This window comes from Trachurus japonicus, chromosome 1 (assembly GCF_045865225.1).
Source record: "Trachurus japonicus isolate A0001 chromosome 1, Traja_1.0".
Taxonomy (NCBI): Eukaryota; Metazoa; Chordata; class Actinopteri; order Carangiformes; family Carangidae; genus Trachurus; species Trachurus japonicus.
The window spans coordinates 26,828,178-26,900,266 of NC_140907.1; the positions used below are offsets into that span (position 1 = coordinate 26,828,178).

General features: G+C 42.3%; 2 protein-coding genes across 9 annotated transcripts in view; both read left to right on the forward strand.

Annotated features, from left to right (window-relative positions):
* The first annotated feature begins 1,439 nt into the window (after positions 1-1,439).
* On the forward strand, positions 1,440-35,046 carry fhdc1 (FH2 domain containing 1). Of its 2 annotated transcripts, none has more exons than XM_085783082.1 (12): positions 1,440-1,597; positions 15,665-16,533; positions 18,561-18,622; positions 22,188-22,290; positions 22,432-22,517; positions 23,703-23,803; positions 25,608-25,678; positions 26,957-27,064; positions 27,614-27,684; positions 29,511-29,628; positions 29,817-29,981; positions 31,726-35,046. In XM_085783082.1, exons 2-12 carry the CDS (start codon positions 16,027-16,029, stop codon positions 33,964-33,966), a joined length of 3,633 nt encoding a protein of 1,210 aa, XP_085639208.1. In that variant the 5' UTR covers positions 1,440-1,597; positions 15,665-16,026; the 3' UTR covers positions 33,967-35,046. The 2 variants fall into 2 exon arrangements, with proteins under 2 accessions (XP_085639208.1, XP_085639214.1); XM_085783088.1 differs by having other exon boundaries at positions 15,673-16,533.
* A 9,534-nt stretch (positions 35,047-44,580) lies between these two features.
* The window catches only part of LOC146992038 (tripartite motif-containing protein 2), a 30,872-nt gene continuing 3,363 nt past the window's right edge, over positions 44,581-72,089 (forward strand). Inside the window, exons 1-8 of one of the 7 annotated variants that reach the window (XM_085783111.1) lie at positions 44,581-44,732; positions 64,238-64,416; positions 65,936-66,173; positions 67,351-67,502; positions 67,636-67,816; positions 69,716-70,439; positions 71,006-71,109; positions 71,228-71,395. In XM_085783111.1, the coding sequence (XP_085639237.1) occupies positions 64,283-64,416; positions 65,936-66,173; positions 67,351-67,502; positions 67,636-67,816; positions 69,716-70,439; positions 71,006-71,109; positions 71,228-71,395 (1,701 nt within the window). In that variant the 5' untranslated portion in view covers positions 44,581-44,732; positions 64,238-64,282. Of the gene's footprint in view, positions 44,733-53,601; positions 53,801-56,973; positions 57,071-60,814; positions 61,035-64,237; positions 64,417-65,935; positions 66,174-67,350; positions 67,503-67,635; positions 67,817-69,715; positions 70,440-71,005; positions 71,110-71,227; positions 71,396-72,089 lie in introns of those variants that run through there. The other 6 variants (XM_085783124.1, XM_085783099.1, XM_085783138.1 and 3 more) reach the window with 6 other exon arrangements.

Here is a 72,089-nt window from a genome sequence, read left to right on the forward strand (position 1 = left end):
TAACGCCATTCGATTCAAATGTTGAAGTCAGTCCGGCTTTGAACTGTGGCTCTGATTGTGTTATCTGGCTCAGATAACGTCAGAGTGATGCTCATTGAAAGGCAGAAGAGAAACAAAAGATTAGGTAAATTTACTATTGTTTGTCAGTGGATCAACACAAAACCAACTAACTAATTAGTGAATTTCTTCTTACAGATCATGGCCCTTGTTTCCGCCTATAGTGACACTAGCACATCTCAGACTCATGATGAATTCGGTTACATTTTCTTGCTTTAAGAACATTTGAATAAAACAAAAAAACCAGAGGACAGAGAAACATTAATCAGTGATTAAGTGAAAATTTGGAGCAAGACAGAGAGGTAGAAATAAAGTGTGTAAAGCTCTTAAGATGTGTTAAATCCAATGTGTCCTCACTCAGGGGGAAAAAGCTTTTCTTCCTACTAAGTTGATAAATTATTGGATGAATATAAAGTCATTAAACTGCTGTCAGATAAATGTCAGATACTTCCCTCTGAAATGCAGTGGAGTAAAATATAAGAAATATCAGACCCTTGATTCAGTGCACATTCAGTCTAATAAAGGTGCCTTTGAGCGTGTTTATATTAAAGTATTGTACTGTTTTATTTAACCTTTATTTATACTGTACAGGTTATCTCATTGAGACATGGGGTCTCGTTTCCCAGAGAGACCTGTTTAGTAAAGAACGATAACGATTTATTCAGCATTTTGCTGTTGTAGCTTCATATTTTAGAGGTTTAATCTTATATTAATATCAAAACTAACCCAAGTTGTGGAGTAAAAGTGCAATGTTTTAAAGATGTTCATAATCTGCCTATTATATCCCCAATGAAACTCCTCAATAAAATGCCAGAAATGAATGGGGGAAAAAAATGCCAGTCATTATTTCTAGATGTATGGTGATGTGTTCAGGTGTCTGCTTTGTCATGCACCTGCCCCAGTATGAATGTCACATAAGACGTACACTTTAATGCTTAAAGAATAAGCAATCTTAGTTGAAATAGGCTATTACTTGCTGTGAAAATTGTCATTTTTAATTCGTAATGTATGTTAAGGGGGTTCAGTGATTTAAGCACCTTATTAGGCTATTTGGATGTTATAGTTGGGTGTGGTGAGTTCACTGTCATGTGCAACAAAAGGCATCAGGTCCTCAGAATAGCCTACTAGTGCAGGAAAGAGTAAACTCACCTTGGCCACCTCCTCCTCACCACTGGTTGCAGCCTTGTGATTGCACCAGTGGTCACAAGCTTCCCTGTGGCGCGCGCTACTGGGCACGTGAACGCGCCTGCTCCACCTGGCCCAATCACATACGAGGAAGCTCACAACAGCAACACCGCCACCGCCTGCTCCTCCTGCTCCTCTCGTCCTGCTGCCGCTGCTGCTGCTGGTAGTGGTGGTGTGTGTCTGTGTCTGGCTGTGTGTGTGTGAGTGTGTGTGTGTCGGTGGTTGTGCTGCTGCAGACCACCTGACGATATAACTTGAAACGCAACACAGATTTTCTCCTCTGAAAAGTATCTCCCACTAACTCAAACGGCGTCGGAGCGGATTACGTGTCCCGACGAGCCTGCTCATCCCTCCGGTAAGTCAAGCAGGACGGTGCCGCCGCATCATGCTGTGTCTGTCTGCCTGTGTGTGTGTGTGTGCGATGCTGTAACTCAGCTGTGAGAAGTGGAGTCTTTGCTTTATGTAGCTATACTGGACATTTTAAACCAAACAGCAAAGACCAATCCCCTTACTGGTGTTATCTGTCTGTGTGTGTGAGCCTGTAAGGTGACCACACAGTGTCCTGCAATGCAGTTCACGTCCAAAATTACATCACTGTGAAGATTTAGTGTATAGTTTTAGGCCTGGATCTGTTGCTTTACTGTATGATGGCAGAGTGAAAACAAAGGAAATGTCAGCTTCTTCTCTCTATCTCAAACCTGCCTTTACCTAAAGCTGATGATAATGTGTGTGCTGGACAGTGGACACTATCACATGTGCATTACCACACAAAAATGAAAGATTTTGTAACCTAATGTGTTAAATGTGCATAAAAATTAGTGTTTTTTAAAAGTCTGTCGACAAATTGTGATGGGGTGATATTAGTACAGGTCAAATAATGCCTATGAAAACTTATTTATATAGTTTTATAACACAGAAGCAAAGTTATGCCACGTTGGAGTTTGTTTTAATGAACACACAAATAATCGTATAGCCTATCCTTATAATTGTCATTTTGCAGTCCTGCTCTTTTTGCACGTGACTGTAGCCTATAGAGGTGCTGATGAATTGGCAGTTTACCTACTTGCATGATGAGGTTAATGTTGTATTTGTGCTGGATATAGTTTAAAAATATTTCAATATTTGAGCTGCATTAGGCTACATGTTTCAGTGTTTAGTTTTAAACTAATACTTTTCCTGATGCTTGATACAAACATGTTTCCCTACAAAACCCCTGTTTTTATCTGATAGCATAGTAAGAAAAAGTTGTCGAATTTAATCAACAAGCAGCCATACAAAAACAAAACTGGTGAAAACTGAGACTATTTTATCAGCTTGTGATCGTCAAATAAGATTAATGTGTTTAGATGTTAAATTCCAGCCCCGTATGTTGATGGACGTTATTTAATTTTACATTAAAGTGATTACAGGAGTTAGTCCCAGCGTTAATGCTGTGCTGGTTATAGTGGTTTCCTAACAGAACTAACTGCCCCGGCCCTTTTTTACTTCAGCATGTATGGCTTTATAACTCTGCCCCTCGGTTTTGTTCTGCACCTCAGACCCCGGCTTCCTTGGCTTTTGTACACTATTATCCATGCTGAGATGAATTAGAGGGCAATCCATTCAAAGTGTATAGGGAACAATACCCCTGTGGAAAAGAAAAAAAAAAAAGGGGTTTCTCCCCGGGTCGGGTCAAGGGGGAGGGCGGTGTCACCCCCGGTTGCTGTGGAGGCAGAGAGTAACATGGAAAACTCAATTCTCTGACGTCACTGCGAGGAGGAAGATATCGGGGGGCTTGATTTATTTGTGTGGGAGCAAGGAGGAGCTCAATGGCTGCTGGCAAACTTGGGTCAACTCAAGAGTTCTTTATTGCCTCCAAATCTGTCCCTGTCTTATAAATTCAATCCCGACCTGCAATGAAGAATGGAGAAAAGATAAAAGATGGCGATGAAGCAGAGAATTAAACTGTCTGTAGTTGCATGCCTGTCTCCTATATGTCACGCCCCCAACTCCCACTCCCAACCCCTGTGTTACCACCCTGATCCCTCAGCTATAAACCCACTGACTGAGGAAAACAACATTCAACACATTTGAATGTTTAGAAAAAGACAAAGCAAAGAAATGTTTTCTGCAGGGAGGAGAAAAAAAAGGATTAACAAACTAATAACTCTATATCCATAACACGTGGTGCCTTATAAACATTGTTTTGGGGGGATTTATGTACATAGTTCACTGGCAGAGTCACAGTCTGTAATGATCCTGTAAGTAGTGTTTCGCAGGTATTAAGGTCTCCTCTAATGAAGCCTGCTCTGTCACTGTGCCCTTGGGCAAACACTTTTTCCCCCGCTGCCATGTAAACATGTTTGCATTCCCCTCCATGTTTTCCTGCTGGTGTCTCCATGGTGACCCGCACGAGCACCTGCTTTATTTGTCACCTTTGTGTATGATAACAAACTGCTGCTCCTCACTACCAATCCTCAGGCTCTGTCGCTTTTAAGGAATTGGTTGGTGATTAACCCGGTTTTAAAACGTATACATACACACAATGCAAAAAAAAAGAGGAAAAAAAGAAAAAGAAAAAGGTGGCAGAGTGAGATTTGCCTGAAGCCGATCTCTCGCACCGAGGCTCAGATTGCTGAAGCAACAATTGGAGCTCAGAGGCAGAGGTAATAGAGTCGCAGTGGGCTGCTACAGGCCAGACACTGATCACCAGAACAAACAGGAGAAGATTCAAAGCTCTTGTTTTTGATCTGCAGACCAAGGCAGTGTCATCACCCGGCTGCCTCAGAGGGGTCCGTTTCGCCTGGTTTACTTTTACATCTTTGTCATTTTTTTTTTATGATTATGAGATTCAGTTTTTGCTCCGTAATCTGACGTGTAATGTGCGGCTGAAGTATGTTTGAAGATGCTGTGTCATGGCTCGGCACGGTCACACTCCTATTAGGAGGAAGCAGTTTGGATAATATCCTCTATGATGTTATTTGTTATCTGATATCAGTGAAGTGAAGCTTCCAACTGCGGGGTACTAACTTTTTTTGTTATGTCAGTATCCAGTACATCACCACCACATCCCTAAAGCCTAATAAAGGCTGCAACTAATGTTTATTTCATTATCAATGAACCCCTTTTTTATCAGCTGATTGTTTTTGTACAACCCACAGTCCAAATCTTGAAGATACAAAGAAACACAGGACAGAGAAAAGCCGAAAATCCTCACATGCTTTGCAGTGTTTTCCCCCACAATACACAGCTGAAATGATTAATCAGTCATATAAAGGTTGTTGTCAACTAATTATCTGTTGATTAGCTAATCAGTTAATCCGTTAAGCTTTTCAGCAGCCATGGAAATGCTCCTTGAATTGAGGCTGGTTTGTCATTATATCAAGATTAATGTGTGTCAGTGCAGATTTCCTCGTCTAATTGCTGACACAGAATGTGGCTCAAAAAAATGACCTGCTGCTGCTTATCAACAAAATCTTAACCAGTTAGGACGCTCAAAACATTTTTCTGCTCAGTCAGTCATAAGGAGGATAAACAGATTCCTTAGTTTGTTTGAATCATGCAGATTATATATCCAGGTGAATTCCCTCCTCAGTTACAGGTTTGCCCTCGAGGCGTGATGTAACCTGTGCTGCAGCTGAGACGGTCGTTCATATTAGTCTTAGCTGAAGCCTTTGTCAAACAGTCATTGACGGAGCAGGCTCGCGTGCGCTGCAAAACCGCCAGCTTTAATCTTTAAAATGAGAAATCCTCGTTTCAGACACAGGCTGTTATTAGCAGATTTATGCCAAGCCAGGGGGATACTGTATGTTGTGTTGGGGGCAACTGCATCTGCACTACACCGTCTTTACAAAATCCCTCCTTCGCTGACGCTGCAGGTGTTTGGGTTACAAACCCATTGCACAGTGAAGGGACTGCGGCCGCAGTTTGCTCAGTTTTGGTGTTCGCAGTCTGTTTATTTCAGTAATTATTGATCTCCATTACAGGCTGTCCTTCAGCATGAAACAACAACATCTGTTATATTGCACAGTGACCCTATGATTCAGAGCTGATGTGAGCTACAGTAGGATTTGTGATGGTGTTGGCAGCTTTGTTAATCTCTAGCTTCTATTTCCAGCATGTCATGAATCATCAATAATTTCCCCCCAGTTTTTATCAGTAAGTAATTTTGCACTTGCAAAGGCTTCTTATTATATAAAAACGCTTGGTTCGGCATAATTGTTGCCTCAGCAGTCTGCAGAGTGTCACACATTATTTCTCTGCGCATCAGAGAGTATGGAAGCAGAGGATTTTAATGTACAATGCTGAGAATGTAATTAGAGAGGAGGTTGGTTTGGTAGATAGAAGACACACACACAGCAGCAAACACAGTCTTCCTCTTACAAATGAAAAGTTAAATTCATAATCAATAACATAGATCCTCTCTCAGTGGCTCTGCTGCTGCTGCTGCTGCTGCTGCCTTGTTTGCAGCTCACGGCAGCTAATGTTAGCATCTATCAGCAAAAGCTCAGATAACTATTATCATGTAACCCACATCACTGAGTCAGGACACTTATTTATTTGTGTTACTGGTACTGGTCTGTATTTTAGCCTTTGCTGACATCGCTAAATTGTCGCTAAAGTTGAGCAGAAAGTTACAGTCTCCCTTTAAAACGATAGATTCGTACTAGTGTCAAAACTACAGTCATGTCATTGGACTATATGGAAATTGAAATATCAGATATTAACTTGGTTTTTGAAAGAGTGATGTCTGAAGTCTCATATTAACTTCAGATATATTTTTGACATGGAAGTAGTAGACCGTGTATTTGGCTCCTATCACTTACACTGAAAGTACAGTATACAGTTCCTCAATTGGCCGGTATAACCAGGAGGAATGATTACACCAAGAAACCTTTTACCTTTAGACAGACTGTGAACCTTAATAAAATATTAGCACCATCACTCCACCTCTGAAACCTGGTGTTAAATACATATTATCATAGCAGCTGAAACATGTTATACATGCTATTGGTGAAGCACGTTTTGGACTTTGACAGCACCATTATTTCCAGGAAATCCAGTCTACAGCTGATTTCTCTGCCTCGTTAGACAGGGCTGAGGGTAAAGCAGCAGAACACAATGTCAAAATTATTTGACATGATCATTAATCAGAACGTTAAGTGTCCCAAATATCCCACTTAGTGTTTTTGTAAGGTCCAGACTGTAGCCTACTACATAACCCAGAAACCCACATTTCTCTCATAAGACCCTGAGGATAAATCTCTGGTTCAGTCCTGCTGGTTGTACAAAGTAAGAGACAAGTTGGCAAATTTTTTGACAGTTTTCTGCCAGCAAAAAAAAGTCTTCATTGTTGTTCATCTATTGACAGAGAAAACACCTACTAAGCAGCAGTAGATTGACAATATGACGTACGAATCATCCCATTCTTCTCTATCAATCACAGAACAACAACATAAGCTGCTAATTGAGCTGTTGTTACAGCTTTTTGAATTATAAAAGACATCACTGCCACCTCCAGCCTCTCACGCTGAATAGGACTGTGATGCAGGGAGAGATGGATGGGAGATTGCGGGGCTATTTATAGCAACGGTTTGTGAATTGCAGGCCAATTTTGAGTCACAGTCGAGTAACACCGGGGACAGTTTTTAGGTGGATTTAATTGCCATGGTGAACATCGAGCAAGACGCCAACTGGGTTTCAATCAATTTAAGAGGACACAGCACTGCTGACGTTTCGAAGATGCTGTTTGCAGCGGACCTTCAAGGAATATTCATCTGATTTCTTGTGTCCCATGCGTCAGCACGGTTGCATAACCAGATGTCAAGAAGGAGACAAAGACCGAGTGCATCCTCCGCTGACCTGCAGCAGATAAACTTTTGATTAGAAAGAGCAAAGTTTGTGCCAGTGTTTCAGGTCTAGTTTCACATGGCATGAGGTGCTGTGAACTGTACCTTGGCCTCGTTAGGAATTCATTCCTCTCTCTCCAGACAAAAAAACACCATGCAATAATCTCCTTAAAACCGATTCTGCAGATTGAAGAATGAAGAAACTGTTTCTGTTCTGCTTGAGCCGCGTTAATCCTCAGGGCAGAGCCCTACTGTATCACACACGGCTGTTTGTTTTGGAGGCTGGCAACTTGTACGTGCAGCGAATTTGTCACCCTAAATTAGGCTGATGTAGCCTAATTCACTCTGCAACTATATTTTGAAGTTTATTGTCACGGGCAGTACTGTTTTAATCATCAAATACTGGTCTCTGGCTTCTTCTACTGTGGATTGAATTAGGGATGGACGAGATAAAAGAGCACAGGAGGAGCAGAGCTGTGTCATGAACTCACACAACCTTTGAACAAAAAAGTTTAGAGATAAGCAGAGACGTTGGGGTGAGTGGAGGGAATACAGGATTGATGAGGATTATCTGATTTGACAGCTTGTGCATTAACATGTTCATTGATGTAGCTGCTCATCCGGAGTCCACATCTTGATCGCTTTGTATGGAGGGACCAGGGCTGAAGGCGTTGAGCATTTTAACGCCATTGATCCGGCAAAGGTGATTATCACATGAGCTAATTAAGCAAGAGCAAAGAGCAAGTTAACAGCAATTTGTGTGAAATGGCCACCCAGCAGAAAACGTGTCCTTTAAAGACTTCAGAGGGAGAATCCATAAGTTATGTTTCTTTTTTCCAATTGTGTGTAGACCCTCAGTTCAGATCCAATACCAACCAAAACCACTAAGTTTACACAGGTGACTCTGGGTCAGCGTCCCTGAGTGGCTATCTGCTCAGGAGGACAGCCGCATGCAGTTCGGTTTGGGAGAGAGTTTACTTTATTCATGTGGGATATGAATAATTTATTCAGCCAGGTTCTGCCAGGGTTCAGTCAGAAAACACCGTCATGAAGGTACCAAGCGCTCAGTCTTTGAAAATATTTGATAAATCCAGGATTTTCCTCAATAATAGGTTTCCTTGTCCTCGGTGTTTCCCAACCAGAGGCGACGTTTTCCCTGTGTGTTTCGTTACGGCTTTCTTGCTGCTCATTTGTGTATTACACAACCACCGGCACACGGTGATAAATAGCCTGCAGTTCACCGCATATTTTTGCCCGGGATAGCACAAACTTTGAGATGTGAGATTTATATGAAGTTGTCAAACAGATCCTATCAGTTTTTTTGACATACACCCCATTTGACATGGAGACATTTTGTTGGGAGGCTTAATGTGATTTACGTAACAGGCCTGAGTTATATGGATTGAATACATTAGTGACCCTGCTGCAGTCTGTCACCTTGTGCTGCTGAATGAGTGATGAACTGCAGCAGTCCCTGTGCTGTTGCCAAGTGCTGCTGTACAGTAAACGCTTGCCACTGTTTGCTACACGCACCTAAAAGGTGTCATTTCATTTCCCCTGTGTGTGTGAACAGAAAATTTTTGGCAGCACCACTCCTTTGTCTTTGGTGTCGGCGGGGCAGTTGTAGCCCGGGCAGCGTGTATCTGTGTGTGTTTTTTCTGAGATCATGCTCAGCTCCTTTGTGTTTCCTCTCCATTGTAAACAAGACATGGAAATTGAAGAGATAAGCTGCTGCTGTGAAGAGGGTTCCCAAATGGACACAAAGTCCTTTTTATCCAGTGAGTCCCACAGACCACAGAGCTGCTGCATGATACAGAAACATTTAATCTAGTTTGATTATAATTCTTTGATCAATTCAATCAGTTTCTAGACACAAAAGCCCTCAAATAGCAGCCGTTTGGATATTATTCCCTTTGTGACCTCCCTGTGTGTGGACCTACACTGGTGTTGGTGTTGGTGGTGTCGGGGTGAAGCATTAAGCAGTTTTTAGTCTCTGAGCTGCTTGGCAGTCAAACCCACAGACAAATCCACTGAAGCTTCAGGGTGATCACAACTTTAACTTATGCTGCTTTAGTATTTAGCATGCCCACCCACATTTTCTAATCAGCACTGGAGTTTTGCATAAACCAATAATACTTAGAGAAATTGAAATGCTGATGTGATGACGGCAATATATGAAAGGTCAGGCGATCAAAGATATCACATTTTATTTTATAAGGATCATCAATATCTCCATAAAATTTCAGGGCAGTTCATCCAATAGTTGTCAAGATATTTGACTCTGAACCACAAAGCACATGTTGACAATTGTTTTGGTTATTTCTTCAATGGGAAACCTGAATATCTGAAAGATTTTACCAGCTTTACGACCATGTGATTTGCTGCCATGGCTAATAATGGTTCCAGCTTTTTAGATGTCTACAGTCTAAAATCACAAATCTGCCTCAGGAAGTTTTATAAATTTTGACAACGTTTCTAAATCCGTTTCAAGATCCTCTCTCCATATACCCTCAGTTTCAATTAGAAGAAGATGCTGAGGGGTCCCTCCTCCATGATGGACCAACAGGAACTAGATGTTGTACATTTTGTTTTATACGTGGAGCACAAATAATCCGACTGGCGATGGATTTTCATATAATTGCGACTGATAGAGTTCACCTTTGAATGGTCCAAAACACATGCTATAAAACATCCAAATACCTCCATACTGCTCGTCCGTACTGACCCAAGTGTCTTGAAACCGTGACATGAAAAAGTTATTCGGAAAAAAATAATTTAATCTCTGTTTTTAGCTTGTTGTAGTAGTAGCTCCCACTGGCTGTGCGAAATTTGGTGCGAGATGTTCTTCCATGTTTACTTCATACATCCAATAGTTTACAACGACGAACGAACATCTTGCAGCAAATCTCGCGCATGCGCACAAACATCAACAGAGCCACTGGGAGCTACTGCTACAACAAGGCTAAAAACAGAGATCAAATTCATTTTTTCCACGCAACTTTTTCATGTGGCGGCTTCAGGACACTTGGGTCAGTACGGACGAGCAGTATGGAGGTATTTGGATGTTTCATAGTGTGTGTTTTGGACGATTCAAAAGTGAACTCTATCCGCCGCCATTATATGAAAATCCGTTGCCAGCCGGACCCCCCCTGGAACTCCAAAAGCGTTTTGATGACTCTGAAAGTTCTCCAAACCCTTACTTGGTATGACGGTGAGCAGAAAATTGGTGAATTCTCGATTTTGGGTGAAGTATCCCTTTAATATCACCAATAATATCACCTTTTTTAAAGTTGGACTGCCAGAACAAGAAGACATAATCCTTTCAGAAATCATAGTTGCAGACTCAAAGTCATGAGTGGAAAAAAAAGTGTCAGTGCCTCTGAAACCCCGTCACTACCTGTCCACTCTTCACCGCTGTTTGAGACGAGTTGGGATCAAGGTGGTCGCAGGGATCAAAAACAAACAGGTCTGACAGCGACACCCCGCCGAGCCTTACGCAAAACCGCTCTCTGCTAACGAGCGTTCCCATGGTGACGATGATGGAGCAGGATCGGCCAAATCCCCGTGAACGCGCCTCTTTGCCCCTACGGTGTTGAGTGAAAGACCTCGGCTCCGCGGGGGCTTCAGTGTCCCTCAGGAAATTGAACTGGAAGTTAGCAACAGGGGATTATTTTAGCGGGCGGTGGCGCCTTGACCTTCAGCATTACAAATTTGTGACTTAAAGTGGATTGTGTTTGTTTTAGACTTGATGGCTCCCTGGAAACTTGTTGACAGTTACCTCCGGTTTAAATCCTTCCCAGTTTTGCAGAGTGGATTTTTTTTTTATAGAACAAGAAAAGGAAGAAAAAGAAAATCCTGCACACAGCCAGAGGTCTCTGTCTATCACCTTTTGTCTGTTATGAAACCAACAGCGGATGACGTGAAAGTTTCGGGCCAGAACAGCTGCAGTGCTCCCTGTCGTCTCCACATCTACAGAAAGGACTTCTTATTTGGTGCTTTTGGACACAGACATTTCCCGTTAGTGTTTTATTGGTTTGAGATCTCCTGACTGTTACCTTATCATTGCCATTCACAACAAACCATTCAATGACACTTTATCTTGTATGAAAGCTTTTTCTGAAACTCATTTATAGAGATTTCTCCCAGAGTGTTTACTTAAGGGCAGGAAGGAAGCTGCTGGACCTTATAATCAGCATTTTAATCAGTGACATTATTATTATTACACAGAACGGTGGTTCCCAACAATTGTTACCTCTGAGGCCTTGAAATGAAGCTCATACAGGTTTCAGTTTACAAGCTGACTAGCTGATTCAGGGGGATTTTTACTTTTTTGACAAATGTTCAGAAGCCAGGAGAATAAAACAAAACAAAAAAATAGTATTGCATATATAGTTTCTCTACACTTCTATTCTGTTAATTATGGCACAGCTTCTAAGATCAGAGGTCTTCAGATTAACAGCTTTAGACCTGACAACAGACTAACCTGAAATAAACGTGCATTAACTAATTGGGGGGGGAAATATAATCAAAAAGGGATTTGAGGACTGTCTGAAATAAACCTGGTGAGGATAATAACACTCAGCCCAAACAATGACAGAGCAACACTTCCATCATCTTTGTAAGACATGCATGCAACCAAAGAGCTGTTTACAAGTTTCTTATTGACATTGTCTCTAAATTTCTTCATTGCACAAAATCCAGCAATTTTGCCTGAATGAGTGAAAGTTCGCATTGTGCGTCTCTCTTCAGTTGAAGTCTGTTAAAGAAAAAATGCCAACTCATTGATTTCAGATTCTCAGATATGATTATTTTCCATTTTTGCACTTGACTACGACAGTAAACTAGATATTTTTCCTCTTAAACTGCAGGTTTGACAATGTCATGATCACATTTCTGAGAGACTTTGTAGACCAAATGATAAACTGAAGAAAGTCATGGTACTGATACAAATTTGTTTCCCACAACAATACCCAGACCCACCCTGACCTGGATCCTGGGTGGGGTCTCAGTTAGGACCTGAGTGAGCCTGTCAGCCCTCTTCTAAAGATTTATTGGGGCAACGCTTCGGCAGCGGCCCCACCCCCATGTCTGTAGAAAACCGTTTCTTTCTTCATGTTAACTTTGACCTTTGTTGACTTAGGATGTGTAAGGGTGGGGTATTCCCTGTCAGTAATGAGGACTGATTGAAGTGGGAATGCCTCGGGGGCGACAACAGGTGGAGCTTCAGATGAATCTGTCTGTGTTCATTCATGGCAGCAGGTGGATGTGTGGAATCTGGAAGTAGTGTCTCTGCTTTCTGGCCCTCGGGGCTTCTCTGTATCGTGTTACTGACAGATGTGGGATGTTTCTCTGTAAATCATGTTCGACTGTCGGTTAGAGCTTTGACGGTTGGTTTTGTCTCTTCATTTAGTCTAAAATGTGATGATGAATATGACATGAAGCTCAAATCAGTCACTGTCTTCAGCTTCTTCAGAGAGACAGGTTTAAATGTGCATTGGTCCTGCAGCGTGCAAACAGCAAGAGACCTATTTTACTGCAGTTAAAGCGCAGATATGTAAACTGTTGGATGTACAGTACTTGCACATTAGGTTTTAAAGGATTAGTTTGACATTTGGGGAAATGTACTGAAGCGTTTTCTTGCTGGGAGTTAGTGAACATCGATACCACTTTCGTTGCTGTGTACAAAATTAACCTACCTCAAAAGTTAGATAGTTTAGCCATAGAAACAGATAGCTTGTTATAGACTATCTTAATTAAAACAATGTTTAATTTGTACAAAAAGTGAAGCATTAGCCTAGATGAACATTTTGTGCTTCAAATGGATCCAGCTGGTTTATGCTATGCTTATCATTTCCTGGTTGTGCATATTGTATTGTATTTTATTTTTTAAATGAAAATTGATGTTCACTACACTTTCATCATGTCTGATCAATTAATATGAAGCTAAAGCCAGAAGAGATAGGAGCCAGCTTAGCTCTCTCCAAAGCTAATGACAATATTTTCACATAAAGATGTAACTTTTGTATAAAAGTAACCCCTACTGCATTACATTTATAGGCATTTCTTTGTGATTTAACCCTATTAGGCCCAATATCTTGTACAAACTAAGTTGATAATGTTGATTTTGTCAGCATTAGCTTCCCTCCATTTCTGGCCTTTGTGCCAAACTAAGCTTAACTCAGTTTACAGACTCACATCTCTGACAAAAACATTTTCAAAGTAAACAATTGAGCTATTCAGAGATTTAAAAGCAAGAAGTGAGGTTGCAGACGGTTTTAACCCTTCCACATTTTTAGCAGCACAGGAGGGGAGATGACTCGGCGTGAGGTCAGATGTTCTCGCTGTGTCATGAATTAGACATGAGAGACGGTGTGGTCCGGCTCTGAGGACGGGACAGCTGAGTGTGCAGGCTGATGCTGGCAACATGAGGCCGTTAGTGACGTCCCCCTCATTTATTAGTAATAGACTCTGGGGTTCAGGTGGACAAGGCTGCTAACTAATGGGAGGATTACCACTCGGATGTTACAAAGTTGTATAAGAGGCAGTAAGTAGATTCTAGAAATCAGCATTAAGTGGCCACTTGTGTAAAGTTTGAAAGTAATAATTATTATTTTCTTCTACAAGAACAAATCCTACAGATAATAACAAAATACCCCGACTGATCTTGACTCTAATTATCCACCCCTGAAACCAAAACCAAATTCCTTGCCTGGTGCTTAATGTACCATCACCCCCATTACAACCACGTGTCAGATTTATCTCCCTTTGTTTTTGCCAGAACCTCTTTTCATTTCTTTGTTGGGATGCAGAGGAGTATCAGATCGCTATAACCATGTCCACTCGGGCAGTGAGTGATGTGTTGTCGTGAAACACAACCAGTTTCCCTCCAACTGAGAGCTGCAGAGTACAACCAGCCGTTGATTTCACAAAGGGAGGGAGAGAGCGAGGGCTGCGTGGGGGGGAGGGGGGCACTTATTTGTTCCCCTTCTTGTCTGTCTGGGTTTTCCTGGACATGTTCATGCTTTTCCAGCATCCATCAAAATCATCAATAACCACTTATGTGTTTAATAAATTATGCTCTGTCTGGATGCTGTTAATAAATTAATGTGGTCTGGATGTTGAAGAGATTGTCCAGTGACTCACTGGAAACAGTTCAAAGGTTTGATCTTATAAAATGTAAAGATACCAGTTAGCAGTAAAACCCCAATATACTCCAAGTAGCTCAGGGTCGTTAAATCTGCTTATTGTCAGGTATTGTAGGGCTGCAGTGATAAGTTGATCACTCACTAGAAAGGAAAATTAATCAACTCTCAAACAGATAAATGAAAATTTGCTACTTTTTTGTGATTTCACTGTTTTATTTATCAGTAAATCAAGAAAATAATCATCAGAGTAATTGATAAAGTAATCATCAAATGCAGTGTTAAAATGCTGATAACAGAAGTTCAACATCTGTGAAGCTCTAGCATACTAATCCCCACTCTGTAACTCTACACACTCTGATCAGCGAGTGCTCTCTTACAGTCTGCAGTGAAAACAGGACTTGATTCATTCATTCTAAGGTGCAAACTTTGATTTGTGTTACCAGGTTTGGAAAAGAAAGTCTTTGTTTAAAGGCACTGTAGAGTATTCAAATGCCTTGCAGTCCTTGAAAGCATCATGCAGCTTTCAAATGACACATTTCAGTCCAGCAGAGTAACAGCTGGATCTACAAGGCTGAGCAGCAGCATGTTGTTTGTGTAACGTCTCATAAATGTGTTTTCAGCTGCGTTGGCTGGATTTGCAGTTGTACTCTTTTCCTAGATCACCTTGACAAAAATTTGCCTAATCTTAACTTTCTTTCTTTTTTCTGGTGCACTGTGGTGTCATTGGTGTTGCTATGTGACAAGCTCTTCCCTATAGCAACAAATGATGCTGATCTGAATACACATGAGACTGCTGGCTGTTTTTCATAAAGCTACAGTCAAGAGTTGATTCATCTTACTAGAGTCCATCAAGGAATTAAATGAATGGAAATTATTATATCATCATTGGAGAGTCAACAGGTGATTAATTGAACTTAATTAAAAGTAATAACAGATTATTATCTAATATGTAGCAGCGGCTTTATTGAGAATTTATTCAATTTACTTCAGTTTAGTGTGATGTGTGCATTCGTCTGTCTGATGTAAAACCACCAGAGAACAACTTAACTATACAGCACATGACATTTTTAAGTGACACTTTTATGTGGAAGTCCCTTTATCGTCTTAATCTGCAATTTCCATACTTTTCCTTGTTGGACCGTCCGCTGCATGAGAGCTGTTTAAGACTGAAAATGACACCAAAGTGTGTAACAGAAGCTAAGCTGTAGGCTACATGTAATGTCTCTGACCATTATCCACCCCAGAGCCCAACTTCAAAAGCCCTTCAAACATTGGAAAAAAAAAAAAAGGATTTGCCATTTCTCTTATTGTGAGCCCCTTTGACTGGGTCCCCCCTTTTCTTTTGATCTGTCACACCCTTTAATTTCTCCTAATTTCAGATTGTCCATGACAGTATGCATGACTACCTCTGTGTAATCCTGTCCTGTGTTGTTTTTGTTGCTCTTCCAGTTTCGTAGCCGTCGTCGTCGTCGCCGCCCGCCCTCTTCCCCCCCGGGAGGTAACCTTCAAAGGCTCCGCTCAGCACGATGGATGACCAGCTGAGTGATGGAGATGGACAGAATCAAAGGACACGCTCCCTTCATTGTGACTAGATGAAGGGACACCTCTCCTTCCTCCAGCAGCGAGGGGACGGCGCCGGAGCATTTTGATGTTGCTGAGACTGAACAGATGCGTCTAAAAGGAAATACATTTGTATTTTGAATGTCTTTTTTTTCTTTTTTATCACACAAGACGGAAATACTGATCAGATATAATAATCAGTTTGTGTCACACTCAGCATAGAGCTCATATGCTGACTGCTCGTCCCTGTGATGCTTGTTATGAGTTGTCCATCCACAACCAATGAGCCAGAGAGCTGCAGCAGCGAGGGGAGCAGCTGCACCACCACTTCCTCCGTCACAACCTCCGACCCGTCCTCTATGTCCGGACACTCCGCTCTACCTTCCCTCAGTGTCGCCCCTGACACCTCCAAACATGGAGCCCCTCCTCCTCCCCCGCTGCCGCCCCCTCCCCCGGTGGCTCCCCCTCCTCCGCCACCGCTGGCGTTCACGTCCACCACCAACCACAACGGGAGGAAGAAGCGCCGCGTCCGCAGCTTCTTCTGGAAGCCCATCCCGGAGGAGAAGGTGCGCGGGAAGCCCAACATCTGGACGCTGGCGGTGCGGCAGCAGCAGTACCAGATCGACGTCCGCTCCGTGGAGGAGCTGTTCGGGCAGCAGGAGGAGGCGCTGACCGGCGTGCGTGGGGCTGTGCCGACCACCGGGACCGCAGCCCGCGTGTCCCGATCACGCTCATTCAAGGAGAGCAGCAAGGATGAGGTGAGTGAGTGTGATGTAACACTGACACCTGCAACAGGTGATGGAGCGTAGAGGGATTATTCCTTCCTCCCTTCTGTGGCCTGGAAAGTCTCTATATTTAAACTGAGAGGACCTGCAAATACAACCTCTCTAGAGATTGGTGTGATTTCCTCTATTTTAAATCAGACAGGAGAAGATCAGAGGATCCAAAGCTGCTTTTGTTGGCTTTTTACGCACTTAATCTGGTGAAAACATCTCATGATTTACATTTTATAAACAACTTTATCTGGTGTATGAATAAGTGTCCGGTAAGAATAGATGCTCCATTCAGAGCACCACAAAATAGAGACCAGTTATTGAATGAAAAGCTTTGAAAACGTCATCTAAATATGGGAAAAATAATCATTTTTTTCATTATTATGTTGTTGACATCCAAACTAGTTATAGATTCATTTTAAAAAACATAATTACAAGTATAAGTATTCTTGGTTTACAAAAGTACAAACACAGCATTGCGTCCAATTTCTCTAATATGAAGTGCACTGCCCACCCAACCCACTTGCCCACCAGACATATGTCACTGAGAAAAAGGGGACGACATAAATTTTATTGAATTAGATTCTCTGTCTCCATTTTTACGCAAACTTCAAGAATGGCTGCCAAGTTGCATAAAATTTTAGAGCAGACACTTGGACAGAGTGTCTTATCTCCACTAGTGTGAAATATTGCATAACCTCTTTGATCTAATGGGAATACACAGGGGGCACAGAGTGTTTCCACCTGAGTAGTATATGAGCCACTTGTCCAACAGGTTTTCCAGCCGTAATGATGGGAATGGAAACCTCTTTGTCTCCCAGTTTTCAAAATTAAATCAGATTTTTCTATTAGGTTGACATGGCAGAGCTCAGATTCACTAAATTAACAGACCTCAAGTCTTGACGCCATCAAGCCTCTTAACCTACAATGTTTTTCCAAACATGTACAAGATGCACTTGTCACCTCAGGACAGATTCAAAAAGTCCAGGAATCACAATCACACAAAGCTGCAGCACATACAGTAACTCTCCACTGCTGCTGCTGTACTCAGATATCCCTGCAGGGACACGTTAGGTAACAGAGCTCAGTTACAGCTTTTCTCTGAGTGTAAAATATTATTTGTGTCCATAATGAACACAAAAGAGTGGTTTGCGTCACTGAGTGCTCCTGGACAGTAGCGTGTGTGAACTGTAAAGACACACCTGTGTGAGGCGCCGGGATCCTCCTCATGTCAGCGAGTGAACAACTCCCCACAGTGAAGCGGCCGCAGCTGAACAAACCCTTCAAAGTTGGAACAGTTGTTACTAAACACACCGTTGGGAGTTTTTAGACAAAGCCACAATCTCTGCATGCAGAAGCATCTCTAATTCCATCTATGATCTAGTCTTTGTGTATCACATATTGTATTGTACTATTTTTGTTCCATGCAGTTGGCAGAGCCACAGCTAAAGATTAGTTTTTACTTTTCCTAAACCAAGCAGCAGTTTGCAGTCTTATAATGAAGAGTAAATGAAAAATGTCTCACTGAGAATGATTAATAAGTCATCAAAGTTCTTGTGCTAAAATAATTTACCCATTAATTAATTTATAATTTCAGCACTATTTCATTATGCAGTCAGTGTGTGGATGTAACCTTCATTATTGTCTTCTTGTCTTCCACCTCAGCTCTGCTCAATGTTTTCCATTCAAACCACTGCAGAAGTGTGCGGCTGCTGTTTCCAGGCTATAATTAACTCATGTTAGGGAGCCTTTTTAAAAATGTACGTTCTGTACCTATTAAAGGAGGACAGTACGAGCCATTGTTAATGAAGGAGGTGTGACATACACGTGTGGCCTGGTGGAATTTCAGTATCCCGTAGGGTGACGGTGATGGTGTAGAGGGGCGGTGGGTGAGGAAGGGTGTAGGTAACACAAGCAACGACAAGGAGGCGTGGCTGGGAGTTTGTGTTTCAAGGCTTTTGCTTACAACGGCTACAGCAAAATGACTTCTGGTGTCTTTCATTTGTTTTCAGATCAGCATTCTTGACTCCAAGAGGGGGATGAATGTGGGGATTTTCCTCAAGCAGTTCAAGAAGTAAGTCCTCCACTGCACCGGCTTCACTACCCGAGGGAGAGAAGCATGCACACCTCCAAATGTCAGCAAAGTGTTTTACACATCTGTTCATCCAGCAACCTGTCGGCCTGATTCAAGGAGATAAAAACAATGTGTACTGGAAATGCGCTGAGAAAAAATCCCCAGTTCCCTGTTCCTGGTGACAATATGGGGTGCACACACATTCAGACAGTGTCTTCTGGAAGATATTCATAGTTTTCCAAAGCATTCACCTTGATGCAACCCAGTATAGACGCTCTGCACACATACACATCACCTTTATGAATGAGGCACATAATCTGCCCCTAACTCCTTGAGGCTGCAGTTTGTTTGAAAAATTGGATATTGAATAACACATTTACCGACTCACTGTACTGCAGGTCTCTGTAGCGCAGGAAGGAAGTGGGGGGGGGGACTGTATTTTATGAAACTCCTGATGCTGTTCGTGATTTCTGAGATGATATTTATGGGTTGCTACATAATTAGTTTTGCACTTAGAGGACAAGATATTAGTGTTGAAGTCAGACGAGAGGAGCAAAGTGTTCCACTTCACTTCAGGCAGCACTGTGACTGTACTACCAATGTAAAACTTTAGACTGCTTTAGACGAGAACAGAGATTCAGCTTTTCACATAAAAAATGACAGAAAGAGTCAGAGAGCTTTAGAGAGAAAAACTTTGGCTACACACACAGCACAGCTGGTCGGTCGCAGTGTGAGGTGGGTGTGAATGTCAGAGATTATTGGACATATCCTCCCACATGATGAAATAAAAAAACGCTGCTTTGTGGAGACTGGACAGTGGACATACACAAATGTCTTTCTGTGAGTCTTTTATTCTACAGTTACTCTGTATTCGTACTTGCAGTAAGTGTCTTCTTCACACAAGGTCACCGGCCACAGTGGTCCATCCATTGTTTATCTGCAGCTGCTCTACTCCCTTCACCAACAGTCAAGGTTAGAGGAGGCTCTTTGGTGATAGTGTCCGCGCTGCCCTGGACTCCCAGTGCCAGATAGTATGGATCACTTGATCAGGAACAGAAGTCAAGGTCAAGATCCACAGCTGGAGTTAATGATGATGATATTGTACAGATAAATATAGCAGAATCTATGGTTTTCTATGCATGGCCTCACATCAGCTGCATCTAAGCCACTGCCCTATTTCCTGCACCCAGTTTCTCACATTGCTCAGTATTAAAAAAATAACGCCATTCAGCCCAGCTTTTGTCATTAAACTAAACCTAAACATACTTAATATTATGGCAGTTCAGCTGGCTGTAGCTGTGGTGACAGGGAGGGACGGACATAGTCTCTGATTCATTCATCATTTTCATACTGACCAAACCAGTGAGGGAGGGTTTGATAAGTCTGATAAGGCCGCCTGGAGGCTTCTGTATTTGTTGTGTTTTTCCACTTATTTCTTTTCTTTAGTTAGTTAGTTTTTCCTGTCAGCATTTACAGTACATTGCACAGCGTAGTGTCCCATTACACTGGGAGATATGTAAATCAAGTGTGTGGCAAATGAACTCTGGGGAAAACACTAATTAATCTCAAGGTAATTTGAGACTCAGGTGAACTAAAGATAATTTACTGCAGAAAAAAAATACCGGAGGTGTTTACTCTCACCTCTCATGCACTTAGGTTTTAATATTAGTGTGTTTTTAGCTGTCCACCTGAGACCCAGCGCTAATGGTATCTTGAAAACATTCTCAGTTTCACTTTGTGTTTTGCTGCCTGGCCGAGGAAAAAATCCATTAAAAACCTTTATAATTTAGGGAGATTAGGGTCAAAATCTGTGTCACTTATTCTAATCGGCTTTCTTAGCTCTCCATTGTTTTTAATTAATTGGTTGAGGAGCTCTCGGGGTGAGCTCGACCAGAATCAGCGCTGAGTTACAGACAGTAAACTAGGCTGAAGAGGAGTGTGTTAGGTGTGTGTGTGTTTGCATGACGGTGCATTTGCATGGCTCCCCACTGTATTTCAATGACATTTGACTGTCAGCCATAGTGTTCCCTGTGAGCGCGGTGACCTCACTAGAGTCGGTGTTTGTTGTTTATGTTCAACTTCAACACTAATATTTGCTCATCTCCATGATATGCATATATTTGCCCATGTCCTCCTGCCTTGTATGGTTTTATGGGGTCAGAACAGCGTTACTTATTGCAGATCTTTATATTAACCCTAAATTAATGCACAGAAATACATTTATGAAGTGGGGGAGATATTTCTCTTCACTGTGATTTCCCATATTATTGTTTTTCTTTAAATATATCAGTTCAATTAAAAGTGTTATATTTGAAAAGTTAATATCACACATGGAAACTATTGAAAAATAATCAGAACATAGGATTCTTACACTTACAATAGGTGTTAGACTACTACATAAAGTAGATTGACCATTTATTTTACTAAAGCTGTTAACAGGTCTAATGGCTTCTGGATTAAATTCAAACTTCCTGCCATTGTTTTACCAGCAGACACATTCCTGATGGCATTATCTTAAAGTAGTCGTGGCGGACACGTGGGGTCGCTGATAATCTCTTATGATTCTTGGAGCACTTGTTCAGTGTTGGAGATCTGCGTGTTTTGCCAATTATTCCAATTATTGAGGCTAACGACAACGTGCAACCTGATCCTGTCCTTTTGACAAAGTGAAAATTAAAACGAGCGGAGGAATAAATCTCTGTTCTCGTCTAAAGCAGTCTAAAGTTTTACATTGGTAGTACAGTCACAGTGCTGCCTGAAGTGAAGTGGAACACTTTGCTCCTCTCGTCTGACTTCAACACTAATATCTTGTCCTCTAAGTGCAAAACTAATTATGTAGCAACCCATAAATATCATCTCAGAAATCACGAACAGCATCAGGAGTTTCATAAAATACAGTCCCCCCCCCACTTCCCTCCTGCGCTACAGAGACCTGCAGTACAGTGAGTCGGTAAATGTGTTATTCAATATCCAATTTTTCAAACAAACTGCAGCCTCAAGGAGTTAGGGGCAGATTATGTGCCTCATTCATAAAGGTGATGTGTATGTGTGCAGAGCGTCAATACTGGGTTGCATCAAGGTGAATGCTTGATGCTAAGTCCGGACCATTTATTCCCATATCTTGATAGACTCCAGCTGTTCTCCTCTGGTGTTGACTGACAGCTGGATATCTTGTACATGCTGCTGCACCAGAACAGGTTCAGATTTAGTAGTAGTAGTAGTAGTAGTAGTAGTAGTAGTAGTATCTAAATATCTAGGTCAGAGGAGTGTGGCTGAAGTATAGGTCAGAAGTTTCTCTTGCTATCTGGAGATACAATACTGAATTTGCAATGCAACACTCACATCTCTACTGGGAGGGGACAGTTGATGTTTATACATATGAATAAACTGTAGAGGGTTCTTTTCATTTAGTTTATATTGTGCACAACAATATGATTTCCTGACAGGGACGTTTGACTCTGAGAGGAAGAATTGGGTTTAGTGTCTTTTGTGAGTGCAGCATTAAAAGAGAGCACCTGCACCATTCATCACAGAACTTAATTAAACTGAGTCGTCCGACTTCCAGGTCCAACCGCTCCATTGTTGAAGACATTCGACAAGGAGAGGGGAAGATTTATGGAGCGGAGCTGCTCAAAGACCTGCTGAAGCTCCTTCCTGATGCAGAGGAGGTCTGTGTGTGACTGTTTGTATTTGCATTTAACAGATTATCAGTAGCATAAAGCCTTTTGACTAAAGAGCGTACGTAATAAAAGACAATTTATGTGGACTGTAGACGCTGAGCTTCCTCTTTCTCTTTATTTCCTCCGCAGATCAAGAAGCTGCAGATGTTTAAAGGAGACCCAGACAAGCTGACACTCGTCGATTCCTTTATGTACCTCCTCATCCAGGTGCCACGGTAGGTTGATTTCAATAGGGGGATTCGTATCAATGGGAAATGTGAAATTGCTCATTTGGCAGTCAATGAAAGGTGAAGGCGTTGCACCATTCATAGTTTTATCATTTTGTGCCCTGAGCATTTTGTGACCTTGTACTTGCTCATACACTGCTGATATTGACGGTGCTGCTTCATATTTTCTAGAAAGAAGATTTCCTCAGACTTTTCTCTTTTCAATGGCACAGAGCAGCATATACCAATCACCGATATACTACTGTAGTATTAGTGTAATACAGAGGGATGCAGTGTCTATTGCTGGGGAGTATGATGGGCAAATAATGCAATGATTAGTTTACTGAAATTACACAAAGAAAATAAGAATAGGATAAGCAGAAGAAAAATGATGACAAATAACAGCTCAGATAGATAGTTACCTAATTCATCCCAAAGGAAATTCACTACTCTTTCAAAAGAAGTCAAAACCATCAAAGCAAAAAATGCTGGTGAAACTTTGGTTCTCACTACAAAGCTGGGTTTAGCATCAACATTTATTCCTTTATTCACCAATAGTTGTTTCCAAAGGTGGAGAGAAACACAAATGTTAACTCTTTGTCCATCAACATCTTTTCTTCTGCTGAAGTTATCATGCTAACTAGTTAACTCTGGCCCCATCTCTTTTAAATAGTGACTCATCGTAGCCTCCAGCTGCCTGGAAGAAGTTTTTAAAATTAATCCTTTGTGAAGGAATAGAAACTGTATTTTTCTTTTTTCTTTTTCTTTATATACTGTACATGGCATAGCCTTCCATTCATGTCTCTCCAGCCTCTTGCTCTATATTTGTATGCTCTCTTTTTCTAAATTTGTTTTTGTTATATGAAAACTCAATAAAGATATTGAACAGAAAAATTAATCCTTCAACTTAAATAACGGCTTCAGTATCATTTTCAGCGTAATTACATACAGTAACTTCTAGATTTCTACTGAGTACTATCAGGTGCTAAAAGCCACCAGCTGTCACTGCCACTCAACATAAGATGAAGACGAGTCTCGGCATCCTGTTTCCCCATCCATCAATCATGGCCTCTTGAAAACAATGATAAATGGGTTACACAACTGTAACTCAACTCTATTTCATCCCATCACAACTTTCAGACTTGGATCAATCACAAATGATCCTCATCCATCTGATTTGTTTGTCTCCGGCAGGTTCGAGATCCGCATCGAGGCCATGGTCCTCCAAGAAGAGTTCTTCCCCTCCTGTGCTGTGATGAGCCACGAGATCGATGTCGTCCGCGTCGCCACCAAAGGTAAAATGCGCTTCCTGTCGTATGCATTCAAGACAGGTGGCCCAGATATCTGAGCTGTCGAGCGGTGACGAGCAAAAAGCAGGAATGTGTCACCTGAGATACAGTGATGTGAGACAGAGGGGAGAGAGGAGGCTGTGTCATCTCAGTGCTGCTTTGTGATGTTGACGATTATTTGAAAAGATATGAGATATAAGTTGTGAAATTCACCGCAAGTAATTCGCAAAAATTTGACAGTAACTTGGTTTAATTCCAGTGTAGCTGCAGTTTTAGGGCAAAACTCAGCCTCATGTTTGCAGAAAAACAAATGAATGGCATAATGTAATGATGAAATGTCACTAGTCTATACTGTGGGCTCATTAAAGGCTGTATATGGTGCTAGGGTGCTTTAAAGGGTCAACATTTTGGCAAATTGGCCCATTGCCATAATCCCTATAGTCATACTGTATTAGTAGGTTCGTATTTTTACAACGGCGGAGCAGAGCCGCGAGCTGCTCAGAGCTCCGCTACGGAGGCTAATGGGATTTCTTGGTTTCCCTCATCAAACTCATCAAATACACAATCCAACAACTCCAAAACGCTCTGGTGGACAAGTTGTGAGCTGCACATTCACCACGCTATGAGATAATAACGGAACGTTACGTGATGGAGTTGTTTTCGAGGTAAATTCATACAAAACCGCTGATGTGCATTTCCGTTAGGGATAGTTTTTCAGCAAGCAGTCTCTGCATTTACCTCTAAAACAACTCTGTCTTGTAATGTTCTGTTATTATCTCATAGCGTGGTGAATGTGCAGGTCACAACTTGTCCACCAGAGTGTTTTGGAGTTGTTGGATTGTGTATTTGATGAGTTTGATGAGAGAAACCAAGAAATCCCATGAGCCTCCGTAGCGTAGCTCTGAGCAGCTCGCAGCTCTGCTCTGCCGTTCTAAAAACAGCTTGCACCGACAATTAGAGGTAACAAACCTATAGAACCTATATAAAACTATAGAGATTATGGCAATGGGCTAATTTGCCAAAATGTTAAACTACCCCGTTAAGCCAAAGGTACTACGTTTATAAAGTTCAGCAGTGTGTTAGCTAATTTGCTGATTTTTTTAAAAAAAAATACAAATTGCAGCTGAGGCTGATGGGTGTCAAAGGTTTCCCATCAAACAAATATTTTGGAAAAAGAAAATCATAAAGTTTGTTGATGACTTATCATTATAACAGGGAGCATGAATGTGATGGAAAGTGGTGAATATAATGACTGTCCAATGAGACTAGCAGAGCTGAAATTGGATAAATTGCAGTTTTGTACACACACACACACACACACACACACACACACACACAACAAAAACATATTAGGCGTTGATGAACTGACAAACAAACTTAAACTTGAATGTTAAACTACTTTCTTGAGCCTCAGCGTCATTTCAGCTGAGTCACACTGTCCCACCTCTCTGTGCCTCATTGGATTTTTCTTAAACCCTTGTTTCTACGGTAGCGCGACCTTTTCTCTGCATTGCAGGGCTCCAACCTAAACACCGCATGGGGGGAAAGGAGGAGAACTTCGATGACACCGTTTAATTAAAGTTATCTGCAGTATTTAACATTTAGCCCCGCTACAGGGACAGATGGTCAGAATGTGAAAGGAAATTCATTTAATGACAGATCAGTCTGAAAACACTGTCATTATTACTGCTGGCTGACTTGTGTGTGTGTGCGTGTGTGTGGTGGTAAATTACAGTAGGATGGTGTGTAATGGGCTGCTGTAACCTGCTTTGGATTCTCTAATTGTGTTTCTATTGATTTCTTCCGATAGAGCTGATGGGTTGTGAGGAGCTTCATGCCATCCTGCATCTGGTGCTGCAGGCAGGAAACATCATGAATGCTGTAAGTCTGCAAGTCATGTTGATTTCATACATTGAACTTCCTGTTTGCCTGATTTACGCTGTAATGCTATATTTATAGTATTGTGAACAAATCCACACCGATGCATGTGTGGCGACTGGCGAGAACCTGTCACTCAGTGCAACAAGGAAGTTTGTTGATGTGTTTTTAAAGGAACAGCTTGACATTTTCGGGAAATGTAACATATGTGAAGAGTGATGCCATCTTCATATCAGTCTGCCAAATATAAATGCATAAATATGAACATTGTATTTCATTTGTTGAAGCCATAAATGTGTTGGAAGTGCAGCTGTTTTCAGCTTTTAGCTTCATGCTAATCTGTCTGTAACCTGTTCACCCTGATCATGTTCAGCTGATATGACAAATGTGTTTTATTTAAAAACAATACATTTAAATCACTGACAGTAATCCTCAATTGTCCAAACATCATACCAAATAAAAATGTAATTGAAACATTTAAAATGAAATGACAGAAAACAATGAAAAACGTTTCAGCAGTTTTCCAGAATATAGGACATTTTTTTTAAGTTAAAGGAGAATTCCAGTCATTTTCTAAGTAACAGCTTAGAAAATGAGCTGTTAGTTAGGTCCCCGAGTGCGACCATAAGAAAAAATCAGAGAGAAATATGTGCAGCCAGGACCTAGCTCTCTTCCTGGTAGCTGCGCTACACTGCAGTTAAACAGCGAAGTAATGGGGGCAGAACTTTAAAACCGTGACTTTGGCCTCTATATAATGATCAAAATATCACTACACGTGCTTTGCATCATCCACCAGTTCCTTACCACACAACACTGAGTGTTCATAACTCCATTAATATGAGAGAGCAGTGTTAACATGTGTTTTTATCACGTACCTCTGTTTACTCTAGCTGGGTAGACCTTACTAGTTGACTGTCAAGCTCAAGACTGTTTCCATATGAACAAAGACAAAAAAAAAGTTTTTTTCCCCATCCAAAATGTTTTTTTCCACCTATGGTCGCGCTTGGGGACTTAGAGCTGTAGAGCGTTACTTAGAAAATGACCGGAATTGTCCTTCAACCATCAACAGTGGAGATCTGTGGCACAAAAAAAAGCTGTAGCTATTTGGCTTTTAATACACAGATGCTTTGGTTTTCTTATGTTTCAGTGCAATCTTTCCCTTCTGTATCAAGGCAATCTTTGTTTATATATCACAAATTTTACGACAGAAGTCATCTCAAGGCAGTTTTCAGACAAAAGCAGTCTCAACCTTTTCTTCACCTTCTCCTCTGTGCTCCTCAGGGAGGCTACGCAGGAAACGCTGTGGGCTTTAAGCTGTCCTCCCTCCTCTCGCTGGCCGACACCAAGGCCAACAAGCCGGGGATGAATCTCCTGCACTTTGTTGCCATGGTTAGTAAAAGCTGCACTTTAGACACAACATTGATGCATGCAGTGCCATTAAGGCCTGTACTGTTGTTTTATGTAAGCTGATACAACACAGCAAAGTTAAATCAACACTAACTAACATGACACCACCATAAAGTTTAATGTTAAAGGTACCGGGGTCGTCTCAGGTGGACGTATTGAGCTGCATAGACATCACACATTACACAGTTGACCCAGACAGAACCTTAAATATGGAAGTGACAAATAAAATTACACCATACAGGCTGGATCAGAGGATTATTTGTCAGCTACAGGGAATTAGTTCCCCATAAATCTTTCACAGCAGTGGTGCTTGAGTCAACAGCGACCCAACGCTGGGATTACAGAGGGCAGGTGGACAGCAGATGGTGACAGGAAACAGAAAAGAGCCAAGAGTGTCCAGCCAAACACTTGCATAACCGAAGAAAAAAAAAGAGAAAACAGAGTAGTCCTTCAGACAGCAGTTATAGCACTTTACTTTTGTGCTGCACCAAAACTGTGGATGGAAACTGTGTAATGGGTCTCTCCACACAGGAGGCGAAGAAAAAAGACGAAAAGCTCCTCAAGTTTCCAGAGAAGCTCCAGGATGTTCAGAGTGCAGCCAGGTGAGCAGCACGTTGTCACCTTTACCTACCTCAACAACACAAGATCCACTGTCTTTAAAAAAAAGTTACTGTTCATGCTGTAATTTGTCAGTGCTCATGTAAAAGGAGAGAAATGTTTTTCCGCCAAATTTAATTTGTTTTCCAGTGATGATGCGTGAAACAGTCCTTATGTCATCTAAATCCACATGAATTAATTCATGAATTTCCCTAAGAGGATGCGTAGAGTATACATTCATATCTATGTAAATAATCCACCCACCACCTACACAAACAAGTCATGTTCCACAATTTCACCCAATATCCCACGGGAGTAAATGGTAACATATTACATTGGTGGTCAGTGGAAATGACAATACATATTTACATAATAACCTGAACACAGTCTGACCTTTATATTCAAACTAAAGCGATACCTCAGTAGAATTTGCTGAAGATGATGTGATTGAATGATGGGAAACAAAGCTTAAAATATGTTTGGGAATGTGTTTAATACTGGCATCATACAAAATGTATTATTTCACCCATTCACTGTGAATCACAATGGTAGTTTTAAAGGGATACTTCACCCAAAATCAATAATTCACCAATTTTCTATTCACCGTCATGCCAAGGAAGTGTTTGGAGAACTTTAGGAGTCATCAAAAGGGGGGGTCTGGCTGGCTATAGATTTTCATATAAAGGTGGCGGATAGTGTTCACTTTTGAATCGTCCAAAACACACACTATGAAACATCCAAATACCTCCATACTGCTCGTCCGTACTGACCCAAGTGTCCTAAAGCTGCAACATGAAAAAGTTGTTCGGAAAAAATGTATTTGGTCTCTGTTTTTAGCCTTGTTGTAGTAGTAGCTCCCAGTGGCTCTGTTGATGTTCGAGTGCATGCGCAAGATTTGCTGCAAGATGTTGGTTCGTCGTTGTAAACCATTGGATGTTTGACGTAAACACGGAAGAACATCTCGCAGCAAATCTCGCGCATCTCACACATAAGCGTTTTGATGACTCCGAAAGTTCTCCAAACCCGTCTTTGGCATGATGGTGAGTAGAAAATTGGTGAATTATTGATTTTGGGTGAAGTATCCCTTTAACAGCCATCCACAGATTGACCACATTGCCACATTGCCAGCAGATGTAACTGCAATGTGCACATCTCTAGTTTCCACAGCTTTACCACTGAAGCTACAACAAAACTATAATAATAACACCAGTAACTGCAAAATTCACCAGAAACTTTTTTGGGTTTTTTTGAACATCTGTTGTTGTTTTCAGACACAACACTCTCTGACAAACAAATGTGTGTTGTTATTTCTGAGTTGTATAAAATGAGGTTTTAACGATGTGATGTATTGCTGGATTGAAAACCCTCCAGCCTCATTACTCAAGCTGACATCTAACTTAAGAGCAGCACTTGCAGAGTCGTGTTCAGAACGCGGTGTGACTCTGGTGGCTGTCAGGCTCTGTCGGCTTCACAAGGTCATCGCTCTGTCTCTCTCTCTGTCTCTCTCTCTGTCTCTCTGTGTTGAGTCGGTACAGCTCCTGCATCACAGAGCCAAGATTACTCCTCCCTCCCTCCCTCCCTTCCCTCTCCCTCTCCCTCTCCCTCTCCTCTCCTCTTGCTCCTCTTCCCTCAGGAGGCGTGAAGGCGTATCTCACTGCGGCCTTGTCTTCACCTTTAACAGTTGACAGTCTGACAGTGTGTTCAGCAAAAAACGTTGTCAAACATCATCACGCTTACCCGTCTGATAGGGATGACTTGCAGCCAGCAGCATGATTGTTTTGAATGCAGTAGGCACAGCTGCTGATCTGTGTCTTTTCCTTTTCTCTTGTAGAATCTCAGTGGAAAACATTGAGGTGGAGTTTTCCTCTCTATATGTTCGGATTAAATCCCTGGAGGAGAAGGTTCAAGGCGACCAGGAGCTGCTGCAGCAGCTGGAGCCCTTTCTGCAGGTGAAGCAGCAGCAGTTATGTAACACATTATACACACAGAGATAGAGAGAGAGAAAAAAAAGTTGGATCCAGGCCACTGTACATTTCTGGCCTTGCTGACTCAAGTGCTATCGATGATGACATCCATAAAGATGTGTAGCACTCTCTAAATAAAAGATGTGCTGTGTGTTTTTGATGGTCTGTCTCAGAGTTCAGCACGGACTCTCCAGGACCTGAAGCGACGCAGGCTGGATCTGCGTAAAGAGGGAAACACTCTCATCGATTTCTTCTGTGAGGACAAGGACACATTCAAGCTGGACGAGTGCTTCCGCATCTTTCAGGACTTCTGCCTCAAGTTCAAGAAAGCTGTCAAGGTCAGTTGGATTTAAATGGCTATTAAACTGTTTGGGCCGTTACTCCCCAACAGTAATAATACGATTTTCTGTTATCAGAGTTCACAAGTTCACACAAAGAGACAATGACACAGGTTTTAGAGAAACACCCACAATTTTATTTGAAAAAAATAAAATAAAATCAGTAACATTAATAGCCACAGTTTTAACTTGAACGTTATTGTGCCCCAGAGAAAACATGTCCTGCAGTCAGGCAGAACAGGCCACTGCATGACCGCATGACCCAATATTGGATGTGCCAATTCTTTCCTTGTGCTATGAGGATTATTATGAACATTTTTTTCACACTCACTTTTGGGTTAAACACCAAATTTGAGTGGTTTATTACAGCTTCAGGCACATTTGCGTTAATGAAGACTAAAGACATTTGTTCCAGTGGAGGGTGAATCACAGACATTCACTGAATGAGTTCATCCTCATGATCTTAGCAAGGTTGATGATAATTACTGTATAATATAAGAAAAATCAAAATGCATTGTTACTGTCCTAAGATTTTTATCCATGCTGCCATCAATTGTCCTCTAGAATAAGAGAGGAAATTCTACATTAGCTATTCCTTTGTTAGACATTTTAGAACTGATATAGAAATAACACGGAAACATCCAATTCAGTTAGTTAATTTAGAAGTTAAAAGATATTTGAATTTTTTTTACTGTCCATCTAATTCAAAGTCAAACATTTCTTTATTTGTCTCCCATGGGAGAAATTTGTCTTGGATAGAGGGGGAATGCTGCACATGTACACAGAAGATAGGGCCTGATAGCCTATTGAAAAACATGTAAAAAAAAAAGTAAATAAAAAAAGGTCACAATAGAAAACATGTAGTAAAAATAAATAGAAGGTTACAACAAACAACATGTATTTAAAGGTTGAGTCTGGAGTTTTTTGCCCAAAAATAAACGTTAGACTTATACAAATGAAATCCGTCTTAATCATCACCTATGGGCTTCTAGTCTTGTGTGGTGGTGGTGACTGTGTCTGCAGCGCCCCCTCCCCCTGCCTGTATTTTGGTCTTTTGCTTTGTTTTGTTGTGCACATGGACATTTCTGGGTGGAGAGCGACGAGAGTCTGTGTTTTCTCTCCAGCCAATGACGGAGCTCAGGTGAAGCTACGTGCAGCAGAGTAGGAGGGCTCAGGGCTGCTAGCCGCACTAGCTGTCCCCGATGTTAGCGAGTGCTAGCATGTCTCTCTCTCTCTCTCAGCAACAGCAGTCAGGACTGCAAAGAAAAAGAAATACAGTCTGAGTGAAACGCTGGGCCACGGCCGGCTGTGCAGACATCTCCGACAACAAGTATGAGGGCCGTGGTGGTGAGCTAGCTTGATGCTAACTTTGGCTAGCAGTAGCAGTTAGCATCCGCCGCTAACACCCGCTTCCCAGCTCACCATAACAGCCCTCCTGCTCCTTACAACATAACACTGGAGGCTCCTTTTGTTGGTGGCGGACGGGTATCAGCCCACGGCTCCAGCGCTTCACTCAGACTGTATTTCTTTTCCTTTGCGGTCCTGACAACCGCTCCTATCTGGGGTAGGAGGCCAACGTTACACAGTTGATCCCGAGAAGAGGGGTCCAGTTTGAATGTTTTGTTTCTGCAACGAACAAAACTCCAGACTCTACTTTTAAAGTGCAATATCCATACATCAGTACGATCCCATTCATAAAAGAAATCGTGTTTCTTGTTCTTCCCCACCTTTGTGTTCTCCTCAGGACAACATGGATCGGGAGCTGAAGGAAGCGGCCCGGCAGCGTCGTCTCAGGGAGCTGGAGGAGAAGCGCTTTGCGTGGTCGGGTGCGGATCAGAGCGGAGGCTTCGGTCGCAGCAGCAGCGAGAACGACGTGGAAATGCTCACCAAGGAAGGCCTCCTGGACTTCTTCCAGCAGAGGTCTCAGAGTCCGCACAGTCCGCTGGGACGCTCCGCCAGCGCCCGTCGCCACCGGCACACCATGACCTCCATAGCGGACCGCGATCTCCAGGAATACCTGGAGGTGTTGGGGGGCACCGGGACTCCCGCTGACATTTCCAAGTTCAACAGCCTACCTCGGGCCGGCCGCCCCGTGCAGCGGAAGACGACCCCGTGGATCTTGTCCCAGGACGACAACAGAGAGTTAGGCTGCGACAGACAGGTGACGTCTCCGGGTGCAGACAGCGATCCCATCAGCCCGCTGGCCCGGTTCTCCTCCTCCGGGTTGAACGACAACGAGGATCCGTACAACAACAACAACAACAACTTCTCGTCTATTTCGGAGAGTAGCGCTCTGCCTCGCTCCTTCTGCGTCTTTCAGAAGCCGGCACGCCTTCCCAGCCCAACGTTCACCGGCCACATGAACGTCAGTGTGGAGAAGCACACTTTAGTTCGAGGTCCTCAAGCTTTCGAGCTCCCGAGTCCAAACAATAACAGCAACCACATGCACTTTGTGAACCAGGGGGACGTGGTGGTGACGGATCTGGAGAAAGAGAGACGGTCGCCTCCGAAGAATCTGAACAACCTCCCAGCTGAGAAACTTTTAGATAGAGGAATCGCTCCCAGGGCATTGTGGGAAGATAAAATTGACCTTCCCACACAGGCTGGGTTGTCTCCTGAGAGAGAAAAAGAGGAGGAGGACAACAGCACGGTCTCATCAACAACCTGTGACACGCCGCTTCCACTAGATACGTCTGTATCCAGTAAGAAGCCGGTGTTTTACATCCTGGACTGCACAGAGACCGACTGCTCCGTCACCTCGGATTACTCCGAGGCCGAAAGCTCCTCTCTGACAAAAGACGGGTTTCACTTCAGAGCGGCCGACGGCAGCAAGGATCAGGAGAGCCAGCAAGACCCAAGCTCCCTGTCCTCCAATCTGGAGTCCATGTCCCCCAACGACCAGTCGGTGTCGACCAACGAGCTGTCGGTGCCGAAATCCGTGGACGCATCATCCATGACACAGTCGGGGACCACGGAGGAGTGGGACACGGAGAGCTGCGACACTGCGGAGGGGAAGCAAGGCGCGGAGAAAGACGTGCAGCAGAGAAGCGGCAGGAAACTATCTTACTCGAAGGGTAAAGCTGTCAAGGCCGCAAAGAGCAACGGAGGCCGCGGCGTGCGGACGCTGACCAACAGCGAGAGCCAGGGCATGCGGAAAGTCGTGCCCATCAGCAAGCTGACGAGGACGGGCAGCAGCGGCAAGCACGCGGAGAGGACGTCGGCGCACGTCGACGGCGGGGAGCCACACAGGCCCCTCCGAGATCAGAGCACCCCGGCGAGAGGCCGAAACGAGAGGACGGCGAGGCCTCCCCGCCACTCCAGTCTGCCTCCCGACGAGTCCAAAGCTCAGAGGGGAAGCAGCCACGTGGGCGGCAGCGCCTCGAGATGGGCGCGCGACTCCACCCCGAGGAAGGCCGCCCTCCACAAGCCGAGCGCCAAACCCGTGAGGAACATCCCCAAGCCGCCGCCGGAGGAGAAGATGTGCCGCTCGACCATGAGGGCCTTGGCTCAGGCGCAGGCTCAGGCTCAGGCTCAAGCTCAGGCTCAGGCGCAGGGCGGAGCCTCGTCCGAGAACAGCAGCTCTCACACGCTCTGCGCAAAGACAACCGCCACCGACCTCCCCAGCTTCGCCCGCAACACCGTGGCCTCAACCTCCAGGACAAAGAAGGAGCTCGGCACCCCGTCCGTGCCCTCCACGCCGTCCCGCAGCCCCTCGCTCTTGGGCCGACAGTCCTCCGTGAAGCAGAACAGGGTGTCGCCCAAAGCAGCAGCGGCGGCGCCTACGGCGACGGCGACGGCGGGGGCGCACGGCAGCGAGGAGCGGCCTCAAGGGACGAACCTGCGACGGGTTCAAAGCGTGAAGGCCGCCAGTCGCAGCGCCTACCGCAGCGAGACCCCGCCGCCCCCGGCGCGCGACGACATCCGTAAGACTAGTAGCTTCTCGGAGAAGTCGACGTCGGGCAGCAGGAAACCGACCTGGAAATAAAACAAACAAACAAACAAAGCCGAGAAAGACGAGCGGAGAGACTTTGACCCTGAGCTCGTTGTAAACTGATGTTCACTCCTCTTCCCCATTTGTCACGTGATGCAAAAAGAATCTGAGTCTCAACCTTGTCGACTTCCTCCAGTAACTGACTCTGGATCAGGTTTATGAATTGCAAAGAACAAGATGCAATGAACTTCTCCATATGATTCATTTGTGTTTGTTTGTTTGATTGTTTGTTCAGTTTTTTCCGGGGAGGGAGGGGGCATAAACTAAACTGACAAATGGCAAATCGGTGTCTTTACACAGGAGCCTTGTTGCCTGCTTAGCCGTCTGTTGTAGAGTCTGTGCTCGTGTCTGTGGTGATGTTGACGTCCAACACTACTGTACTATACAATGCTGCTAATTAGCTCTGACAATTTGAAACTTTTGTGAGTTTCAGTGTCTGTTTGATTCAGGGTTACAAGACTTGTTGTACCTTAACTTGCTGCTCTTAATGGTGATTTTCAGTTTCCTGTAGAGTACCGCTCAGTTTTTTGCTGTTTTTTTTTTTTAAAGTTCCTTTGCTTGATACCTCAGAAAAATTGCAGTGGCCTTGTACCAGCAGACGACGTAGGATATATTCTTCAGTTCTGCATGACAAAGATGTAGATGAAATCTGATCATTTGGGTTTAAAAATAACTGCAGTGTCACTTTTTACAAATCCCTGATATATTACTATTACTACAATATATATATATATAAAGTCACAGATTATATGCTCACTGTGCGTAGCAGCTGTTGTACTTCTCGTACCATGTGTATGTATGTGTCGGTAGTTTGTAAATGTAGTAGAACTCCTCCATGACATCATGGAGCAGACGTGCACGTAGGAAATGTTTCCTATTCGCTGTAGGCTAACACACGATCAACGCTAATGCTTTGAGAGAAAAGCATTGAATGCATCTGAAAACAACACTGAAAATATCATCGGTCATGTGATCTCATTTTTCTACTGTGAATGTAGTCTGATCAGATTTTTTCTCTCCAGGCCTGCAACAATAGCTCCAAGTGGTCATCATTTAGCTTAGCACCAGTTTGTGCATCTCCTTTGTGTGTTACCATGACATTCAGGTCACAGAGTCGGTCGTCTTGTCTGAAACATAAACACACTGGCTGATCTTTGAAAAACTGAAAGAAATTAGATGAACAACACTTCCTGCCACAACAAATTCTCTTTTTACCACTTTCACAAGTTGTGGCTGTAATTTTTAGCCAATTTTCTTGGCAGAAAAATACTCCAAACATGTTATTTTGTATGGAAATGTAAAATAATTATATATTATGGGTTACACTTTTTATTTGTAAACTGAGCACAGACACATGTCAGTATTTCACGTCCAGCTGCCATCTTTCACTTTGAAAACTTATTCCACTGTTTTTATAGCACAGCATAGAAAACGGTAATGATAATTCAACCCATTCATTTTACGTTGCACCACAGAAGGCAGTTGTCTGTGCTTAAAGGAATAGTTCACCAAAAAAAGAAAGAAATTCAGTCATTATTGACTCACCCTCATGCTGAGGAATACTCCGGAGTAGTTTTTATTCCTCAAAGTGCATCTGGAGACCCAGGAGGGGGGTCCATAGTCCAACGAAATCCTTGTATGAGAGTCAATAGCGCCCAACACACAAAAGGTCCATAAAACTACACAAAAACCTTGGAATATTCCTCTACACTGCTCGTCCGCTGTGATCCAAATGTCCTGAAGGGATATAGTCCAGAGTTTACTCGGAATCGCACGCATCGCGTGAACATAAGGCAAATTCAATACAGGACTGTTTAGGCTGTAAAAATGTCCTAAATGGCGTCGTTTCGAGTAAACTCTGGACTATATCCCTTCAGGACACTTGGATTGCAGCAGACGAGCAGTATGGAGGAAGATTACAAGGTTTTTGTGTAGTTTTATGGACGTTTTTGTGTTGGGCGCTATTGACTCTCATATAAGGATTTCCCTTCCGGGTCTCCAGATGCACTTTGAGGAATAAAAAAACTACTCTGGAGTATTCATCAGCATGAGGGTGAGTCAATAATGACTGAATTTCATTTTTTGATGAACTATTCCTTTAATTTGTTTAATGTGACAAAATGTATCAAAGAAACACAAGTTTTCTTGTCAGTTGCATTTGTCAGTATTGATTTTACATCTATTCATCAGGTCATCAGTCTATCACAAGTCCAGCAACCTCACACACTGCCATTCACATCTGCAAGCAGTTAGTGTGCATGTCTTTGGACTGTGGGAGGAAGCTGGAAAACCCTGACAGAACTTGCACAGGGTTTCGTTTTGTTGCAAGGTGTCGGATACAAAATATGTTTTCATCCAGATGGTTGGACGAGTCTGTGAGGGTTTTTGTGAAAAAGAAAATCCCTTCAAAGCAGCCGTGAGATTTTCAAAGATCAGTGGTTTGTTTATTTTTCATAAAAAACTGAGGCTTAGCTCTGCGACTTGCCTGTGATGCCGATACAGAAACGGCACAAACCGGGGCTAAATCCAGCCCTGTTGACCATCTCACACCACTTGCCTTTCAACCTGCATTGTGCCATTGCCTCGATGGCAACAACATTCACTACAGTGCATTGCCTTAAAGCTTAATGTAGCCGATCCATCACCAGTAGAAACTCCTCGACCGAGCGGGGAGAGTAGAAACCTTTCCTACATTCCATCACACTGAAACAGTGATTCACTTTGTAAATAATGTAAAGACATAGTATTTTTCTGACTATCGATATGTTTACATAGCATTAAAAAAAATTAAGGTGGAAGAAGAAGAAGAGGGGTGAAGTATGTGAGAGCACAGACGTTTTAAAGTGGTCAGAGCATCGATATCTTCCATCAGACGAGTGAGAGTCCTGACCTGCCGTGTGTTGTCACGCTGTGGGTGTCTTCCTGTTCCCTGTAATGCAAATGAAGTTGATGGAGTGATGACACAAAAGGCCCAGTGTGACGCACCGCACTGTGTGTGGCCTAAATTTAGATCCTTTTTCACAGAGGACAAAGGCTGCAGCTCAGCAACTACAACTGAAGTCAAGAAAAACAAATTTTATTATTGTTTATGAAGAGTTGAAACAACTTTGTCAGGACCTTGTGGGTGCAGATTGATCAGATTTATACGACAGTGTTGGCATCATAAGCAAACAACCCAACAGTGTTTGGCTTCAACATTTAAACAATAAGAAAAGTGACGACGAATAGACAAATACTGGGATCTTTTGTTTGGACCCCATCTATCATGGAAATGAGCTAATTGGGACAAGACGAAGACAGAGAAAGGAGCAGCCTCCAATCTGCCCTGAAGGAGCAGCACTGCTTAGAGGTCGTATCGTAACCTCCTGCCTTGGACACAAGAAACTGTCCTGAAGCAGAGAAAAGTTAAAACAGCCTCTTTTAAATGTCAGAAAATAAAGAAAAAGGCCCCAAATGTCCCCCAAAACACAAGTAGAGCTGTTAACAAGTCATCTAATGTGTTCTCCAAGCCCAAAGATTATTCACTACTTCACTGATCAGAAAAGTAGTAAAAAAAAAAAAAATCACAGGAAGTTTTGGTTGAAATGATATAGCCTAAGTATAATATCAAAATATTTTTTTACTGATTATTTTGCTGGCATTTAGTTAATCAACTAATCATGCCGGCTCTAAAATAGTGACTTTATTTTGGAAATGATAAATGATCTACAGCTCATCAGCTTCCACTATCATTCAGCCTATAATATCATACGTTAAGTCCCTGACCTTGTGAAATAGTTTGATGTTGCTGAACACAGTGAGTTCAGACTGTCCCATTAACCTATTAGACATAATTTAATATGCATCCTGCTGTAAACATTGGTCAAAACCACTGATTGCTGGAAATAAACCTCCCTTATATACATTATCTAATTCATAAATCTTTAAAAACAAACCAAAACATTATATTTACATACATTTACAGCTTTAGATCCACAGGAAAAATGTGTGCTCAGCTCGTCTTTCACCAGATTCATTTTCTCCCAGTCCTCTTCTGCCTGTCTCCATCCTGACTCTCCTCCTTTGTGTCGTCTCCCGCTGTCTCTTTTTAACAGCTCTGAGCATCACAATGGCTGCCCTTTACATGAAACCACACCAGCCTGCAGCAGCAGTCAGAGCTGCTGCTGCTGCTGCTGCTGCTGCTGCTGCTGCTGCTGCTGCTGAGGAATTTGAATACTTAACTCGGCCTTTTCAGCTCAGCGTCCTTGTTTGGGGACGGTTACTGCAGTAACAGTACAAACAGCGATAACCAATACTGACTCTTTGGCCTTGTAAACAGAAAGGTCAGCGCCGTCCGCAAACTTTTGTCGAGCCAAATTGGTATTGTTTCAAATCACTCAACCCTGCTCACATGACGCTTTATATTTAGAGTGACTCTTTTTAAAAATGATCTTTATAAAAGTCAATTATCTATCCCCTCAAATTCTCTCTCTCCAAATAATCAATGTCTTGTTTTTAGATCAGTTTCCCCATAAGGACGTCTTTTTGTACACAGGAGAGGAATGAAGGAATATTTAAGGCGTTTTTTTGTTTTGTTTTGTCTTTTTTACTCTGATGTTATTTTCAGTGATGAGGAAGTTGATGTGTCTGATGTAGTTTTTACACCTGTGGGGAAGAAAATAGGTGCTGTGCTGCTCTGCTTGGTCTTTTACAATCTGAATGATGGAAGAAAAACAAAACAAACAAAAAAAAGCTGAGACTGATCACTACATCAAGCAAACGATCATCTCTGATCACTATAATAGACCACAGGGCTGCAAATCATGATCTCAACTCTGTTTATATTTCTGATGATGACGTCAAAGAAATAAATAAAATCACATGTTGCTGTGTAAACTAAAAACCTTCTGTCCGTGTTTCTTGCTGCTCAACAACAGATGCTGCTGTGAATCATGAATATTGACTATTTTCTAATTATTTCTAATTACACCATGAATAAGATATACTATATGGATAATTCCTTGTGGTGCAAATAGCTCATTTAGAAAATAAAAGTAATGTAGAAAATAGAACGACAAATCAAATTAAATTATGTCATTAACATGCTGTTTTTTGGGATCTTTCATTCATATCAAGCTGAAGTCGGTCTTAATAAGATACTTGTGCTAAAATGACAACATCACATCTGCATTTCAGCCACTAGAGTGCAGCAGAGAACTGTACTGGATCATCACCAGTCTGTGATCCTAGACTTACTGCTTCCCTCTCTCTGCAATAAAAAAGATAATCAAAGACAAATAAAGATTAAATAAGGCTAAAACAAAAAACATGTTTCACCTCACTGTGAGATTCACAGTGAGGTTCAGCTCAAGTAACTGGAAACACTGGAAACTGACAAATCTATAACTCAGCATGATCCATCAGTGGTGATTTCTGACATTTCAGCCTGTAAACAGATACAGTACATATAGATATGAAGAAATATCAACATCCTCATAATAGTTCAGGACATATACACAGGCTTTGGCATCAAGTCTGCTCATGCACATGTTGATGTAAATGACGCAGGATACCGTAAAGGCCTCTGGGAGTTTTCCTGGAGTGGATTTAAAGTTTCCAGACTTACCGAATACAAGAGGCCTGGAAAAGAGAAAATAAACATCAGTTCTATTCTGTGTCATGTATAAATACAGTATGTATAATAAATACCTCTATACCGGTATCTTTATATTTAAACTGAGTGATCAAATGTTCATTGTTGTTGAGTCATAGGTCAGATACATTCACATAAGGGCAGGTTAGCAGGGCAGAGATTCATGAGTCAGTTTGGTGTGTCCAGTATTTAGTCTTGTCCCAGAGGCTCTGAGCAGCAGTATATGTGCTGCTGTGCTGCAGGTCCGACCGTATGGCATCAGATGTGAAGCGGCTCGTGACTTGGCACGTTGATCTCTAGATCAAAGTTTCTGTAGCCATGTGTGAGGGATTATGCTCCTCTCAATCCCTCCTTATCCTGCAGCTCAGACTAACACCTGAAGGAGGATCTTTTTTACTTTCACTCTTCCTCTGCTGCAGCAGCAGTGACAGGTCTTCTCCTCTACAGCTGGTGAGCAAAGGCGTCCCGGTTCTATATCCCTTCACTGTTTGTTTTTTATTTTATTTTTATGTTATTTTTGGTGGATGAAAGAGCAGCTCAAGGATGTTTTACCCTGCCTGCGGCGTACGTCATGAAGCAGACAAGTGGGATTAAAACGACATAAAACAGCTCTTCCACACAGGAAGCAGGTCTCTGCAACATGATCCCTAGAAAGAGTGAGTCACAACTTTGTGTCTGTTTAAATGAGCAGTTTGCATTTTATTTGCTTATTTGAAAAGTTAGAAATGAAAAGCTTCACCATCTTGCGGCCTATTTCAAATCTCTCCAGCACTGATCACATGGATATTTGTATCTGATTTTCTCTGACTTCAAGCTTTTACATCCAAAAACTGAATTGTAAAAGAAAAAAGAGAAAGCAAAGATCTCGTGCAGTCCTGAGTTCACATGAGGACGTTGTTCAAAGATACTTTTCGCTTTTTAACGCGTGGTGACAGTCTGTGCAGCATCCTGGTGGTGACCTTCCTCCCTGTCACTTTAAATGACATGATGTCAGCTGCATCACTCTGACCTTTAACACATGTACACACACATTAATGTAGCTACTGTATGTGTCAGCAGCATGCTCCGGGTTTCATACTCACTCACTCTACTACAGCCTCAGGGATTATCAGGGATTATCTAAATACAACTACCTGAGTGCAGGTGTCTGTCAACACAACACTGAACCATGCAGATCAAGACAGATGTTGAGATGAAACTGTCTTGTCAGAGTAGGAGAGAAAATCTTTTCCCTGACAGTCGGGTGCTGACGTGTTACCTCTGTCTCCAGGTCGACATGATGGGAACTCATGGTGAAAAGTCAAACACCTGAACGACACGTGAAGTGACAGCTCTGACACAGACATGGGGTGAGGAACATATTTTACATTTTGCATTAACTTTTCCTTCCTTCCTTCTTTCCTTCCTTCCACAGTGCTGAAATCTTTAAATATCCGAACACTCAGTGGAGTCAATTAATCAATTAGTTGATCAATAGCAATAGACAAATATAATGGGCAAAACTTGAGACTTTGTCAGTTTTCTGTGATATCTCTGGGTTTTCTATTGATAGATGATGACAGATTTTTTTTAAAGTTGTGTTATGATTTTTTTTTTCTTATCTGGCTTCACAAAAGTTTAAATTGCCATATCAATCAATTAATCAATCAATAAAGTGGCACCAAAATGTAATTCAAAGTGCTTTACAAGCCATTAAGGAAAAAAATGGGTTAGTTTTAAAGACTCATGTACACAAACAGCAATAACATCATAAATTGATATAAGGGTTAAGAAATTAAAGAGTTACAATAATCAAAACACTAAAATAATGATACAGATATAAATAAAAAAAACACTATGAGAATGATAGAAAGCTGCAACACAAAAAAGATTAAGAATAGATAGAAACAAGTGTAAACACTAAAATCATAACATTATAGAAAACTACACACAGAAAAGATCAATCTTAAGTCTATGTGTAAAAGCATCAATAGTAATGAGTAATGAGAGTAAAGAGAATAATCACTGGTTGCAGCCCTGCCATATTAAAATTATTGTTATTTTTAAGTCCATACATTTTCACGGCTCCTATTTAAGTTTAAAATATATAATTCAGACTCTATACTACTACTATTGCTTGATGAGAGCTGCTCTCAAGCTCACTTCCTGCTCAGAGGCAGCACAGATTTATTTCATCTGACTGTAAATCTCTGTCCACTAAACACCAGTGGGACCTGCTGTTTTCTACTGTATCCTACTGTACGATGCTGTACACTCAGTTGCGTCCTCCCCAGCAACTGTTTCACTGCACAAAAGCCTCATAATTAGCATTTTCACATCAAACTTTCATTGCAGTGTGGTCCTCAACATATGTTTAAAACCAAAACAGCGTGAATGAGACAAAAGAAGTTGGTCAATTATTCAGCAGCCATTCACTGGGGTTTCTACTAATCCCAGCATGCTCTACTGAACTAATGGCGGCAGCAGGTGCAGGCAGCTGATCAAACTCTATAGTCTGCATGCTCTGGTGGTGCAGGATTTATTGACTGATTACAAGTAGCTACTTTGACACTGTGATTGAAATCTGCTGTAAAAACATTACACATCTTTCCACTTGATATTCAAAGTTTGATCATGAGTGTTGAGTTTTTTTCATTCATTCATTAAATTCAGATGAATTTTCAAAATTAAAGCAGAAAGCTGCTGTTGATCTACACCTCGCTCTGCATGAATGGACTATAAAGTTTGTGTTTCAGTCAGTTGTGCAGAGTAAGTTGTATATATTTAATGTAACGGTAAACTTTAGCTTCTCCATGTTGTTCTACTCCACTTTGCACATTAAATCTTACATTTATAAAACATAAAGCCTGTAAATGTGATGTTTTAACTGTCAATTTTAGGATTAAATGGCAGCACCCTGAATGCTGCAACATTGAAAGTCTTGTTAAATGTTATTGCATCAGTAAAATAGCATCATAACAACCCTCCGAAGAACCTCTCTGCAGAGTAAGGAACTCCTGCCGTTTGGACACTGAGGACATTTTGCTGATAATACTTTTGCTGAAGAAACACTTTGAATGCAGACACAAAGCAGTAATTTTGCACACTGTGTTGTGGCCTCTGGATACTTTACTGCACCGTACCTGTGTGTGAGGTTGTTTTAAAAAACCAGAGGTGGAGATGGATGCTGAAACAAACAGAAATCTTTGCACCAAGTCTGTGATTGTGCACTGCATGCTAAGCAGATTCCCCTTTGACTGTGGCACACACAGTGACACACACACACACACACATGCACACTCACTCCATTAGTTTTCTAAAATAGTTTGTGAGGCCTTCAGATGCCTCAAGTTCGACCCCTCCCCCTCCTCCGACACACACACATACACACACACCAGACAATGAAGCTCACGCCGGCTTTTTTTTATTCTATCACACAAAATCAGTAATGGAAAAGGAATGCAAATAACCTGTTTCTGTCTCTGTTCTGTTCTTTTCTTTCTTTCTTTCTGTTTTTTTTTTTTTATCTGAAAAGAGTCTTTCATGGGCTGCTGCATAATGTAGCGTCGTCAGGGCAACAGCCTCCCTCATGGGAAGGGAGGGGCCCAACTGGAAACCACAGTTCCAACTGGTGCTGGGACGTCCCATCGGGAGCTCCCAGTACGAGACTACTGCTGCTGCTGCTGAAAAACATAACAAACACAGTTTCTTTTTTTGTGCTTTATGAGAAATACTTAAATTTAGTTACAGTGGCAATAGAGAGTTTCTATAGACGAACATAATAAACCAGTATAAACTTTGGTGAACACTTACAGTCAAATATTTGCAGTAGTATCTATAAGGGAATAATAATTGAGCCCTCAGGTTTAATAACTGGTTGAACCTCTTTTAGCCCCAATAACCTGAAATGAGCTCTTATAGCTGCAGATCTGAACCTGCTCAGTGTTCAGGAGAAATCAATAAAACACCTCCAGCTCAGGTTTAATCGTAGGATGTCGGTGTGGTGGGGTCATTCCTCCTCTACTGTAGGTTCAGGTCTGGACTCATTAGAAGATTTATTTCCACATGTGGAGTCATCGTCCTGCTGCATCAACCTGCTTCTGCATGAGCTTCAGCAGCTGAGAGTCTGGAGATGTCTCTTTTTTAGTTCTTGTAAGAAAGAACACGGCGTCTTTTGGTGACCTTTTAGTTTGAAATATCTGGGCAAGCAGGTAGGAGCTGTTTGAGCCCAGAGGCCATGATGCATATTAAGTTTAGAAAACATATTCCCATTTGCTTTGTGGAGAGTCCATGTTGCTCTTTGACAAACTTCAGCTCCATTGATTCCTTCAGCCATTTGCTGTTTCTTGTTGTGTCTTTAGAGTCATTTTAGGTGGTCACAGATCTCTGGGGAGGTTAGTTACAGAATTAAATCGTCTCCATTAACAAAAAAGAAAGTTTGTTTCACTGTGAAACTCTTTGAAATTTGCCTGTAACCCTCCTCCAACTTTTCTCAACCATAACTACTTGACATATCATCTTGATGACGTTTCTTGCTTTTAAATGTAGCCTATGACATTTTGCGTTTGTTCAGATTTCCTTCATGGATTCAAAAGATAGGAACACATTTTATTTTACAAACCAGTCGTTTTTCCACAGGGGGCAGTGAAAATACAGAGTAAAATTCTGATTACATATTTCTCAAACCTACCACAAAACTGCTTACATAACCAGTGTAGAAGAAAATAGAAATAATGCATGGATACAAAGACTATTTTTACGCGTCAATGTAATATTGATGAAGTTTTTTTCATTTATTTATTTATATTTTCCCGTACTGGATTAGGCTACTGTAGCTCGCGCTGCACCCGGCTGCAGTTGCCTGTCCCTTTTATTGTCGGCGGATCCCTTTAATAAGTGAGGTGGAAGTGAGTGTGAGTGGAAGGAAGCGGCGCCCGGTTCACAGCCGCGGTGTGTTCGTGCAGAGTGGGCGGACAGGAGTGTGGAGCAGGAGCAGGAGCAGGAGCAGAGACCACCGGGTCCAGGGAGGCAGAGGCAGTAGAAACAGTGGAGGAAAAGTCAGTGAGGAGGATCACCGCCTGTCATCTGACCACCACATCCTCGCCTGCGTCACTGTAGTTTTCTCCGCGGCAGATAAGATAACCTTTAGGTGAGTGAAACGGAACACACCGCATGTCCTTCACTGGGAAACATCTCAACTGGGATTGAATGTCAGTGTCAGTGTCTCTTGATTTGATGACAGAGTTGTGTTAACGCGTTAAACCTGGAGAAGAGAAGCTGCTGTAAGATGCAGAATTAGATTTGATTTCTTTATAAAAATTATACCACCACGAGCTCATCCAGTCATTTTAAAGTGCAAGTGTCCAGACGGTGCTGGAGGGGTGGTGGGGGGGAGCTGTGTTTTTCTGACTGTAGCCTATGCGTCCTTATGGTTATGGTAATTTATGAATGTGCGCCACTTGACTAATCCACTTAGAGCAGGTCTGATCCCCAGACAGATCTGCAGCATGCAGGCTCGTGTTGGTGTCAGCGTCTTAAATCTGAATAAAACTTGAATGAACCTCTGCTGCTGCTGCTGCACAGGCTGAGTTTAGCCCCAAGCACAGGATCTACTGGATCACATGGCTGACGGTTTCATGTTATTGTGAACATGCGTGAAAGGAAAGATCATTGATGGGTTTAGACTGCTGTAGATATTAAGTTGAAGTTGAAGTTGAAGTGAACCCAGGAGGCCTGTGTGCATTAATATTTGATAGTCTACTAAAGCTCTTTGGAGCTTTTCACAGCACAGATTCAGACCTTTAGTAGTCATATATAGCCTGGTTAATTAAGTAATTTCTGCATGAACTTGAAATAATTGCAAAGTGGAGGCATCATAACTGTGCTCAAGATGATGTTGCTGCTAGAACTAAAACATCTCAAGTGTTGGAGAGCATATAAAAACGACTCATTAAGTTAAAACACCAGACAAATCCAAAACATATAAAAGTCTATCTTGCACTCAGGTTTATTGACAACATAACGAGAAAGTCTTTATTGACTTGTGAGTAGCCAAAGAAAGGCTGTATTATTGGCAGACATGGCAGTATTATTTGCAGAATCTGTATTAAACATTTCTAAGAAGAAAAAACATGCCTTGATGAAGTTATTTTAATGACATTAACTTAGTTTCCGCAGTTTTTGTCACTACCTGATAAATATTGTGTCAGTTTCTATGTCAGGGAGCATCAACTATGGAGCTGGAGGCCACTAGCTCAGCTTATCTGAGCTTAGTTTAGCTTTGCATAAGGACTGGAAACAACTGGGGAAACTGTGTGTAATTGCCCCGAAGACCACAAATTGTTGTTTCTTGTGCAGGTTAAACAAGCATAAGACAAAGTGTGTTACAGTAAAGTGAAGTTTTCCTTCAGTTTCTGGTCTTTCAACTTAACTAAACTAAACTGAGGCTTTGAAAATGAAAAAAATTAACCTTGAGTTGTGAAGTTACAGAGAAGTGAACTGACTAGACTCCTTCAACCTCTTCTTTAGGCTTTAGGCAGCTTGAAGCTACATTAGCTGCTGTTAGAGCAGAGCAGAGCAGAGCAGAGCCAAATCTACAGTGGTGAAGTTGCACTGTGGGTAATTTAGGCACCAAGTTTTGACAATAGAAGGCAACAGAAGACAATACATCTGCCACTGCTGCACAAATTTAGTGATTTTTGTGATCACGAGTCCACATTAAATTGCTACAACACAACATTGTTTTGACATTTGGTGGTTGGCTTGTTTGCTAAATTACTCAGGCCCGACACCAGTTTGGTTTCTGCTCAGTGGGCAAACTGGTCCAGAATATGTTTAGTGAGTGGAGCAGATGTTGAGAAATGGGGCAGGTGTTACTGGAATCAGCTGTTAAAAGTCTTCAAAAAGAAGCTCAAACTGCTCTATTCTCCACTGCCGTATACCTAATCTTTAATCTTGCACTTTGATGATATTAGGCTATCTATCTTATAATTGTGTTTCTATGGGTTAATATGTTTAGGCTCAATGAATGACATCTGTGTAGATTTTTTTGCATGTAAGTAAACCTGCCTTGGCTTGCCTAGTAGCTCCAGGTGATTCGAGGTGGTGAATGTACAGTATGAAGGAGTCGTTTGATCTAACTGCTTGATGCTAGGAAAACAGTGTCATGTTTTCTATTGTTACATCTATTGGAGATCCTATTCTGGACCATCTTTTACTAAATCGTTTGAAATCCTCTTCACACTCTAATTGCAACCAATTAATTGAAGGCTTTTTCACATAAATGAAAAAAGTCAGTCACCTGTGGGACGGACAATCCTGTAAAAACAGCATCCAATCATCTTGAACGTCACGTTCAAGTCAATTGAATCGTGATATGTCAATAAAGCTACAGTCTCTGCCCCTCTCTCCCTCATCTGTACATACCGCTCCTCGTGCATGATCAGAGTCTTCAAAGAGTTACGACGCAGAAAAGAGGAAAGAGGCTTGGACTTTTGAAGTGTGTATTTTCAAAATGTGGGCTGCTAGAACCGTTTTCCAGGGTTTTTCCAACCCTACCTTTAAATAGGCTATGAAAGAAGCAGTGTGATGTTTGGAGGAAGGAACTTACGTTTTTACTTTTTCAGTGACTAATCTGCTTAACTGATAAGTTTTCAAGCAACATAACGCATACTAGCACTGTGTCTGGTGGTTGACAAATAGTGACATTACATAAAAACCACAACATGTAATTTCTACATTTATACTTATGGAAGGATCAAATAAACAGGATATAACAGATTATTTTGTTACTAAATTTAAAGCAGGCTGGCTTTATTTTCCTACATTTCCGGTCATGGTGCTCCGCTCTGCAGTTAGCCTATCAATCTTTTCCTCTAACTCTTCGCAGTTAAGAAAACTATTCCTCCAACTTCTTTTCTCTGCTCTCATTGGAGCTGTGATTGTGGGAACCATCTGAGAGTCCAGGGTGGTGCATTAACGCTGCATAACTCCCCCACCACTGCAGTGCACTGACGACTGTGCTGCAGCTGTAGCACTGCAACTGTGTACGGGGGGTTTTCTCGAGTTCATCAGGAAAACCACAAACTGAGTCGACTGGGAGGGAGCTCTGAAGGAGTTGAGCGTTCACGTAATCTCTCCATCATGTACCGTTGTTGGCTGGCATGTCACAGTGCGTTACACACCATGCATCAAGCCTGCTCTGCCCAGGAGTAAGTGCAGACTCACTGCTGGTTGATTGAACATTACATACTATCACTATAAATGTGCAGTCTTATGCAACCTGCAGCTTTGCAGGAAAAAAACAACACTAATATTTTCTAAGTATCTAAAAAAACACCTTTCTGTAAACATACCATGCAAAATTGAATCAGTCAACAAAAACAAAACCTAATCAGATCCCCAAATGATCTCCAGACAGAAATGTGTGCTCATGTGTTTTGAAGTGCATTTTTTTTTTCATAATCATAGTTTTCTTTGTTAATCAGATATCTTTTTTTTTAACTTAAGTCCATGTTTTATTAAGTCAAGTTAGATATTTGAGAACTTAAACTTCTTAGGAGTTTGTAAGGAGGGAAAAGAGTTAATATTCCCCCAAATAATTAGCCTGACTCTCGCCAGACCCTTGTAGTTCCGCAAAGCTACGCTGAGCTCCACACAAGGGTCTGGGACTGCTCCATAGGCGATTCATTTCAGAAGGCGGGGGCTTGTAAAAAAAATCTTGCATGTGATTGGATAAACCACTTGTCCGTCATCTTGAATGACGTGCTACTTCAGCCACTCACTGCGAGCTGCCATTGTTGTTTGACTCAAACAGTCGCTTCAGCGCTACGTCACACCTCAGAAAGTCCCGCCCGGCGATCCTGATTGGTTCATTATTTTTTGCTCCGGGGAAGAAGTTTGCATTGGCCTCGAGTCCAGACCAAGGGGGCAGTTGTCGGTCTGAGAAGTGAAGCTCACTTCCGCGTTCAAAAAGCTGCAATCCCCCCGGCTTCCTCTGGGGGCTGGCTCCAGAAGGGAGCAACTCCAATTGAGCCCCATGTTAAAATAGCCGATTTTACAGCTTTAAAAAACATATTTACAGCCTGGTACATTTCATTTTTTTGGTCTCAACCGATAGTTTCTACCCCCGCACACACTCTGAGGGGGGTGAATTTTTTTTAAACTCTACCGTTTTACTGTTATTAGGTTTAAAGTTCTGGCCAATTAGGGCGCAGAACCGTTGAGTGACAGGTCCGGCGACTGCTGCTACGAGGCCAGTGGGCGGGCTCTCGGCCGGCCAACGGCCGCACCGCTCCAAATATGGCAAGTAGAATCCAACATGGCGCGGTTCAAACCCCCGTAGTAGCGGCACAAAACAGACTCCCCCAAACCAATGGGTGACGTCACGGACGCTACGTCCATTCTTTTTACAGTCTATGGTCCAGACCCTTGTGTGAAGCTGAGCGTAGCGCCTCTGGTGGAGCTTTGCGGAACTACAAGGGTCTGGCGAGAGCCAGGCTACCAAATAATGTGTCAAAATATAAATTTGATCAGTGCCAAAAATGAGGCATCATGCCAGACTATGTACTGGTATTGAAAATCCCCATGTTTATTCAGTCTTAGCCAAGATTTGTTTATTATTATTAAGACTGTTCCTTTGAATTAATTTTGTTTTTTAACAATTGCACAATAATAACTAATAATTTCATTTAATGAAATAACTTTATTTGATTTGTGGCCATCACAAATCAAACAACTGAAATCCATCTCCAGATATTTAATTTGTAAGACACTTTGTCATACCAAGATTCAAAGCGTCAATGATGATTAATGCAGATAAACAACAATATGTATTTCATCCATACTTAAGAAATAAAGTTTGTTAGAAAGGTTAGAAAGTTAGAACAGGAGAGTGCAAACAGTATAGAAATGACTCTATAATGAGATTCATTGTAGCAGTAATGCACTTAAAGTTTAATGTTAATATTCAGCCATCATGACAAATAGGCTACTAAAACAGTGACACCAATCAGATCCAAGCATTTATTTATAACTGTCTAATGTCACTGTATCTCCATTACTTAACTTGTTTTTTTAATATTGTGACAACCAGCACTTGCTTACACACTGAGTGACATTTTATTCCCCTTTCCACAGTCGATTTGTGTTGATATCAATGCTCTTCTGGTCCAGTGACTCTTGAAGCCCTGGAGGCTCAGAGCGGTTGACTGTGACTCTGTGACCTCCCAGGATCAATGAGCTCTGCCGCTTCTCCAGCAAACCGTCTGGTTACAGCTGACTGATTAACACTGGACATCACGCCAGCTTAGTGACTCTTAACTCGGCAACGGCTCAGAGGAGTCTCAGTGTGTGTGTGTGTGTTTGTGTGTGAAGGGATGCCATTGGACGACGGGGAACTCTGTGAATGAATGAGATGCTTTGGTTCAGGCTTTAGCTGCAAATGATGATGTTTGTGTGATGATATTTTCATGGCTTTGATTATTGTCATTGATTTAATTGTTGTCACTTTAAACTCTGGCACAGAGGCCAAGGTCATGTGGCTTCTAACTCATTGTTGCTCTGATATTTTCTGGGATTTGTTTTGTATCTTTTAACCGACGTAATATGCACCACATGCAGGTTTTAGAAGTTTTTACGTCATGTTGCCTCTGGCCTGTCTGACTGAAGAATGAAGGAATTTGTAATCTTGTAACTTTAACCTGTTGGACTCTATCTTTTAATGCAAGTTTCCTGCAAAAAGAAAACACAATAGGGCCCTGATATAACATTACCACAACATCTTCTCAGTTGGAAAAGTGTTTGATCCTCCATCTCCAAGCAATAGTGGTCAGAATAATCAAGTTCTAAACTAAACGCTAAGGCTGCAACCAGTTATTATCATTGTCAAGCTGCCTGTTCATTTTTGTGTCGATAAAACATTGAAAATTGTGAAAAAATATCAATCGCAGCCCCTCTGAGTTCAAGATGACCTCATACATGTCTTATCTTCTCCGACCAGTCAGGAAAAGAAGCAAATAATTAAAGGATCCATTCTCAGATCCCCTTCCCTGAGCGATGTCAGTATGTAAAGTGCATGTCAGACTCCAACCAGCAGGGGATATCAGCATTACACAAAAGAACCATCGCCCACCCACAAGAATAGAAATGGCCTGACAACCCAGTCACCTGTCACAGGTGTGGCCTAAATGACTTTTCTATGTAAATAACAGGAAATGTATAATAAACAGAGTCCTGTCACTTCCAATGCCTTGTTTCCACTCTGGTTTCATTTGAGACTAATGCAGAGTGAACAAACAAACAAACCTCAGGTAGGACGTAGCAGTCGGTCTACACAGTTTATGTCACTGCGATTCAGATTATTTTTGTGCTCGGCCGCTTTTTGTTCTTCTTATGCATCTGGGTCAAGCAGATTGTCTTTGTTGTCTTTCCTCCAGGGGCAGAGAGCGGGCGGCCGTGGTTAAAGTAGCCCCGACTGTCTGGGATTGTTGTTGTTGTTGCCTTTCTGGGTTCACAGCCTCATTTTCTGCACAGTTTGCCACAGTTAATTATCGGACTCCCTTTAATTATCCTCTGACACACAAAGGCAAACTGCTAGTTAGTCAACGTGCACCCAGGAACTGGTTTGTTAGCTTTAGCATGAAATGTCATGAGCTGTGTCACATTGAGTTTCGCAGGTATTTTATGTTGATTCCTTATAACCACCTTTTTGTGTGTGTGTGTGTGTGTGCTCACACACACCCAGGGCTTTTATTTGTTAAGTTGATAGTTCCACATCCAAAATTGCACAGTTGTAGTCGATTCAAGCTCTGGACCCTCAGCTGGTTTTCCTTTACTTGGTTACACTAATGATGTTGTCACATTAAATAAAGCAAAGATGAAAAGAGTCCCATTCTCCATATAGAGCCACTCTCTGTGCTCTAAGTAATCCAGTTAAGTACGAGTGGATGTACAGGGGGGGAAACAGATGCATTTGGATAATTACTACAAACATTGTTTGCAGTCTGCAAATAAGATTAAAGCTTTCAAGAGATGGAGGAACTCTCCAGGGACATATATACATCCATGTTGCGTAGTGTGTGTGTGTGTGTGTGTGTGTGTGTGTGTGTGTGTGTGTGTGTATAGGGAAGTGGGTGTGGGTGTGTATGGCCTGAAGAGACAGTTTGAGTGATTGAGTTGTTGTGGAACAGCCGATGTTTTTCAGCCGTGGTGGAAATATTAAATATGAAGCAACAATGACGGGAAGGCTGCCCTCCTGACAGCAAGTGTCAGGACAGGAAGGTGTTTTTATCAGGATACAACTGAAGGCCACAGAACTTAGATATAAAGACATTGAGTCGAGATGATGGCACAAATGTCAGGGTTGTTACTATTATTCATCAACTTTCACAACATCGTTCACTGTCAAACTCATGATGGCGCTAGAGGAAAAGTCAGAGAATCAATGAAGTCAGTAGAACCCATCTTATGGGGACTGTGAACATCTGTACAATATACATGTTAGGGAAATTATAGAGATATTTAAGCTGGTCTGATCTGATTTAAGCTATTTCTCTACTTTCTCAACATTGGTTTGGTGTCAGAACACAAACACAGGAACTACCAACAATAACATCCATCATTTTCAACCCAAGAATTTGAAAAACTAAAGCTCTCTATATCAGAACATGATTCAGTCTCTGCATTTCATCCGTTATGGGTAAACTATCTTCTTCTGTTGCATCATCTTGGTCTTGTTAACTTTGCTTGAGTGCCCTCATCATGTCCAGTAATATGTTGTTTGTATTGTTTATGTTTTGTTGTTTTGTCTCGTTTTGTCTTGTAGATCGTTGTGAGTTGTTGTGGTTATGGATGTTGTTATTGTGTTTATGGTGTGATGTGTTTTTGTATTTATCGACTGCAATGGACAGTTCATCTGTGAAAGTAGACTCCAGGAAGAATAGCGATGGCTTTTGCCAAAGCTAATGGAGATCTAAATAAATGAAATGAAATGTCTTAAAGGAATAGTTCACCAAAAAATGAAATTCAGTTATTATGGACTCACCCTCATGCTGATGAATACTCCGGAGTATTTTTTATTCCTCAAAGTGCATCTGGAGACCCGGGAAGGGGGTTCGTAGTCCAACCAGATCCTTATATGAGAGTCATTAGCGCCCGAGACAAAAAGTCCATAAAACTACACAAAAACCTTGAAATATTCCTCCATACTGCTCATCCGCTGCAATCCAAGTGTCCTGAACTAAAGAGACTTTGACACCCCTGGCCTAAACAGTCCTGTATTGAATTTGCCTGGGGCGCACTCTTGCGTGAACGTCAGAGCGCAATGTTTAGGCTCTAAAAATGTCCTAAATTACGTCTTTTCGAGTTAACTCGGGACTATATCCCTTCAGGACACCTGGATTGCAGCGGACGAGCAGTGTGGAGGAATATAATATATATAATATAATAATGGTTTTTGTGTAGTTTTATGGACGTTTTTATGTCGGGCGCTATTGACTCTCATATAAGGATTGGACTACGAACCAGCCTCCCGGGTCTCCAGATGCACTTTGAGGAATAAAAAACTACTTCAGAGTATTCATAAGCATGAGGGTGAGTCAATGATGACTGAATTTAATTTTTTGGTGAACTATTCCTTTAAAAAAAGATGTGATTCCACCTTGTTCCAGAGAAAATACCTCATCTAACCATGACTTCATTTCTGGGAAATGGAAATGAATGTGTGCACTTGGGAAAAGTGTTCGGTAAAACATTAAAGACATTTGTACAGCTACAGTAGCTGCACTTGCAACATAATTGCATGAAATAAATATCTTCTATTGGCCCGTTTCACTTTCTCTTCTCTTCGCCCGTCCTCCGTCACTTCTTATCTGTCTCTCCTCCGGGACTCTCGCCCTCACCGGGGTTAAAGAGCAGCACAAGCCTGAAGCCCGGCCCCTCTCTGGCCTCACAGAAAACCCTCTGATTGGTCCGTCCTTTCCCTCTACACCAGCGGTCGGTGGGGCCCTCCCCCCCCTTGGTGTCTGCTCGCCCAGTGGCACCCTGTCGGTCTGTTTGGATTATTGTAACAGCCGCCGATCAGGCCTCTCGCATGCGTTTCCCTCTCTGCCCACTGCCCACACTACACTTATATGAGAGATGAGGAGGATTAGGTGACAGTGTTGTTTTCACCCCCCCAAGAGAAGAAGACAGGAGGAGGAGAGCAGCCATGGAGTTGAAGTAAGTGTGATGCTTGGGATTTAAAGGAAAGATGGGAAATGGGCAAAGGGAGACTCTGTAGAGTTATTCTCTTCTGTAAAGGATTTTTTGTTTGTGCCTCAGTCTGTTTGGCCTTTGCAACAGGGAAAAGGTGATTATTAAAAGATGCTTCTGGCTCTGAGATACTGGTCGTACAGGTTCCAGCTGTAAAATCACATGTTCTCAGCTCTTCATGTTGTGTTTGTTCTCAGAAAACTGTGGCTTTAATATAAGGAGCTTCTCCTGTGCAGGTGCATTCACCGCCGACTCTGTAGGAGAAAAATATTTACTTGACTCTCATTTCCTTTTCCTGTTTGTCACGCTCGCTGGCTCCAGTTCATCTGTCCTGAAGAACAGCAGGTGCACTGAACTGTTCATGTGATGTTTAGTGTATGTGGCATGAAGTTGGCTTTACAACATATAACTCTCTATACAGCGGTATCTGCAGGTTAGATATGAGGCTGATCCGACTGTGCATGTGGTTAAAGGTCAAGTAAATCAGAAACTAAAAGTGTTTACTGCTGTTACTGTTTTACTGAAGACTTGCATTTCGTCTGGACACTGAGCCACAGGGGTTTCAGCTTCACTGGACTCTGGCTGACAGATGTGCAGCATGGACTCTTTCCAGTGGCCTTCCTTACGTTGGCACATCTGTAGACCTTGATTAGACGTCAGTGGTTGTCAGAGACAGTCATGCACAGACGCACACAGACTCAGACGCAGCATTGTCTTATCTTTTGTCACCAGATGCCGCACATGGTTGGCAAGTGACACAAGGACGAGGGGCTTCCTTACTCAGTCAGAGCACTGCCTCTTTTCTCAGAAACACGTCATTATCAGACAAACCTTTTCTCTTCTCAACAGGAACGGTTCAGAACTTTTGTTATTTGCCTGAACAAAACCTCCTACGGTGAAAATACTTGATGTTATTTCACTTTGATCAGTGTTTCTTTTTTTTTCTTTTCCTCAGATGCCGGTGGTGGTTTTAGACATTTCAAAGCTTGGGTTGTGTTGTGTGTGTGTGTTGGCGGGGTTGTTGGATGTGGAGCTGGACGAAGGGATGTTCGGGCTCAAGGCGTGCTCTGCAGCTGTAATCTCTCATCATCCTGGGCCCAGTGGATGCTTTAGATTAACATGAGACAATTCAGGGGCGGGGCTTGTGTCTCCCTCTGCAGCGAATAGAGAAAAAAAAAGTACTGGAACACAAACTTTAAAGGTCATGTAAAGGTGACAGGTTTTATTATTTCATCATCACAGCCTCTTGAAGCCGCTGCTGTGTATCTATTTATTTATTTGTTGCAGTTGCAGTGTTTTGCGATTACCAGGGTCACCATGTGGACGCATAAGCCTGACGGTCCGACCATCTGGCTTTAGGTGCCGACAGGATTTAAAATACAATAAATGCTGCAAACAAACAAATTGCAACTGTCACCTCACACATAAACAGCAGTTGTAGTGATAATGATACAGTGTTCAGTTCTGTGTGGTCCTTCCCTGATTATGGAGGGTTCAGACATAATGAACATGTGGGGGCTGTTGCCTGGTAGCTAAGTGGGCGGCCATTTGTGCCTTTTTTTTTTTTTTTAACCACCAGCAGTAACCGTCATTATGGGGATGTAGGCCGTGATGAATGGGATGAATGGTTCAAACTGTCAGATCCTCTTTAGCCTGATGTGACTGAAGGAGTAATCTTGGTCTTATCTCCGGGCTCCAGGATGGATGGTGGGCAGCCGGGTGACGCACCGACACGGGGGGTTTCCTCGTTCACTCCGAGTATACAACAGCACAGGCTTCTTTTTCCAGAGCATGTAAAATACGATCAGAGAAAACGCTCAACATGTTCGCTTTTGTGAGAGTGACATGGATAACGCTCCCAATGTCGGCTGGTTGAGTAGGGAAGCCGGAGCCAAGAGGCGATTAATGGTGCATTACAGTACAAGGGGTTTGTCAGATGGTCAGATGGCCAAATTGGGATGGGTGGGGGTCAGCCTGGTCGTATCTGTAACTTTTCCAAAAAACCGATGACCCAACATTGACCCTTTAAAGGAGACGTATTATGCCCCTTTTCCTGCAAATTACAGATTTTTTTTTTTTGTCAATTCTCGTATTTTGGGGGCCAGAAGGCAAGACAAACACCCAAATATATGTTCAAGAGCCTTCAAAAAGTAATATTTCCATAATATGTCCCCTTTAAAAGTGCAATTGAAAGTTGTAACAAGTTGAAATTGTCACAGATTTCTTATTTCATTTGCCAGTTTTATCTTTATGACACCTGCTGTCAAATCCGTATTGTGTGATCCCTTCTCCATGACGGTTGTTTTACACCCAGTCATCATCACTCAGCTGTGTATCCTTATCCTAGCGCAGGCTAAAGGCTGGCTAAAGACCTCTTAAACCACAAATTATACTTTTTACGTCAAAGTTCGTGTTGAAATGAGATATAACGTGGTGATTTGTGTGATTCCACTGCTGATAAATGGATTTCTGAGCTTTGGAAAGTTTAGCTGATTGCCTCTGGTGTCAAAACTGAGCTGTAGAGCTGTGACCTCCTGGCTGCAGCTCCGGTACTTGCAGCGTTACTATATTAATGCTGTCATTTAACTCTCAGCAAGGAAGCAAACACTGCAGGTGTATTTTCTAAAATGTCAAGTGTTCGTGTGAGTTATATTAGCCTGCAGCTAACTTGAGAAATTTCGACACAAAGTTTTATGAGAATATTATTTTTTCTGATAAGGTCACTGTGACATAATATTAGTTCAAGTGCAATTAAAACCGTTAGAGTTAGAGTCACTAATGGAAAATAAAATGGCTGTGAATGAAACAAGTGGCAGTAAACTGTGCTGTAGCTCTGCTCTGTCACCAGTGTGTTCGACCGGCACGTGACTGGACTCTTGGCCTCGAACAAAAACGTTTGAATCAAACCAGTTCAATAAACCTGCAGCTGAAGTGAGACGAACCCGCTCTCTGTGCACACACACATGCTCACCTGTTTGTCTTCTTCACCCTGGTTTGTTGTTGACGTTGTTGTGGAAAAAGTGGTCATTGTGACTGAGCCGTGTCATCATTGTGTACGGTGACACGGCATTTTGTTCTGGTGCGTTTAGGAACACACAGAGGAGGAAAACGGTGGAAAAAACAGCTGAGGTCAGTGCTCTGGAAAGAGCAGCGGGATGGACGGCAGAGGGAAACCCAGAGCTAAAGCTAAAATACACTTAAGAGAGCTGCATGGAAACCTGTTTCCCGTTCGTACTGGTGAGTTTGAAACAAGCTGGTTTAAAGTTACAGCAGGGCCTAGTTCCTCAACACACAGCAGATTAAATTATACTACATTTAAAGCTTTTTAATTTTTACCATATGTATTGGAAGATGTGTTGAGAGCAGTGAGCCTTGTTTTGTTTTTTCCTGCCATCACAGCCCTGAGGGGAGGTGGGTCAGCAGCCTTTGAAGTGTCTGGAAGCATCATGGGAGATAATGTGGGTGTGAAGTGTGTGAAGCAACCAGAGCAGGTTTAAAGGATGTGTTTACTTCTCGGGTGTGTTTATGTGTTGGTGCCTTTGAGCTGTTAGTGTCTCTTCTTTCTATTAGTCATCATACTAGACCCTCCGGTGATGCAGCGATCAGACCGGCTCCTTTGAAACTGACGGACACCGAAGCCCCGCCCTCTAATTATTTTTTAAGCATATTTATATCAATACTTGAAGAGAAGAGAAGGAGCCTGCAGATGGAAAACATGTTTGTGTTTTGCAGAGTAAAGAATTTGGCCTCTGCTGTGTTTACAAAGTGATACGGCCTTTTGACAGCATCATGTCGCTGATACTAGTGCTGGAAAAGCCCACATGTCGGTGTCGGGGTCCAGTCCTGTGGTGTTGACATTCACATTGCACACTGTGCCTTTTTAACAAAACAGAAACAAAGCAAAGCAATGAAGAGGTGTGTGCGTGTATGTGTGTATGTGTGTGCGTGTGTGTGTGTTGTTTATCGTAGAGACTCATGGTGATGGCAGGGAGGTGAAGTTTGCATTATCCAAATTGAAGGCAGCCTCTGTAACCACTCATTAAAAGCACCCTGCAGGGATTTTGATCACTAGTTGCGCCACAGTGCAGCGTTATTGTTTGCTTTCAATGATTGCCGTTTGTTTACGAGACTGCCATCAGAGTATAAAGCTTCTCATATTCTGTATTTTTCTTATTGTTAAAAAGAAAATGAAATGAAAACACTTGATGAATTGATCCTGGTAAACAAAAATGATCTGTGTGGCCAAAGCCTCTGTGCCACATTTTATTAAAAAACAACATTAAAGCAGAAGTAAGCGGAATATTTGTGTTAATATAAGTCTTAAATAGTTATATCTTCCGACGGCAATCACTTACATAGAGTGTTTGGTCTGAAACACGGGTCTGTCAGTCACTCTGCTCTGCTGTAAGCCGAGGAGAAAACTTTCCTTGTATCCTACAACCTTTATCCAATGAGGAGAGAGAACAGCACAAAGGGGCGGTCCTCTCTATGTGTGCAGCCAAGGGATGCGCGTGAATGTGGTGACGTAGGGACGAGGGCGGGGACTGCTAACTCCATCGGCTGACAAGAAGTTAGCCAAAACGACCGGATCGCTTACTTTTGCTTTAACACTGGAATTTATTTTTGACTTGTCCCTAAAAACTGTTCTGTTGTAAAAACTTAGTAATGATACGTATTCATTATTAATCCGCCACAGAAAATAGTGCCATAAGTGCAGTATTCCTTCCAAAATCTGTTGTTTGCCTTAAAGAAAAGAAAAGAAAAGGGGTACTAACATCTGTTAGTAGGAACCAGCCTGGTTGTGGTTGAGTGTTAAAGCCAGGAAAGGGAAAGTGTTGAAAATGTTTTGCTGACATTCAGTGAAATGTGGAACAGCAGCAGCTTCGTCCTTCAGGGTGGCGAATCTGATGATGATGACGTTTTGGGAGATTAATTGTTTGTGTCGTTTGTTTGTATGTCGATGCGACACCCACACAATCAACAGTTTGGCCGGTGTGTGCCCCTCTCCTCTCTTCTCTCCAGAATCGCTTCGGCTCCTCTTTGTTCTGTGTCCCACTCGTCTGACTGACTCAGAGCTCGCCGAGTTTGGCAGAAGCTGAGATGAGATCACTGGAACAGCCTTGGAGCTGCCAGCCGTCATGAAGTGTGTGCGAAAGAAACTCTGTCAAGTTCAATTGATGTGATTTTTTTTTTTTTCATGGACTGACAAAAGTGCAAGGATTCAGGATTTTCTTCTTATTTCTCTCACTGTTATTTGAAGGTCAGCACAGGACAGTCAGAGTAGATGATGATTGATTAGGGGTCAAATGGGGTTAAACTTCCTCTTCGATGCCACTGTTTCTATACAACGGTATATAAGATGTCATGGCTTAACCACGTCACTGATGGAGGATGTAAAGTACATTATAACTGTGGGAGGAACCCACGTATATAATCTGTCCTCAAACGGACTAATCACAACCCTGATAGCACCAATTTCTTCAAACTATGCATGTTTCATCTGACAAAACAACAAACTCGGTTGTAATGTAATGAAGTCCAATAGATGAATGCTAATTGTCATTCTTCCCATCAGGGGCAGATAAAGGATGTAGTTTAAACAAAAGAATTAATGCTTACAAGACAATTAAACCTCATATTCAGGTTGAATTTCCATTTTCTTTCATCATTCATTCAACCTAAAATCATCATGAAACCAGTTTTCAGTTTGAGGTTGTTTTTCTCGAGTCTTGCCTTTAACCAGTGAGAAACAATAGACATTATCTTCCCAGTGTTCAGTTGTGCTGTTGCTAGAAGCATTTAACATCACACTGATCAAAGGAGCACTGTTACATCCGCAGTAGCAGCCGCTATCATGCTGTAGCTATACAGTAGCTGCTTCAGGCCGATACATGCTTGTTTCCAATTTCCTGCTGTTGTTTTCCATGAATCTATTAAGTAAAAGAAATAATACAGCTGATCACCAGGTTGTCCAACAACATCAGACCTGTTTGGATCAGTGAACACATGTGAGATGTTAAGTGTAGGAACAGGCTAAAGACAAGAAACTGACAGGACTGAATCAAGATGCTACAGGGAATCATGCAAACAACACAGTCTTTTTTAAAAACGTGCACCCTGTGTCGATTCCACCACTTAAATCCTGTATTATGCGTACAGCACTGTGAGGTGAGGTCAGTGTTTTACTTTTAGTCTGAAGCATAACGCTGCGTTTCATGTTTTGGATGATCCAGACTTGCACAGATTTATAGAGCTGAGATCATCACAGAGGCAGCAGCGACGCGGCCAGACACCAAGATCCCAGTCTGTGAAATCCCACAGGTGGCCTTGGACTGTTTCAGGTCAAGAGACAATGAAGGAGTAGCAACATACTTTATCCTAAAGAAATGACGAACTTGACCTCCTATGCAACCATGTGTGTGATGTTACAGCATATGAAGGAATGTGTGCTTTCATATACAGCAGTGTCTCTGGCCTCAGCAGCTTTAAAGCTATTTCTCTCTTGTTTTTTCTACAGTATATATAATACTTTAATTCCCTCATTGCTTTGATTCCTGATTCTCTTTCATCCTCTGTCCTTTTCTTCCCCGGCTCCTGTGCAGTGACTCAGCAGCTGCACACACCTGCACACACACACACATACACATGCACCCGGGGAGAGATCCCTCAGTTTGCCTCCAGCTCTATTGGCCGCTGCGTTAGATCACCGGCCGTCAGCCAATACTCGCTCGCATTACTCCTGATGCTGCACACGCTCCCTGCACTGCAGTGAGCCAGCATTTAGGGGTAGGAGGAGGGAGGATGAATGGATGACACAGACTGAGCGAAGAATGCAAGGGATGGGAGGAGGAGGAGGAGGAGGAGGAGAGCAAGTTGGGAAAGGGAAAAGAGAGAGAGAGAGAGGGAGGGAGGGGTAGAGATGATGTAAAAACTGAAACACAATCTGTCTAAGCTCTAGCTCCTCCTCGACTTGTGTGCACACCCATAAACACACGGAGGCTGCTGTGTCGCTCACACGCATCCCTGCCGTCTCCTGTTTTGGCTCATGGCTGCGACCTGGAGAGGGGAAACATCATGTCCTGTCAGAGCTGACATGACCTAGAGGCGGGTTTAAGAGGGATTCTGGGGTGTTTTTTGGTGTTTGTGGTTCCTGCGTTTGGGACTGGATGACGCCTGTTGATTGGTCCATAGATGCAGCACTGTAAGTCATCCTGTTCATTCATGTTGTGCTGTATACTGAGCTCTTTTGGAAAAGCTGTTTCCCCTTTTTGATGTGTTTGCATCATCTCATGGAGTCACTACATAACGTGCATAAGATTAAAATATCCTATGAGTTAGCACAAAGTATTCCTCTCATGTTACACCCCGCTGTGTGTGAGATGACAGCTCCATCCAGCAGGAATTATTCCGCTTAGCTGGTGCAGATCTGATTATGTAAGAGTGGAGCGATGTGTGGCTGCCGCGACCGACCTTGTGCACTGTCAGCACAGGAGCTGCTTCTGTTTGTCCTGTTGTGGCCGTCTGCAGAAGGATTTAGGAAATTTTAGTTTCACAGTCTGAGCCGCAGTCCAGACTCTGTTTATCTGTCTCGTCTGGCTCTGTGAACCTACTGTAGGAAGTTGTTATCATCACAGCAAGAGGATCTGAGATCTGTGTCTGTGCATGTTTATGCATTATCACATAGTTGTTATGCAGGCAGACAGTTTCTTTACCTTTAATGTATGGATTCACATCTGTGATTTAAAGATGGGGCCTCTAAGATGCTTTGTTTATGTTTTGTTTAGGTCATATTTCAGCTGTTGTTCGGTTTCATCCACTTCAGATCAGTTCCACTGCTGCTTCTGCTTCAGCATCACTTCTATATTTGGCAGCTGACAGCAAACAAATTACACACGAGCCATGTGGCATGTTGGGAAAATTTTAGGAGCAACCCACTTGACAGCATGACGGCTTCATCATAACAGCAATTTAACCTCCGCTGTCTCCGTTTCCAGCCCCCCCCCCCCCCCCCCCTCTCTGGATCACCACTTTGTAGCTGCAGGCTCTCATATCTGCCTTGAGAGAGGGGGAACCAAGAGGAGGATAAGAGAAAGAGAGAGGGAGCGAGAGATGAAATGAAAATAGACGAGAGAGGATGAGAAAGAGAGCATGCACCGTAGAAAGAAGCACGGTCCCTGAGGGTGTCCTCTCAGCAGCAGAGGTGGCCTGTTTCTGTGCCCGTCTTGAATGTGGAGAGACAATAAAAGCACTGACACACTTTCTGTGTCTAAGTTAGCTGCCGGATAATGTTGCAGGAAATAAAAATCACAAATCACAAAAAGACGTCTATAATAAAATCGGGGAGTTGTCCAGAATACTATAGATGACTCTTCGAGAAGAGTCAGTGGAGCTGTTGTGTTTATGTTCAGAAGGCAATGAGTTGTTATTTTGGTAGTGTTCAGTGTTCAGTGAGCTGAGTGCTTTGCTTTCACTTCATAATCAAATATTTATCACTTAAAGTGCCTTTTTATGACAAACGTCTGGCAACTTCTGCAGCTCATATTCAAGACCTGCTCTATTCACCAACTCCTACTGCAGCCGTTCCCAAAATGGGACACACAACATCCCAAGATATTGCAACATAAATCTGCAAAAATTAGAAAAGAGATATTATGATGTGTTTATTTTTCCAGACTGTTGTAGGAGTTGTTGACCTTTTTCGCCCCTAATGATAGTCACATTTGGATTATTTTTATTATAAATTTAATATGTTGTACCTGTATAAAGTGATGTAATATTATTTGAGTTAATCTAAATGTATATATTGATAGATATATTGAAGTTTATTTTATAATATATATTGTCTGTAGTGTTTTTATTATTTCGTATCTATAATGTCAAAGTTGGTTATATCTTTGCAGCTCCTTTAGTATGAAGCACCTTTGGTTCCCACCTGCTGTTGTTTACAGGGGGATGGATGTGAATGTGATGCACATTGCATTGCACATGCACAATGAGATGCACATGTCCTAAGAGCTAAGAGAGTAGAATAAAGTTGAGTCAACTGTTCTGTTGTGTTGGAGGTGATTACAGAAGACAGCTTAAAGAAAGTAGAAAACAGCCCAGAGCTGTTGGTGTTCTGCAGCCGTGACCTCCTTTTCTTTGTCGGCAAATCTGAGGTTGAATTGTTGGACAAACGAAAGCGACAAGAGATTGTTTTGTTTGAAACGGTCCCAAGCCAGAAAGGCAGGGAATGTTTTTTCCTCTCAGAAACAATTTTCCTTGTGTTTTTGTGATTGATGCGACAGAATTGCACCATGAGGTACACTTAGAGGCGGTTTAGGTCTCACCTTGTTTTTCTCAGTGGTTTGTTGATCAGATGGGAAACACTGTATTTTATAGGTCCTGTATTTTTATGGCTGCGTTTTGTTCATCTCTCTGGGAAACTCAAGTGGATATTGAAAATGTGAATGTTACAGGCAGACACTGGACAACTGTAGCATCTAATACTTTCTCCTCATTCCCCTTCATATTAATCAGCTAAATACCTGCTAATGTTAAGGTAATTATGAGGATTGTTTCAAGGGAATTAGCTAAAAAAGAAAGAAAGAAATGGGATTAGTAAAATCAAGTAAAGTTCGTTCCCAGGATAAATTCTATATTTAAACCTCTTTTTTTTTTTTAAGTCCACATGAACCCTTCCTTAAAGTCCGTAAAGGTAATTTCAGCATCTTCAGAGATAAAAATCAAATGCCATTAGCTAAGGATGATTGTGTGATTTGATCAAAGAGCAACTATTAAAGAGACCTTGCAGTGAGATTATTTAGTCAATACCTATTTCCCAAATTAGGAACAGAACAGATTGTATTTTCTAATGTGTATCTGACATCAATCACACTTTGATTTTATCATAATCAGATTCAGCAGTTTACACTTTTGTAAACACTTCATGATGAAACCGTGACCTCAGTCTGACCTCTCGGCCTCTTCACAACCTCTCAGATCTCCCCCAGACATAATGGTTGGGAAAGTTAACTGTACTGTATGTAAATGAGCTTATCATCCCACTGACCACCAGGAAACAGATCTAGCCACTGGTCGTGTCTCATTGACCTGCTGCTGATCGAGGGGATGTTTACAGTCACTCTTTCTAATCTTAATACTTCAGTGTTTGCGAGTTAAAGGCTGCGGACCACAGGAGCTGATCGGTGTCTGCTCTGTTTGTGCGTTTGCCATTTCCTGTCTCAGTGAGGAGGTGGAAGGAAGAAGGTATTTGGCCTTGGATTTCAAACTTTGATCTTTACGACCCTCAGGTTTCCACTCACTTCCACGAGGTCATCGCTGTGTGTGTGTGTGTGTGTGTGTTTGATCATATATTATGTCTTGTCCTCACTCGTCTTTTCCTCCCTGTGTGTCACTCTGCAGGGTACAGGGTAAGAGGAAGGGGGACTCCTATGTCAGAGTTTTAGGATGGCCAGTGAAGGCTCCACTATTCCCAGCCCCGTGGTCCGCCAGATTGACAAGCAGTTCCTGATCTGCAGCATATGTCTGGACCGCTACGAAAACCCCAAAGTCCTGCCCTGCCTGCACACCTTCTGTGAGAGGTGAGTGGAGTTACTGTGTTTTTCTTATGCAGGAGTGTCATGTTTTCATCCTTTGACATGTGAGATGGTGCAACAGTGAGTATCTTTTTAAATGTATGGTGTTTTCATAACTTTTAAGCTAAATGCTAAAATTAACAATGCACTTTGCAGTTTTGTGTTTCAGTTTTACACATATATTCATATCTGTGACTTCCAATCTATCATGTTTAATCTGATTACATTTTATTTGTTGCAAGTCATGGTTATTATGTTGAGGCATTGTGCATTGATGATTTGATTTCCCTTATCTGTCACATGACACTTCCCTCTTTCTGTACCGACCATAAAATCAGTGTGAAACAGATCCCAGAGCAGCTAAATGGATGTTTAACATGTAATATAACACTAAATCCTCAGGCTTTATCTCACCGACCTGTGCACATGCTGAAAGCCTGCTTCGCTCTGGTCTATTTCTGACCACATCCTACATGATACTAGGTGTGGTCTGAAGAGTGACCACACTCATCAATGATGTAATGTTGCAGATGTACAGGGTCAGAGACAGAGCACCATCTAATGCCTATAGACTGTATACTATAGACTTGGAGAGTTTACAGTACCTGTCCTGAGATGAACTTTTATGGTCCATGCAAGGCAATCCAATGATAAGATGTGTTCAGAGCAGCACACAACACACAAAACAAAACGCAGACAATGACTGGATTAAATTACTGAAAACTCAAGGACAAGAACCAGATCATTCATGATTACATCAATGATTGTTTTTCTTTAGAGCTGTTTGCTGGACACTGAAAATCTTAGGAGAGCAGATTAAGGCTTTTATGGCTGAGGTCAACATCAGCAAATCTGATCAAAACCCTAATGTTTCTTTTACCAGCTTCCTGTCCAAAACTTTTTAATTGTACAATTATATTAGCATCATCAATTATTATATTGTCTATACCATAATCTGAAAAGTCTGGAGGTTAGATGAGAACTTAACCTACACATTTCTCAAAATTGAAACTTGAAACCTCTTCAGTACATTCTGCATTAATCTTAAAGTCTTGATAAAGTGTTATAATAATCATTTTTATGGTGGAGTTGCACTATGATAAAAGCATTTCTAATGTTTTCCTCCATTAATGTGCATTAAAAAAAACAACTTAAGTCCAACACAACAAACTACCTTTGACCTCAAATCTCCATAAAACTGAACTCTATAAACTCCACAATGACAGGATGTTATATGTTTGTGATGGGGCTGTTATATTTGATGGCTCTGTGCAGGTGGAGATAATAAGCTGGTAACTCAGTTTGCACTGCCACTGTAAATCACTTCTGCATTGTAAACACATCAACCACTAGATGGCATAAAATACCCAGAGCTCCTGCAACTTTAAGGTCAAGATACTGATGATAAAATGTCAGATTATAGTGTTGAATGGTGATAATTTATAATACTGTGTGTACACTACTGCTGTATGTGTCACCTCTGTATACTGAGTTGTTTGTCCTTCTCTCTCTCACCCTCGTCCAGGTGCCTGCAGAATTACATCCCAGCCCACAGCCTCACCCTGTCGTGCCCCGTGTGCCGCCAGACCTCCATCCTGCCAGAGAAGGGTGTGGCGGCGTTGCAGAATAACTTCTTCATCACCAACCTGATGGACGTGCTGCAGCGGGAGCCGGGCAGCTGCAGCCAGGAGGCCGCCGCTCTCAACAACATCACCGCTGTGGCCACGGGCCAACTGCTCTCCTGCCCCAATCATGGAGGCAACGTAAGAGTCTCACTCACACACACACACACACAACTCATACACCATCAATACTGTCTGCTCAATTATCTAAATAAAGTTTAAAACAAATAATATAACATTTGATGTGCTTTCACATGAGACAGCTGTGAATGTCACCTGCACAGCTGGGATTTTTCAGTTCAGTCTCATTTATAGTATATCTCTAAAACATAACAGAAGATATCGCAGGGCTCTTTTCATATTGAACGGGTCTAGACTGTGCTTTTTATAACATACAGTACTGTAATATAGAGACCTGGCATTTCCTCATAAGACAGTATTTGGTTACAGAGGCAAGGACAGACACTTTTCTAACAGTGAAGAAACTTTGAACAGACCCTGACTCATGGTGGGCCGCTGCCTGTCTCAACCAGATGAGTTGAGAGAGACAGAGAGCGATAAAGAGGGGAGAGAGAGTGGTAAAGAAACGCAACATAATGCATATTCCACATAATGTTAATGTTATAGGACCAATAATGAGACAAAAGACAATGTTTGGACAGTTAATAAGACTAATAATAAGCTTAATACTAAAATTAAATTGAAGACAAAAAAAGAGTCACATGCAGTATTAATAGTGAATAACTTTTGTCTCACAGATCTGAGGATGGAGAGAATAGAAGCTAAGTCGATACAGCAACATGTTAACATGTTTGTTTATTATGTAATATACTGATGTTTTCCACCAACATCATCTTTGTTTGTCTAGTTAGCGAGTAAACATCTGATAATTAGGGGGAAGAACAAGAGAAAACCTGCAGCTAATGTGAATATCATTAGTTTTACAAGTTATTTAGTCATAAACCAAAATATTACATAACCCTCCCCCCCTCCGCCTTGTTGGTATTGGACATTTCCCTAAACAAGCTAAACTGTTGGAAAACACGAGTATCTGAAAGTAATTCCACAGTTATCCATCAGATAGTTGTCAAAATATTGTACATTTCATTCAGACCCAACACGACAAACCTCATGATGGAGTTTTGAGGAGAAGTCACTAAAACCGTTCAGGGAAACCACAAATGTTTCTGTATCAGTAAGTTGTGATATTTCAGTCCAGCGCTGCATTAGCAACACCGCTAATGTGGCCCAAATGGTTTGGATTGGAAACTCAACCCCATATTTAAGTTTAATCTTTACTTTCTCTGGTTTTGCTCAGGTCATGGAGTTCTACTGTCCTCCCTGTGAGACGGCCATGTGTCAGGAGTGTACGAGCGGGGAACATGGAGAACATCCAACTGTGCCTCTGAAAGACGTAGTGGAACAGCACAAGGCCTCGTTACAGGACCAGCTCGACGCTGTCAAGAAGAGGTACAACAGCAGCATTATGTCATCATCACACTGCCACGACGTTCCCACAATCCTCTTGTGTTGTGCCTCGAGTCGGGAGTCATATGACGGGTGACTCACTACATGAAAAACATCCGTCTCTCTCTCTCTGCAGGTTACCAGAGATCGACTCGGCCCTGCAGACTCTGTCAGAGATCCTGCAGCAGCTGACCAATCAGAAGAGCTCCATCGAGGATGACATCCACAGCACCTTCGACGAGCTGCAGAAGACCCTCAACGTCCGCAAGAGTGTTTTACTCATGGAGCTGGAGGTCAACTACGGCCTGAAGCAGAAGGTGAAGTGAATCGGCGGACAACGCGTGTAGAGTTTTAGTTTCACAAAGGAATTTTCAATCGAAAGCAACTGGACTTGGTTATTTGTCTAGTCCAGTTGCTTTCGATTGAAAATTCCTTTGATATGCTATGACCTGGACAAATGAGAATATGCACAGGCTTAGTTTTAGTTTCAGTTTTAACGGATGTTTGGTTTAGACTTTGGTCTTATCTGGGCTGAGTTCACATTTCCCGGTGAGTGTTGTTTGAGTTTATTAATCAGCGTTAAGCACTCTAACAGTCATTATCTAGCTCTTAAAGGGGCTGCGTTGGATAGCCGCTCTGATTCGCTCCTATCAAGATATGCTGAAGTACATTACATAAGGAAATTATCCAGAACATTATAATGACATAACGCACTGACCTTGGTTTAATCTATTTTTGGGGGGGAGAATTTGATTTAACCTGTCACAGGCTACTCATCAGGCTCTTTTTTGCTGATGTGTGTGTCAGGGGGCTCAGCTGGTCTCATAGGAGATTAACAGGCAGGACAGAAGGGGGGTGGTGGGGGTTGAGGGAGCTAGTGCACCCCACCCCGATCCAGACAGCCAATGGCGCTGTCCGGTTGAGAGGCTGGGCGCCTGGGAGCTCCGTCACATGGGTCGCTAATGATTTACAATTCACTGGCTGGTGTGCTGTCAAAACACTGGAGCCCGAGGGGAGGGAGGGGTGGGGAGGGGTCATATGAGTGACTCACAGCTGTAGCTAGATGGAGCCAGTGCACCGAGTGTGTGTGTGTGCGTGTGTGTGTACACTGGGGGTAGATTTGGGTGTGTCATGTGCAATGAGGTAATACAGTGCAGCTTTGCTCTTCATGCTGCTGCTGCTGCTGCCACTTTATCCTCTTACACCGGTGGCTCAGGCTTGTTTTTCACAGTATGTATGCACGGCAGCTCATTTTTCAGACCTTCAGTGTGTGTGTGCGTGTCCGTGTGTGAATTAGTTTGAAGAGGCAGTTGAAGGTGTTTTGGATGAATCATTTGACTGCAGTCTGAGATAAATGGATTAATGGCCTCTCTCGTCGGAGAAGAGGAGGAGGTTGATGGCCAGATGCGGGTGAGTCGCTCTCGCTGCTTTGATCAGTGTGTGGTTCGGTAGAAAGTCAGTTCAAACATTGATTATTGACAACAAAGAACTTGAAGTCCAACACAGAGAGAGATTGCAGGATCTTAATGTGACTTGTATTAGTTTATTAGCAATAACAACTTAGAAATTAAAGGTGATTTAATTTTGCATGTGTCAAGACTTCCTGTTAAAGAAATTATCATTATGGGATTGGTGGTAGATAGCAGGTAACTGTTAACTCACAGTGCATACATTAAATGGAAGAAGTCGTTCTAGGGGTGGTGGCCTATGAACCTTTTTTAATGATATGCTTGATGATGTTGCTGTTGTTGAAAGTTAGATAGTTAGAAATGTTTAGTAGTTCTACTACGATTGATTTGTGTCAGTAACTGTAACAGTGATCTCACAGATCTCTTCGTGGCGCCACAGGATGACATAGACACAATAACATGGACGGTCTCTGCAGTAACGCTGCAGCTGTGTGGTTCTGTATATGAGCAATAACAACAATGTTCTGCAATCTAGACAACATGTTTTTACTGAGATAAGATCTCGTTCCCTTCATGCTCAGAGATCACGGTCTGTTGTCGCTTTATGTTTTCTCTTTTTTGTCTCAGTCGTTCCAACCCAGCAATCTCAGGGGTTGTGAGATGAATTGAGGAACAAGAAAGATGGAAATGCAGGATCCCATTTACTTTAATTGTATTTTAAGGGGTCATAAAATGTTTGGGAACAACTTACTGTATCTTTGTAACCACAAACTCACTCTGTCGCCCCCTGGTGTCTGCATGTGACAGGTGCTTCAGGCCCAGCTGGACAGCCTGCTGCAGGGCCAGGACGGCATCAACAGCAGCTGTAACTTCACGGAGCAGGCTCTGAGCCACGGCACCGAGGCCGAGGTGCTGCTGGTGAAGAAGCAGATGAGCGAGCGTCTGATCGAGCTGGCCAGTCAGGAGCTGCCGCTGCAGCCCGGAGAGAACGACCAGCTGGACTTCCTGGTGGAGACGGACGGACTGAAGAAGTCCATCCACAACCTGGGCACTATTGTAACGACTAACGCCGTGGCCTCCGAGTCCGTGGCCACCGGCGAAGCGTTACGACACTGCGTGGTGGGCGTACCCACCTCCGTCACCATAACGACCAAGGACAAAGATGGAGAACTGTGCAAGATGGGTAACGCAGTCATCACTGCTGAGATCTCCTCTCCTGACGGCAGCAAAGGCGAAGGAGGGATACTGGACAACAAGAACGGCACTTACGAGTACCTGTTCACCGCCCCTAAGGAAGGCACCTTTAACTTATCGCTGCGTTTATACGACCAACATATCAAAGGAAGCCCCTTTAAGATAAAAGCCACCAAGTCTATAGATGTGTCACCAACTTCAGACAGCATGAAGAAGAGGCTCAAGTCTCCGGGCAGCGGCCACATCAAGCAGAAGGCCATCAAGAGACCGGCCAGCATGTACAGCACCGGGAGGAGGAAAGAAAACCCCATCGAGGACGACCTCATCTTCAGGATTGGTGAGAGAGCATTTTGTGCGTGATGGCGGTTCATGTCTGTGAACGACTCTGCTGAAAATCCTCTTAAATCCTGAGATACATCATTTCACAGCTGCCTACACTGTGAAAAAAAAATGGAGCGTTAAAATTGTGAGTTGTTAATAATTCAAGTCAGAGACAGAGAAGCAGCTCTGCTGTCTCTGGTTGTATTTGAATTTCAAATACCTGGATCTGCATCTTCACGGGGCTTTGTCTGTGCAGAGTGTGGTCAGTTTTTCTCAGCATATGTCGACTGTTGAACAATGATTATTAGTTAGGGTCTTTGCTAGTTTGCTAACTGATTAATTGTTTTATTTATACAAACAAAAATGAGGTTCCAGATTTATATGGGAATTTATCACTGTAAACGATATAGACTAAACAATTAATTGATGTATTGGGGATACATTTAACAAAAAGAGATCATTAGTTCCTGCCCTTATTGTCTGTATTACAATAACTGGGTGTGTAAACAAAAAAAAGAATGTTTGAATGAATGAAAGATTAAGATATCAGCCTTTCATTAAAAACATGTTGCTCATTTCTAGGCACCAAAGGAAGAAACAAAGGTGAGTTCACTAATCTGCAGGGAGTGGCTGCCTCCGCTCTGGGGAAGGTGCTGATCGCAGACAGCAACAACCAGTGTGTCCAGGTGAGAGGAGCTTTTTGTCTGTCACCTTTAACAGTGCAGCCTCAGTATGTTTCAGTACACTGAATGTGCTGCATTTGATTTTAACTTTTCTTTTTTTCTTTTTTTTTCTCTCTCACAGATTTTCTCCAACGACGGTCAGTTCAAGAGTCGTTTTGGGATCCGGGGCCGGACTCCGGGTCAGCTGCAGCGGCCGACAGGTGTGGCCGTCCACCCAAACGGTGACATCATCATTGCAGACTATGACAACAAGTGGGTCAGCATCTTCTCCAGTGAAGGAAAGTTTAAGGTGAGTCAATTGGGATGATTATTGTCCGTTGGAAGAGACAAACTACTAAAATGAGATGATAAACACTACGTTGGTGCTTTACCAACATATACTTTTGCAGTCGATAATCACTGCCAGCAATACAGTTAATGATGTATTTCAGTGTTACTTCTTCCCTAATTTTAACAGAAAAACAAATCTTAATCTCATTTGCAAATGTCACACCTGATTTGCTGATTTCTGTTAGTGTGTGAAGAGGCACTCATGCAGAGTTTCACTTCCCTCTTCAGTCACAATCACAGACATTTTATTTTGGTAATTTAAGAAAATGGAGACAGCAATCCTGTGAGCATAAAGCCGACTAATACTCACATTTGGATGAAAAGGGAAATAATATACGCATACACACAAATAACAGCAACAAAAACAATGTAAATACTTGTGTTTTACATTCTAGATAACTAAAGTAACAAATAAAAAAGGACCCATAAGAAGAATAAAACATAAAATAATCATAAGAAGAAAAATAACAAATAAATACAAGGAGTTAATTAAAAGAAAGAGCATGAAGTAGGTCTTAGTAGGATTCTTGAAACTATCTAGCTTCCCTTATTGTTAAAGGTCATCTGTTCCAAGCCATTGGTGCATGAAAACAGAGCGGGGCTGCACCGTGCTATTTACAGTTCATTTATGTTTAAAAAAAACCTTCTCTTCA

Bases quoted from the DNA above. Each gene is read 5' to 3' on its own strand.
- fhdc1 (XM_085783082.1), top strand. From the start codon at position 16,027: ATGCTTGTTATGAGTTGTCCATCCACAACCAATGAGCCAGAGAGCTGC. The intron at 22,291-22,431 runs GTCTGTGTGTGA...TTTCCTCCGCAG, and splicing joins TCCTTCCTGATGCAGAGGAG to ATCAAGAAGCTGCAGATGTT. The intron at 27,685-29,510 runs GTGAGCAGCACG...TTTCTCTTGTAG, and splicing joins GATGTTCAGAGTGCAGCCAG to AATCTCAGTGGAAAACATTG.